At 45.8% G+C, this 68,010-nt stretch overlaps 6 protein-coding genes and 2 non-coding genes across 9 annotated transcripts; 1 reads left to right on the forward strand and 7 right to left on the reverse strand.

Moving 5' to 3' along the window:
* Window positions 1-1,114: 1,114 nt before the first annotated feature.
* On the forward strand, window positions 1,115-11,076 carry abhd11 (abhydrolase domain containing 11). Its single transcript, XM_072375371.1, has 6 exons — window positions 1,115-1,365; window positions 2,331-2,466; window positions 2,575-2,748; window positions 3,940-4,110; window positions 8,143-8,324; window positions 9,544-11,076. Exons 1-6 carry the CDS (start codon window positions 1,250-1,252, stop codon window positions 9,677-9,679), a joined length of 915 nt encoding a protein of 304 aa, XP_072231472.1. The 5' UTR covers window positions 1,115-1,249; the 3' UTR covers window positions 9,680-11,076.
* A 386-nt stretch (window positions 11,077-11,462) lies between these two features.
* Window positions 11,463-14,929, reverse strand: bicdl2l (bicaudal-D-related protein 2-like). Its single transcript, XM_072374710.1, has 6 exons — window positions 14,348-14,929; window positions 13,760-13,879; window positions 13,518-13,691; window positions 12,954-13,036; window positions 12,731-12,851; window positions 11,463-11,911 (listed from the first exon to the last, which is right to left on the reverse strand). The coding sequence occupies exons 1-6, from the start codon at window positions 14,858-14,860 to the stop codon at window positions 11,591-11,593; spliced, it is 1,332 nt and encodes a 443-aa protein (XP_072230811.1). The 5' UTR covers window positions 14,861-14,929; the 3' UTR covers window positions 11,463-11,590.
* Window positions 14,930-16,414: 1,485 nt separating this feature from the next.
* Window positions 16,415-22,115, reverse strand: sumf2 (sulfatase modifying factor 2). Of its 2 annotated transcripts, none has more exons than XM_072374709.1 (9): window positions 21,934-22,115; window positions 21,715-21,859; window positions 21,524-21,638; window positions 21,400-21,444; window positions 21,181-21,331; window positions 19,548-19,603; window positions 19,275-19,359; window positions 17,202-17,343; window positions 16,415-17,128 (listed from the first exon to the last, which is right to left on the reverse strand). In XM_072374709.1, the coding sequence occupies exons 1-9, from the start codon at window positions 21,992-21,994 to the stop codon at window positions 17,038-17,040; spliced, it is 891 nt and encodes a 296-aa protein (XP_072230810.1). In that variant the 5' UTR covers window positions 21,995-22,115; the 3' UTR covers window positions 16,415-17,037. The 2 variants fall into 2 exon arrangements, with proteins under 2 accessions (XP_072230810.1, XP_072230809.1); XM_072374708.1 differs by having other exon boundaries at window positions 21,715-21,862.
* A 992-nt stretch (window positions 22,116-23,107) lies between these two features.
* On the reverse strand, window positions 23,108-30,141 carry cct6a (chaperonin containing TCP1, subunit 6A (zeta 1)). Its single transcript, XM_072374759.1, has 13 exons — window positions 29,906-30,141; window positions 29,215-29,278; window positions 28,702-28,836; window positions 28,449-28,622; window positions 28,274-28,377; window positions 27,921-28,191; window positions 27,618-27,700; window positions 25,605-25,701; window positions 25,374-25,521; window positions 23,947-24,080; window positions 23,615-23,717; window positions 23,459-23,531; window positions 23,108-23,378 (listed from the first exon to the last, which is right to left on the reverse strand). Exons 1-13 carry the CDS (start codon window positions 30,040-30,042, stop codon window positions 23,306-23,308), a joined length of 1,596 nt encoding a protein of 531 aa, XP_072230860.1. The 5' UTR covers window positions 30,043-30,141; the 3' UTR covers window positions 23,108-23,305.
* LOC140280794 (small nucleolar RNA SNORA22) lies at window positions 24,152-24,286 on the reverse strand. Its single transcript, XR_011909714.1, has one exon. It is a non-coding gene; the product is annotated as a small nucleolar RNA SNORA22 (small nucleolar RNA).
* On the reverse strand, window positions 27,756-27,892 carry LOC140280793 (small nucleolar RNA SNORA22). Its single transcript, XR_011909713.1, has one exon. It is a non-coding gene; the product is annotated as a small nucleolar RNA SNORA22 (small nucleolar RNA).
* A 614-nt stretch (window positions 30,142-30,755) lies between the features above and the next one.
* Window positions 30,756-42,899, reverse strand: LOC140279809 (protein NipSnap homolog 2-like). The gene is made up of 10 exons (XM_072375006.1): window positions 42,656-42,899; window positions 41,292-41,401; window positions 41,149-41,194; window positions 40,963-41,057; window positions 37,520-37,590; window positions 34,192-34,332; window positions 34,066-34,097; window positions 33,794-33,888; window positions 33,623-33,706; window positions 30,756-31,620 (listed from the first exon to the last, which is right to left on the reverse strand). The coding sequence occupies exons 1-10, from the start codon at window positions 42,745-42,747 to the stop codon at window positions 31,556-31,558; spliced, it is 831 nt and encodes a 276-aa protein (XP_072231107.1). The 5' UTR covers window positions 42,748-42,899; the 3' UTR covers window positions 30,756-31,555.
* A 409-nt stretch (window positions 42,900-43,308) lies between these two features.
* Window positions 43,309-45,402, reverse strand: mrps17 (mitochondrial ribosomal protein S17). The gene is made up of 3 exons (XM_072375007.1): window positions 45,318-45,402; window positions 44,890-45,033; window positions 43,309-43,729 (listed from the first exon to the last, which is right to left on the reverse strand). The coding sequence occupies exons 2-3, from the start codon at window positions 45,010-45,012 to the stop codon at window positions 43,421-43,423; spliced, it is 432 nt and encodes a 143-aa protein (XP_072231108.1). The 5' UTR covers window positions 45,013-45,033; window positions 45,318-45,402; the 3' UTR covers window positions 43,309-43,420.
* Between the last annotated feature and the right edge of the window lie 22,608 nt (window positions 45,403-68,010).

Raw genomic sequence — 68,010 nt, forward strand, 5'->3', positions numbered from 1 at the left:
GGAGTATAACAGTGTGTATAACAGGAGTATAACAGTGTGTATAACAGGAGTATAACAGGAGTATAACAGTGTGTATAACAGGAGTATAACAGTGTGTATAACAGTGTGTATAACAGGAGTATAACAGTGTGTATAACAGGAGTATAACAGGAGTATAACAGGAGTATAACAGTGTGTATAACACGAGTATAACAGTGTGTATAACAGGAGTATAACAGGAGTATAACAGGAGTATAACAGTGTGTATAACAGGAGTATAACAGTGTGTATAACAGGAGTATAACAGGAGTATAACAGGAGTATAACAGTGTGTATAACAGGAGTATAACAGTGTGTATAACAGGAGTATAACAGGAGTATAACAGTGTGTATAACAGTGTGTATAACAGGAGTATAACAGTGTGTATAACAGGAGTATAACAGTGTGTATAACAGGAGTATAACAGGAGTATAACAGTGTGTATAACAGGAGTATAACAGGAGTATAACAGGAGTATAACAGTGTGTATAACAGGAGTATAACAGGAGTATAACAGTGTGTATAACAGGAGTTATTGGACATTTATGTGGGAAAAACCTTCATAACTAATGATATAATGCATTACTGACATATTTAAACATTTTCAGAAACGCTCTTTATGTTTAAGTTCAAATAATTCAAAGTCATTTATAAAAGCATGACAGAAAATGGCTGCTGACGTCATGAAAAGAGGTAAATAAATAATAAACTGGATGAGTTTTATGGTAATAATGTTTGTTTGTCTGGTTAAATAACCCTTATTTATGAATAAATTCAGCACATGGCTCCCTTTGGGCAGAGCTATAGTTTATATATGTATTTATACTCTATCGCTCTGCCCATAACAGAGCAGCTTTAGTTTGCTGTTACGTGAGCGTGCACGTGGTTGCTCGTGCGTGTCCTTACATGGACGCTCTCCCTTTAGAATTAGAATTTTTTCACCTTTGCTGTGAGTGTGTCAAACGGGATATTTACCGGTATTAAGGGTTAATTAAGAGGAGTATAAACGCATTTATAAAAAAAATCTCAGAGCCTGACAGGCTGAAGGAACGCGCCGTTGTACGTGCTCGTGACGTCATGACGCAACATCAGCTGTTGACAGACGGCGGCTGGCTGTTGTCGACCTCCGGCCGCTCTGAATGCAGACTCGCCGACTCTCGGCTGTCACCGTGGCTCTGCTCGCACGCGCATGTTGTTTGCGGACCGCGCGGTAACGGAACATATGCTGCTATGAGTGCTTTGTGTCGCCTGGTTCACGGAGGGCTGCTGAGCCGCTCTGCGGGCCGCCTGCTGCCCGCGCGCCAGCTCGGGACGCCTCCCACGGTCCGGACGGCCAGTTCATCCAGGTATCCCCGCTAGCTTCCCGGCTAACTGGTGCCCTCTACCAGCCCGCACTGCAGCGTGGTGCGGGGGTGCTGGCTGGAAATGACAGCCCTCCGTTGTTGTCGTCAGACAATCAGTCATTTGTATCGCTGCAAAATTGCAAATTGTCCCATTTGTGTCGCTTTTGTGTGTTTGTTGAGCGTTAACTGCACAGTTTTACACCAATGACATTCAGACGCACAGTTAGCATGATGGTAAACCTGGATCTGGGCTCGGATCGCACTTCCAAACAGATTTTAGATGAAGGCCTTGTTTCATAGTGTTAGCTCCTGCAGCTAAATAAAACCCAAACCCGTGTGAGGAATATATGGGATGCATGGAAGCAGCTTAGGCAGCTAATGCTTTGTGCAAACTGTGAATATTTGACATTTATCGAACAAAATGATACTTTCTTATCTCATCACACCGTGTCATCGCATTCAGGGTGAGTTCAATGTGCCTTTCTTTCAGAGCAGAGTTATAATTTAAGGTCACAAAACCATAATATTAAAAAAAAATGATAGAATGAGCAGAGAAATTATGTTTTTATATAAAAAAATGTGTTTATTAGCTTTTTTTTAAAGGAAATTTAAAGGTCATGGCTGCAACAGCTACATTTATGGCATTAATTATGCAAAAACACAGAATCTGCACCCATTATTCTTCTGGCAGTTAGCTCAACGTGAGATATTAGGATGCTGAGCGAGTTCTTTCAGATGAATGTAATCTGAAGCTGTTGCATGAGCTGCAACCAGCAGGTGGAAGCACAGCAGTCCCCACAAAAGAAGATTCACCGGAGCTGTCCTGATGCCCTCCTTTAATGGGACGGGCTAAAAAGTTCTGCTTTTTACTGGGATTGAAGCATTTCTGTTCCCTGAACGTTTAATTTTCTCAACGTTTCCTCTTCTCTGCGACATTTTATTCATGGATTCATTCTTTTTCCCCTCAGTGCCGTCAACTTGACCTACGATGTGTTCGACGGGAAGGGAGAGAGCACTCCCCTGGTGTTCCTACACGGCCTGTTTGGCAGTAAATCCAACTTCCACTCCATAGCCAAGTCTTTGGTGCAGCGCACGGGCCGAAAGGTAATGCAATGAAGAAAATTCCCCCCTGCATGTGAAACAGTGTGTAAAAACTCTGCTGCGTCCTTTTCCCCCCAGTCCAAGAGTCTTAACTGTCCTTTGTCCAGTCAGGTGTTGACTGTAGATGCCCGTAACCACGGCAACAGCCCTCACAACCCCGTGCTGACCTACGAGGCGATGAGCAATGATCTGAAACACCTCCTCGGTCAGCTGCACATCGAGAAGTGCGTCCTGATCGGCCACAGCATGGGAGGAAAGACTGCCATGACCACCGCTCTGACGCAGGTATTTCACCCTTTCCTGGTCACTCCCCTTTGCTCGTCCTGCCGGGGATGTTTGCACCTTAGCTCTGGCTATATTCAAATAAATCGGCCCGGCTCGGTTTTAGATGGAGCTGGGGAAAGGTCAGCAGTCTTTGGACAAATGAGACTAAAGTCTGAGGCTGACAGGAAGGAAACTCTGTGGATAAGGCTGTGAATGACTCCTGGTTTGAAGCATTAAGCAGGCGGGGGCAGAGAGGAGATGGCCTCTTCTCCTCCCTGGCTGTTAGCACAAACTCTAAACCGTAGGTTTGGCATTCAGAGCGTTGCATGGACAGGTTCCTCCTGCACCTGTGATCTGATCCAGCTGCAGCTCCCAGCTTCAGATCCTCTGATCAGCAGCTACTGATGGCTTCAGAGGAGACTCGTTTCCAAGCTGTTGGACCTAGAATGTGGGATGAATTTCCACTTATCTTGGATCCCTTGACTCTGTCGATGCTTTTTAAAAAAGCTTTCTGGCACTGGTGTGTTTTTAAATGGTTCCTTCCTGTGGAAGCTGCTGCTTAAATACATTTTACTTACTTACTCATGTTGAGATGAAGCCTGAACGGTGGGCCGAGGTTACACTGACAGCTGCAAGCAGCAGCTTCTGTCCTCCTTAAGATGCAGCTTCATCATTTAACGATGGAGGAAAGAGAAGAACAGGAAGTGTTGGTCTGCAGGAGGTCATCTGCAGCTGATACTCAGTAACACTCAGCACGATGCATGTGAGGATTCATTTTCCATTACAACCAGAAGGGAGGGGCTTCGAATGCTAAAGGTAGAGGGGGTGCAGTTTGGGATGAGTGAAGGCCGAAGGTGGGAGTGAGGAGTTATTTATGAGGGCAGTGAAGGTCGATGCCCAGACGCTTCCTTTAAGAGGAGGGATGGACAGAAGAGTTGTTCCTGGGAGCAGATTTGGTGCCAACAGGGAGGAATTCAGTGGAAATGGATGCTATGCTCCCTGAAATCACTGCCTGGAGGGAGAAGGTCGAGGATTAGTTGCTCAGTTCCAGGTTTCAGGCTGATTTCTTTCTGCTTTTCCCTTGAAAAGAAGGGCTCACAGTAACTTTAACTGAGACATTTCTAAAAGTCTAACCTGAAAACGGTGAAGAGCTGAAAGATCCATGCTGTCTGCAGTTTTCATTTCCCCGGTAACATGCCTGTCTGTTTGCAGCCCTCTTTAGTGGAGAGGCTGGTGGTCGTGGACATCAGTCCAGCTCAGTCTCCCACGCGCACCAACTTCCGCTATTACATCCAGGCCATGCAGGACATGAAGATCTCCACTGACATCCCCCGCTCCACTGCCAGGCGAATGGCTGAGGATCAGCTGCGCAGCTTGGTCAAGGTCTGCTCTCTCTGTGCTTCTGATTCTCTTTTCTGTAATAAATAAGCTGAATACGCGGCTTCTTTTCTGTAATAAATAAGCTGAATTCGCGGCCTCTTTTCTGTAATAAACGACTGAATTCGCGGCTTCTTTTCTGTAATAAACGGCCGAATTCGCGGCCTTGTTTCTGTAATAAACGGCTGAATTCGCGGCTTCTTTTCTGTAATAAACTGCCGAATTCGCGGCCTCTTTTCCGTAATAAACGGCCGAATTCGCGGCCTTGTTTCTGTAATAAACGGCTGAATTCGCGGCTTCTTTTCTGTAATAAACGGCTGAATTCGCGGCCTCTTTTCTGTAATAAACGGCCGAATTTGCGGCTTCTTTTCTGTAATAAACGGCCGAATTCGCGGCTTCTTTTCCGTAATAAACGGCTGAATTCGCGGCTTCTTTTCTGTAATAAACGGCCGAATTCGCGGCTTCTTTTCTGTAATAAACGGCCGAATTCGCGGCTTCTTTTCCGTAATAAACGGCTGAATTCGCGGCTTCTTTTCTGTAATAAACGGCCGAATTCGCGGCTTCTTTTCCGTAATAAACGGCCGAATTCGCGGCTTCTTTTCCGTAATAAACGGCTGAATTCGCGGCTTCTTTTCCGTAATAAACGGCTGAATTCGCGGCTTCTTTTCCGTAATAAACGGCTGAATTCGCGGCCTCTTTTCTGTAATAAACGGCTGAATTCGCGGCCTCTTTTCTGTAATAAACGGCTGAATTCGCGGCTTCTTTTCTATAATAAACGGCTGAATTCGCGGCTTCTTTTCTGCAATAAACGGCTGAATTCGTGGCTTCGCTCTGCAATAAACGGCTGAATTCGCGGCTTCTTTTCTGCAATAAACGGCTGAATTCGCGGCTTCTTTTCTGCAATAAACGGCCGAATTCGCGGCTTCTTTTCTGTAATAAACGGCCGAATTCGCGGCTTCTTTTCTGTAATAAACGGCTGAATTCGCGGCTTCTTTTCTGTAATAAACGGCTGAATTCGCGGCTTCTTTTCTGTAATAAACGGCTGAATTCGCGGCTTCTTTTCTGTAACAAACGGCTGAATTCGCGGCTTCTTTTCTGTAATAAACGGCGGAATTCGCGGCTTCTTTTCCGTAATAAACGGCTGAATTCGCGGCCTCTTTTCTGCAATAAACGGCTGAATTCGTGGCTTCGCTCTGCAATAAACGGCTGAATTCGCGGCTTCTTTTCTGCAATAAACGGCTGAATTCGCGGCTTCTTTTCTGTAATAAACGGCCGAATTCGCGGCTTCTTTTCCGTAATAAACGGCCGAATTCGCGGCTTCTTTTCTGCAATAAACGGCTGAATTCGTGGCTTCTTTTCTGTAATAAACAGCTGAATTCGTGGCTTCTTTTCCGTAATAAACGGCTGAATTCGCGGCTTCTTTTCCCTAACAAACGGCTGAATTCGCGGCCTCTTTTCTGTAATAAACGGCCGAATTCGCGGCTTCTTTTCCGTAATAAACGGCCGAATTCGCGGCTTCTTTTCTGTAATAAACGGCCGAATTCGCGGCTTCTTTTCCGTAATAAACGGCCGAATTCGCGGCTTCTTTTCCGTAATAAACGGCTGAATTTGCGGCTTCTTTTCCGTAATAAACGGCTGAATTCGCGGCTTCTTTTCTGTAATAAACGGCTGAATTCGCGGCTTCTTTTCTGTAATAAACAGCCGAATTCGCGGCTTCTTTTCTGTAATAAACGGCTGAATTCGCGGCTTCTTTTCCGTAATAAACGGCTGAATACGCGGCTTCTTTTCTGTAATAAACGGCCGAATTTGCGGCTTCTTTTCTGTAATAAACGGCCGAATTCGCGGCTTCTTTTCTGTAATAAACGGCCGAATTCGCGGCTTCTTTTCTGTAATAAACGGCTGAATTTGCGGCTTCTTTTCTGTAATAAACGTCCGAATTTGTGGCTTCTTTTCTGTAATAAACGGCTGAATTCGTGGCTTCTTTTCTGTAATAAACGGCTGAATTCGCGGCCTCTTTTCTGTAATAAACGGCTGAATTCGCGGCTTCTTTTCTGCAATAAACGGCTGAATTCGTGGCTTCGCTCTGCAATAAACGGCTGAATTCGCGGCTTCTTTTCTGTAATAAACGGCCGAATTCGCGGCTTCGCTCTGCAATAAACGGCTGAATTCATGGCTTCTTTTCCGTAACAAACGGCTGAATTCGCGGCTTCTTTTCCGTAATAAACGGCTGAATTCGCGGCTTCTTTTCTGTAATAAACGGCCGAATTCACGGCTTCTTTTCTGTAATAAACGGCTGAATTCGCGGCTTCTTTTCTGTAATAAACGGCTGAATTCGCGGCTTCTTTTCTGCAATAAACGGCTGAATTCGCGGCTTCTTTTCTGTAATAAACGGCTGAATTCGCGGCTTCTTTTCTGCAATAAACGGCTGAATTCGCGGCTTCTTTTCTGTAATAAACGGCTGAATTCGCGGCTTCTTTTCTGTAATAAACGGCCGAATTCGCGGCCTCTTTTCTGTAATAAACGGCCGAATTCACGGCTTCTTTTCTGTAATAAATGGCCGAATTTGTGGCTTCTTTTCTGTAATAAACGGCTGAATTCGCGGCCTCTTTTCTGTAATAAATAAGCCGAATTCGCGGCTTCTTTTCCGTAATAAACGGCTGAATTCGCGGCTTCTTTTCTGTAATAAACTGCTGAATTCGCGGCTTCTTTTCTGTAATAAACGGCTGAATTCGCGGCTTCTTTTCTGTAATAAACGGCTGAATTCGCGGCTTCTTTTCTGTAATAAACGGCTGAATTTGCGGCTTCTTTTCTGTAATAAACGGCTGAATTTGTGGCTTCTTTTCCGTAATAAACGGCTGAATTCGCGGCCTCTTTTCTGTAATAAACGGCTGAATTCGCGGCTTCTTTTCTATAATAAACGGCTGAATTCGCGGCTTCTTTTCTGCAATAAACGGCTGAATTCGTGGCTTCGCTCTGCAATAAACGGCTGAATTCGCGGCTTCTTTTCTGCAATAAACGGCTGAATTCGCGGCTTCTTTTCTGCAATAAACGGCCGAATTCGCGGCTTCTTTTCTGTAATAAACGGCCGAATTCGCGGCTTCTTTTCTGTAATAAACGGCTGAATTCGCGGCTTCTTTTCTGTAATAAACGGCTGAATTCGCGGCTTCTTTTCTGTAACAAACGGCTGAATTCGCGGCTTCTTTTCTGTAACAAACGGCTGAATTCGCGGCTTCTTTTCTGTAATAAACGGCGGAATTCGCGGCTTCTTTTCCGTAATAAACGGCTGAATTCGCGGCCTCTTTTCTGAAATAAACGGCTGAATTCGTGGCTTCGCTCTGCAATAAACGGCTGAATTCGCGGCTTCTTTTCTGCAATAAACGGCTGAATTCGCGGCTTCTTTTCTGTAATAAACGGCCGAATTCGCGGCTTCTTTTCCGTAATAAACGGCTGAATTCGTGGCTTCTTTTCTGTAATAAACGGCTGAATTCGCGGCTTCTTTTCCGTAATAAACGGCCGAATTCGCGGCTTCTTTTCCGTAATAAACGGCTGAATTCGCGGCTTCTTTTCCGTAATAAACGGCTGAATTCGCGGCTTCTTTTCTGTAATAAACGGCTGAATTCGCGGCTTCTTTTCTGTAATAAACGGCTGAATTCGCGGCTTCTTTTCTGTAATAAACGGCTGAATTCGCGGCTTCTTTTCTGTAATAAACGGCTGAATTTGCGGCTTCTTTTCTGTAACAAAAGGCTGAATTTGCGGCTTCTTTTCTGTAACAAACGGCTGAATTCGCGGCTTCTTTTCTGTAATAAACGGCGGAATTCGCGGCTTCTTTTCTGTAATAAACGGCTGAATTTGCGGCTTCTTTTCTGTAACAAAAGGCTGAATTTGCGGCTTCTTTTCTGTAACAAACGGCTGAATTCGCGGCTTCTTTTCTGTAATAAACGGCGGAATTCGCGGCTTCTTTTCTGTAATAAACGGCTGAATACGCGGCTTCTTTTCTGTAATAAACGGCCGAATTCATGGCTTCGCTCTGTCCCTCAGGAGCACTCGGTGCGCCAGTTCTTGCTGACTAACCTGGTGGAGCAGAACGGACACTACAGCTGGAGGGTTAACTTGGAGGCCATTGCGGCGCACCTTGAAGAAATCATGAGTTTTCCCAGCTTCAACACCGTCTATGAGGGGCCGACACTGTTCCTGGGTGGAGCCAGTTCTGCTTATATCAGGTAATAAAGGGGCGCAGTGTTCGTTTCATATGTGCTGGGAAGGCAACATGTTGCAGCCTTAAAGGGGAACTCCGGTGTTTTTAAACCTTATTTCTAGCATGAAATACGTTCATCTGCTCACCGAGAACAGTTTGGTGAAAGTCGGCGTCCTTCAGAAGATATTTAGATAACTGGAGATCCATATAACGGAGTGAACGGGGCTTAGAGGATGCAGCCTCTAAATAAGGCATTATCTGTCTTTATTTCACCAATACTTTAAGAAGAATGAATGAATGAACGTGTGCCATAGCTCTGTTAGCTCATAGCTGCTGTGTTGTTATTATTGGGGGCTATCGGGGGGCTTATAGAGGGCTTTCTACTCACTCGTCTGCTTGGATGACGTCATTTACGCCCGCTGCTCGTCTAAATCTGATAAATATCCTGCCATGTTGCTCAAAACTATCAGCAGCAAACTCTGTGTGAAGTTAGCCGACTGTCACAGAGCACGGAGTGAATAAGCTGTGCTGCAGGGGGGCGTGTGGATGAAGTGGTCCCAGTAGAGTGCCTGTGTAGAAATCCCTCCGTTAGCTCTCCTATAGCTGCAAGTAGCCACATAACAGCAGCTATGAGCTAACAGCAGCTATGAGCTAACAGCAGCTATGAGCTAACAGAGCTATGAGCTAACAGAGCTATGAGCTAACAGCAGCTATGAGCTAACAGCAGCTATGAGCTAACAGAGCTATGAGCTAACAGCAGCTATGAGCTAACAGAGCTATGAGCTAACAGAGCTATGAGCTAACAGCAGCTATGAGCTAACAGAGCTATGAACTAACAGAGCTATGAGCTAACAGCAGCTATGAGCTAACAGCAGCTATGAGCTAACAGAGCTATGAGCTAACAGCAGCTATGAGCTAACAGAGCTATGAGCTAACAGCAGCTATGAGCTAACAGAGCTATAGCACACGTTCATTCATTCTTCTTAAAGTGAACATAAACTAAAAGAACACTTTTATTCTCCTCTTAATATTCTGCAACAACCCGAACAGGAAGATTTGCTCCGTATAGATTAGATTAAGCAGGATTGTGGGCTGGAGCCACCATGGTGTCTGTGTGAAAAGCCTTAAATTGAAGTTTTTAGCCTTAAATGTTGCCGTATAAATGCTTAAATACTCGGTTAAGTCTGCAGATGAGCCTCCTCTGATAAAATTCCCTTCTTTGACTTTTTCCCTCCTGGTTTCAGCTCCGAGGATTACCCAGAAATCCAGAGGCTGTTCCCCTGCGCCGACATCCAGTACATCCCAGACGCCAGCCACTGGATACACGCAGACAAACCCTTAGACTTCATCAGCTCCATCAGCTCCTTCCTCCAGTCTTAGCTGCCTGCAGCCTGCTCCTCAGAACTTTTTAATGCTCAGCACCTCTTGGCGTCCTCTCGCCCAAACCCGAAGATGAGAGTTTAGCATCTTCGGCACGACCGAGTGGCGCCATTAACGATGCTAATATTCGCCAACACTGGACCAAACTCACTCTTCTGCAGAAGTCATTCTTACCTTTGAACTTTATCAGTTAGCGTAGCGCATTTTAGGGTTTATTTAGTCCCTCTCTCTGCCAGACAGGTAGCGTTGCCAGGCAACAGCATCTCCAGTTTAACACAATGCGTCTAACCCAAAGAACTTCTCACTTGCTCTCTGCTTTCTCTCTGCTGATACATTAACGGTGGTGCTGTGGAGGTGGCTGCAGGCCGAGTGCAGCCGGGCGCTGCTGAGGTGGAGCAGGATGAGGCTGGAGGTGCAGAAGCTCCTGCTGGACTAAAGGAGGAACGAGCAAAGCTTGTGGGGACGTTGTGCTCAGAGGCTGCAGGGGGGGGGCTCCTCCTCTGTCCATCTGCTGGAAACCCTGTTACTTTCTGTTTCTATGCCAACACAAACGTATGAAACCGAGCAGAAGCTGCAGTATTAGCACAAACTGTTTCCTGGATCTCTCAGGTTACACGCTGGTTGTCCCCCCCCCCCCCCCCGTGGTGATGTCGTTGTGTCTGTCAGTCCTTTCCGTGTTTGATGAAGCGATGTTTTACCAGTTTACTCTTTGTATCTCACCGTAATGCACAGCGCTGCGTGGCTAAAGCTCAGCTGTAGTTGTCCTGTATTTAAAGGGTTCTGTCACTTCTGACTCGGTCCAGGAGGGAAACTGTGTGACGAAGCAGGGTGTGTCCATTTGTATGTGCCTCTTTTATGGAGAGCTCCTTTTCCATTTCTGTAGACTTTACATAGAAAAAGAAGCTTGTTCTGTAGACCTTAGATTGGCAGCTGGGTTGCCAGTTTGAGCTGAATTAACAGTTAGTCTCTAGATGTTTAGCGCTGTACGTGTTTTATGTTGTTAGATGTTAATATAGAGTCATTTTATTCTTTTTGTATGAAGCTCCAGCTGGTGGAAGGTCCCCCCCCCCCCCACAGGGAGTTACTGGCCCTGTGGCACGTGATGAATAGATGGTCAGGGCTTGGGTAGTGAAACAGGAAGTGTCTGCCAGCAGCGAGCTGCAGGAAGACTGGACCGGGGTTCTGGACCCTCTTTGACTATGAAGCATGCCTTTTCTGGTGTCATCAGGTGTTACCTTGCTGTGCTGTATATTTCTATATATTTCTATGTATATATATATATATAAACTGAGTTTGTTGGCACTTATTCTAAATATTGGCTGATATACAATTAAAAAACTGTACCGTTTGCATATAGAAGTGGATTATATATATTGTTGGGAATATTAGAGAATAAAATGGCTGAAATCTTCAAGAGTTTTTCATCTTTTTTCCATGCAACAAGCAGAGATCTGCAGGCAAGCAGCTTTTCAGTAAAACCCTCCATTTATTGGCAAAGTTTGAAAGCTTTTATTTACAGGGACATGTTGTACATGAATGATCCAAAGCTGGTTTCCCAAGATTATACTGAAAATCTTTGAATACTTGCATAAAAAGTGCTGCATCTGGCACCCAAAGAGGAGCATTTTTTAATTTCTTTAACTGGCTGTTGGTCCTCCTCCCTCACTGAAACATGCAGAATAAACCAAGGTGCAGGTGCTGCTGACTGCTCAGGTGAGTTTGTGCTCTAGAGCTCTGCCTCAGCTCAGCTGCAGCTGCAGCTCTGAGTCACTCAGGCTCAGACTCAGAATCAGTCCCAGAGAAACTTTCCCTTTCAGCAGTTATTCCTCCTCCTTCACTACAGTGAGCCAACTAAAAGCCCCATGTGAGAGCAGCGCAGCCCAGAAAGCGTTCCCAGTGTGAAACCACGAGTTAATCGAGTGACACGACCTGGAAGCCGTCATTTCTGCCCCTCGCCTCCTGCTCGGGGGCAGCTTGGTCTCCGTGCCGACCGCTCTTGCCCTTCTTCAGCTTGTCCATCCAGTGGCGTGTGGTGGGGGAAGAGGGAGGCAGGAAGATGTGGCTGGAGCTGACTGTGGGGGGGGTGGGTGCAGACAGCGGGAAGCTGGGCGGCCGCTGGATGGGGGGCTTGTTGTTTCTCCTCAGGAGGCCCAGGCGGGAGGTCTTCTTCTGGGCCTGCTCTGCCTGCTGCTGACTGTACACCTGCTGCTGGAGAAGCCGCTGAAAGTCGTCCTGAAGCAAGAGAAGAAAGTAAATCAGCTTCTCCACAGCAGTGTGGGGGGGGCAATAAAGCAGACTGCAGGCATGTGGGAGTGAGATTTACTGCACACTTTGGCTGCTGACACATGTATCCTCCCTGCTACTACATGAAGAGGAGTGGGAGGGGGCAGAATTCAGCTTTGTGTTTGAAATAAACTAAATGAATAAAATTCAGCTTGAAATAAATGAGCAGAGAGGCATGAAGGTGTCTGAAAACACGTCTGAAACATGCAGGAACCCGTCGGCTCGGTCCACTTCTGTTCAGCAGGGATGATTATGAGTGATGGACAGGATGAATCTGACGTTATTTGGCCCTTTGGACGCGGTCTTAATGACAGTAAAGATTCTTTAAGGTGAGATTAAACCCTCGGTTCTCTAAAAGTTGCCTTCGTTTAGCAGAAACCTGCAGCTTTCAGAGACGGCAACATATTCAGAAGCCTCAGTTATGGGAAGGGAAACGATGGCAAACCGTGAGTCTCAGGGAACAGCTGTGCTGATCTTTGTTTGAAACCTTCAGAGACTGTGAGGTTTTCACTTTGGGCTTTTGAGCTTAAAAAACGGCGGGTTCTGCAGGGTTCTGCAGGGTTCTGCAGGGTTCTGCAGGGTTCTGCAGGGTTCTGCAGGGTTCTGCAGGGTTCTGCAGGGTTCTGCAGGATTCTGCAGGGTTCTGCAGGGTTCTGCAGGGTTCTGCAGGGTTCTGCAGGGAGCTGCAGGGAGCTGAGACCTTTCCTGCCTGTACTTTGTTACTGTGTGTTCACCCTTTCCTTCCCCTCTCTGTTAAACCCGGTTTACCTTCCAGGCCTCCAGCTCCAGAGACAGCTCCAGGCGCTTCTGTGCCGCCTCCAGCAGATGATTATTCAGCGCCATCATCTCCGTCTTGCTCCGCAGAACCTCGCCCTCCATCGCCTTCTTCCTGCACGGCAGGGGGGGGGAAACAGTTACTCATCTCTGAGAATAGCCTCGGCTTCCTGTAAGTCTGGGGTCACGGTTAGGTTAGTCACTGAGAGGGACTCACTTCTCTATGGCTTCGTCTCTGTCCCTCAGCGCCTGCTGCAGGATGGCGGCGTCCTCTGCTCCATGCTCCCCGGGTTTGAGCTCCTGAGTGGAAACGAGGAGAGGCGGCAGGTTACTCCCTCTTATCGGTCTTTTCACCGGATTACGATCTAAAGCCAGACTTTCTTTAAATGTTTCTGTAAACGTGTCACAGCTGAAGGGTGCAGTTATTTCTGATCTACTTCTCAAATACTGTGTTGAGCAGAGAAGAAGAGAATGAGCCTTTTATAATGAACAGGTGAAAACATCTGGAATTAGACCGATCCCACAGCCGGTACCAGGTCAGAACCGAGGTGCTGAGTGCTCTAACAGCTGAGTTTTAACACTATTCCCATCGATGCTGAAGCTTTTCAATCTTTTTTTGGTCTGCATAAGGTTAAGAACATCTGTGACTCCTTAAAGAACTCCAGATAATAAGAACCTGAGCCTTTCCACCCTCCGTGTAAATGATTTTCCTTTGGCAAACACTCCATTCAAATCAACAGAAACTCCAGCTGAAGGGGGGGTGGGACAGGTGGTTCCCCACCTGTTTGGTGTGGCTGATTGCCAGTTTACGGGCCACGTTCTGCAGCTGGCTCAGGGCAGCATCCAGGCCGTTTGGCCCATCAGAGGAACCAGGCGGGCCGGACCCAGGCGGGCCGGACCCAGGCTCCATCAGCGGGTGCAGCAGCCTTAAAATGGACAGAACCTCCTCTGTGACCTGGGATAGAAGAAGGAAGCTGTTATCAGCGGCTGTAGGAGAGCCCCGGCCCTGACTGTGACCCTTACCCTCTCCCTGTGGTGGCTCCAGCCCACTCCATCTCTGCCCTCCTGCAGTCGGTCCACCTGAGCCTTGAGCTTGATGCTCCGCCTCCTTGACAGCTCCACCTCCCGGCGCACTTCTTTAAGCTGTTCGAGAAGGAAAGGGAGAATATTCTGTCAGAATGTTCAAGAAGGCACGCCGACATTTAATCCCAGGGCCGGACAGAGAGTACAGCCTCACGCTTTTATGCAAACAGAAACTGCTTATCTGGCCTCCAGACCAAAGAATCCGGTCGCTCCGGCTGAGGAGAGATTCAGCAAACAAGAATGCATTCACACAAGCTGCCTCAGAGACACGAGATAAGCACTTCATCAGCACGTCTCCAGCTTTACGCCACAAATCAGCGGAGACAAAGCGCCCCTAAAGTCATTCATCATCACATTCACAGCAGTTTTACTGCCAGATACTGTGGGAAACTCTTCTGTGGCTTTCCTTTTCCAGCCTTTGTTGGGAGACGGTTGAGGCTCCTGCTGGTAGTTCAGGTCTAACGAGCCGGTCTGCAGCAGATCTAATGAAGGATTCACCTTAAAGCTTTAACAGATTGATCGTCCTACCGTGTCTGAGACGTGTCCCAGTGTTCTGCGTCTGCCGAGCGTCCTGCCAGTCCTTATCAGGTCAGGTAGGCTCCCGTCGAAGAAGCACCGCTGGAAAGGGCTGCCTCCCACCCCGCCGCCTGCTTCTGAGCTGGACGGGTCCGGTTCCCCCTCTGGGGCCAGCTCCCCGGGACCGTCTTTCTCCTCGGACCCTGTGGCGTCGCCAACCAGCTCGCTTTCATCCTCATCTTTCACATTCAGATCACTGAGGAGGCAGGAGCTGGACAACAGGCTGCCACAGGTCAGGTCCTCCTGCTCCCGGCCATCTCCAGGCTCCAGCAGAACCTCTGGTTCTGTCATGAAGACATTCGGTTCTGCTGGCAGGACGGTGGGTCGGTAACATGCCGACCTGCTCCGGAGCGAGCCCAGCTGTCGGTCCTCCAGCCTGTTCAGGGAAGAGTGGAGCCGTTGGCTGCAGGTGACCCGAGGTTTCAGCTGCTCATTGAGGACTGAGAAAGGCTGAGAGAAGTCCATGATCAGCCCGGCAGAGGAAGCCACAATAAAAGCTGCAACTGGACTTTGGAAGACTATAAAACCAGGAGGAGGGAGGAGGAAGAGCGGAATGTCGCTGAACTTGTTGTACCTGAAGTGTGTGCCTCCTCACAGGTTCCCAGCATGACACCATGTGATGTCATCGGAGGCTGTGGCTTCAGGCCTGGGCTGTCCTCCTCCTCCTGAGTCTCTGCACAAAGAGAAAGAGTGCAGACACATCAGAGCAGCTGATAAAAGGCCTTCTGCTCCTGTGGTGGGATCACATTGTTCAGTCCAACTCAAAGATTAGAGGGAAAGAGCGCTGAAGGCAGCGATTCAAGCTCGCTGTCACAGCAAATGGATGCTGTGCCTTCAGCAGAACCCAAACCACACTCCGGGTTAGTCATCGGTTTATTTCTGCTGTGGGGAAAACACCAGTTATCGTCATTTTCCTGCAACGGGACGCTGACTGTTGGTGACAAATCCTCCGCTCCTACACATGAGCAGAGATGAGTCGGCATGAGTCATTTTCATTCCTAATCATCTTATTTAAGACGTTCCCTCCATGATTATAGGCCCAGATTTAGCCCTGATACAGGCTGTGTTCTAGAAAAAGCTCTGCATCAAACTCTGAAAGCACCTCCAGCAGAGGAAAGTCAGCCACCTTTAAAAGAGGGAATATCCAGAAGGTAAAGTAATGCACATTTTGGGCCTGTGACACAGGTCAAACCGGCCTGCATCGTTACCCCCGGTGCAAAAGGTGTCACTCCGTGTTTTATGAATGATGAGGACATTTTAGTAGGATGGGGGGAGAATTCATCCCCAGAACTGAGACAGAAAATGTACCAATATCTGTTATCCTGTTGCAGAATTTATCGCTTTCAAGTCTCAAAGAATGGAGTCAACTTTCACTTCAACTTACTTTGCCAGGCTGGTTTTATAAAAGACTGTTTTCACATTTTAAGGAAGCATCGATGTTTGCGTCTTTAAGACTTTGAAAACAAGCTAAGTTAGCAGAAAGTTAGCTTCGCTAAGCGTCAGGACCGACGGGTAGCTAAGCTAAGTTAGCAGTTAGCTTCGCTACGCGTCAGGACCGACGGGTAGCTAAGCTAAGTTAGCAGTTAGCAGAAAGTTAGCTTCGCTACGCGTCAGGACCGACGGGTAGCTAAGCTAAGTTAGCAGTTAGCAGAAAGTTAGCTTTGCTACGCGTCAGGACCGACGGGTAGCTAGTTAGCCAAACTGTTTTGAGTGTCTCCTCGTAACAAAGCGGAACATTTATTCACAGCTCCTTCTTTAACGCTTTGTTCGAGGCTCGTCTGGTCTGACGTGGGGGATGACGCTGGGGATGACGTCCTGGAATCACTGCCGGTTGCCAGGCAACCGCGTGGCGCTAAGAGCCAAGGACGAGTTTGTGCCGTTTGTGGTACGAAACTAGCAGAAGTAAGTCAAGGTTTGGCTTAGAGGTGTACATTGTGTTACTTCTGGACAAAACACTTGAAGTTCGTCGGTCTTTTTTGCCTCCAGACTTCAGGACCCGTTGAAAACCAGATGAAAAGTCTTTATTAGAACCACAGTTTAGAAATGCAGCCATCATTTAGCAAAAATGTATCACAAAAGAAATGCAGCAGCCGTCTGTAGAGAAGGTGTTTCAGGCAGAAACTGTGGGGGCGTTCAGTGAAAACACTTCAAATGCAGATTTTATTTCATTTAACCGCACAATTTACAAAACGGATCCTGTTGCAAGGCCTCCTGAAACACTGCAGCCGTTCCACTCCTCCTCAGCAGCACTGAATCATTTCTTGCAAACAGACAGAAGCTTTTCACTGGTGTTTTTCTCAGAATGTGCCCCACAGACTCAGCCGAGTCCGATCAGCAGAGAAAGGCGCTGAGGCTAAACTAAAGCACCGATTTGCTCTCAGGTCACATAGCAAAACCCAACAAAAGAAAGATGCCAGGCTCCAGCAGGAAGACGGCCTGGCTGCTGGCAGCCAGTGAGGGCCCCCTTGTTGCTGTTCGAGTGAATAAAGTCAAGGCTCCAGAGACACGAGGCGCACAAACTCCTGTAAAAAGAAAGATGGACCTTTAATTACGTCTTTAAGAGAAGAAACCCTCAGGAGACGGGGCAGAAACGTAGCTGGACCAGTTTCAGCCTCAGATCCGCTGATAAATGAACAGAGTTGCTACAGTTCTGCGTCGTCCCTCTTCTGCCCGGCGCCGGCAGCGCACCTGAATCCCAGATTATCCGAGGCAGAGTCGGGGGTGTTGCCCATCCTGCAGGACACATAATCAGTGAGTCACGAGAGCTGTGCAGCGTCCACCTCCAGCGTTTTACCCACAAACCCACCTGGTGCTGATCCGAGCCTTGTGATTGGCCGAGCCGTCCACCGTGTCGATCCAGGAGGCGCCGCGCAGCGCGTACATCGGCTGGGCCGAGGGGAAAGGTGTGGCTGTCCATTCCCACGTGTTTCCCATCATGTCAAACAGTCCTGCAGGAACAGCCAACAGCCAGGATCTTATTTTTAGCTCATGGGATGCTTCATTTAGACCTGGATCTAACAGCTTTAAAGGGGACGTATTATCCATGTGCCCCCAAGTTAACAGCTTTAAAGGGGACGTATTATCCATGTGCCCCCAAGTTAACAGCTTTAAAGGGGACGTATTATCCATGTGCCCCCAAGTTAACAGCTTTAAAGTGGACGTATTATCCATGTGCCCCCAAGTTAACAGCTTTAAAGGGGACGTATTATCCATGTGCCCCCAAGTTAACAGCTTTAAAGGGGACGTATTATCTATGTGCCCCCAAGTTAACAGCTTTAAAGGGGACGTATTATCTATGTGCCCCCAAGTTAACAGCTTTAAAGGGGACGTATTATCTATGTGCCCCCAAGTTAACAGCTTTAAAGGGGACGTATTATCCATGTGCCCCCAAGTTAACAGCTTTAAAGGGGACGTATTATCCATGTGCCCCCAAGTTAACAGCTTTAAAGGGGACGTATTATCCATGTGCCCCCAAGTTAACAGCTTTAAAGGGGACGTATTATCTATGTGCCCCCAAGTTAACAGCTTTAAAGGGGACGTATTATCTATGTGCCCCCAAGTTAACAGCTTTAAAGGGGACGTATTATCTATGTGCCCCCAAGTTAACAGCTTTAAAGGGGACGTATTATCCATGTGCCCCCAAGTTAACAGCTTTAAAGGGGACGTATTATCCATGTGCCCCCAAGTTAACAGCTTTAAAGGGGACGTATTATCCATGTGCCCCCAAGTTAACAGCTTTAAAGGGGACGTATTATCCATGTGCCCCCAAGTTAACAGCTTTAAAGGGGACGTATTATCCATGTGCCCCCAAGTTAACAGATTTAAAGGGGACGTATTATCCATGTGCCCCCAAGTTAACAGCTTTAAAGGGGACGTATTATCCATGTGCCCCCAAGTTAACAGCTTTAAAGGGGACGTATTATCCATGTGCCCCCAAGTTAACAGCTTTAAAAGGGGACGTATTATCCATGTGCCCCCAAGTTAACAGCTTTAAAGGGGACGTATTATCCATGTGCCCCCAAGTTAACAGCTTTAAAGGGGACGTATTATCCATGTGCCCCCAAGTTAACAGCTTTAAAGGGGACGTATTATCCATGTGCCCCCAAGTTAACAGCTTTAAAGGGGACGTATTATCCATGTGCCCCCAAGTTAACAGCTTTAAAGGGGACGTATTATCCATGTGCCCCCAAGTTAACAGCTTTAAAGGGGACGTATTATCCATGTGCCCCCAAGTTAACAGCTTTAAAGGGGACGTATTATCTATGTGCCCCCAAGTTAACAGCTTTAAAAGGGGACGTATTATCTATGTGCCCCCAAGTTAACAGCTTTAAAGGGGACGTATTATCCATGTGCCCCCAAGTTAACAGCTTTAAAGGGGACGTATTATCCATGTGCCCCCAAGTTAACAGCTTTAAAGGGGACGTATTATCCATGTGCCCCCAAGTTAACAGCTTTAAAGGGGACGTATTATCCATGTGCCCCCAAGTTAACAGCTTTAAAGGGGACGTATTATCCATGTGCCCCCAAGTTAACGGCTTTAAACCAGAGCTATAAGTGGGGATATGACGTGACTATCGACCAATAAAAGGTCAATAAAGAGCTCAGTCAGATGAACACATCAAACATTTTACATCAACCAGTGAATTACATTTTGGAGGTTTTGGAAGTCAGAGCCAGTGACTTCCTGCTGTCTTTTGCTTTTTTTGGTTGCTTTTTCATGTCTTTTGAAGGTCGTTGAGCAGCAAATCAACATAAAGCTGCACTAAAGATGTGAAAAGAAGCGAATTATTCCCCTGAAGTGCTGTGAAGCCTCAGTGAAAAGAGGCCAGGCCTGGCTTTTAGCTGCAGGAAAGCTGCTCTTTTCCTCAGGCATACTTACCGTAACTGTTCTGGGGAGGAAACGCTGTGACTGGAGATGTGCCGTGATACCCGTCCTCCGCTGTGTCTCCATCTGGAAACTTTCCCTGAAACAAACCAGGAAAACAGCTCCTTTCTTTCACTGACAGAACAAGTCATTTTTCAGTCAGTTTCTCACTTAATGCGACGGTTAGAAACACTTTCATCCACCCAGAAAGTGACAAAGTTATCAGCAGAAACCGGTGGAAATGATTCTTTAAATCTGAGCCCCCCCCCCAGGCTGCATCAGGCTGACCTGCCACAGGTTGCTTCTGTTGGCCTGGAACTTGTTCCCCCACGGATACGTCCGACCTGGAGCACCAGAGGCACGAAAAAGGGAAAAAAGACAGAAAAAAGACTTTTCACTTTGGGCTGAAACACTTCCCAGAAGGCAGTTTAGATTCTTCTGTTTGTAGAGGAAAAGATGGAGCCGTAGGAGTAAAACTCATCCCAGGCGTTATTTCCCTGCAGCGCTGAACATTTTCCATGAAAAGTTCAACTCTTTGGATTTAAAACATTAAAACGAAGGTCTCAGATCAAACTAAAAAAGCCAGAACAGCTTTCAAATCTTCCTTTTTCTATGCACTTTGTGTGGAAAATGAATAAGAATACTCAGGAACACGGGGGGGTTAGGGTCTGAAAGGGTCTGAAATTCAAGGCAGAGGACATTTAATCATGTTGCACCAAGGGAACATCTTTTATGAGACGTTCCCTTCTTCTGGGAGCCTCTGAGGGACCTCATGCCTAACTGCACCAGCTGCAGCCACACAGCAGGAGAAATGATTCTGATCACAAAGGATAAAAACTTATTCCATCACTTGGTTTTTAATGGCAGCCTCAGTCATCTTAAACATGGATCTGTAATGCACGAGCTGTGTTTTTCTGATTATTCAGCATTCAAATCAAGCACCAGGTCAAAGTTTTTACTTTTCTAAAGAATATTCCTCCTGCACACTGTAAGAAATGCACACTGTAAGAAACGCACACTGTAAGAAATGCACACTGTAAGAAACGCACACTGTAAGAAATGCACACTGTAAGAAACGCACACTGTAAGAAACGCACACTGTAAGAAATGCACACTGTAAGAAATGCACACTGTAAGAAATGCACACTGTAAGAAACGCACACTGTAAGAAATGCACACTGTAAGAAACGCACACTGTAAGAAATGCACACTGTAAGAAATGCACACTGTAAGAAACGCACACTGTAAGAAACGCACACTGTAAGAAACGCACACTGTAAGAAATGCACTGTAAGAAACGCACACTGTAAGAAACGCACACTGTAAGAAATGCACACTGTAAGAAACGCACACTGTAAGAAATGCACACTGTAAGAAATGCACACTGTAAGAAACGCACACTGTAAGAAATGCACACTGTAAGAAATGCACAGACCTCACACCCAGACTGTGATCTGTTGAGCTGTTTCTGGCCAAATGAGCTTCATCTGAGAGCATCTAACTAACCTCGGTGCTGTGTGACCCCCCCAAAAAACTGAAATCACTACATGATGTCGTGTTTAGGTCACAGGAAGCTGCGATTAGAACGATTTTATTCTGGAAAACCAGCGACAGAGTCCCAATGGGACGATTTTTATATTTTTATATTTATTTCTATATATATTTTCATATGGGCTATTTTTTATTTTTTAGCTGTTTGACAAAAGAAACTGAAAAAGATCAAAAGAGCATCTTTACTGGGACTTCAGCGACACTTCCAGCTGCACAAAGATGGGCGCTCTGAGCCCATTTGGGAGTGGCTGGAGGTAATTGGAGTCTTTAAATTCAGTCTAAAAGTCTTTTGACCTTCCAGCTGCAGAAAGCTGCCCCCACCTCTCTCATTAACCCGATTCAAACACAACTCTCCGTGCACAGACTGTACCTTGCAGCCCTCCTCGCGCGGCCCACTCCCACTCCTCCTCCGTGGGCAGTCTGCAGCCCCTCCAGCTGCAGAAGGCCTGAGCATCATTCCAGCTCACTTGAACCACCGGGAGGTCCAGATGATCCCGAATCCCTGAACCGGGTCCTGCAGGCTGAAGAGTCGGAGGTCAGAGGTGTGGCTGGGGGGGGGGGGACAGACAGCAGCAGGGGACACGCTTACCTGCCTCCAAAACACTCGCTCCACAGGCAGCCACCAGGGAGCAGACTGGAGGGGGGAAAACAGGGAAATTACAGCTTCTTCACGTGGCTTTTTATTTAATTTACTGCTTTTAAACACGCGGTACCTCGATTCTCTGAGTGACTTTACTCTTCAACTCATCAGACACAAAGTCCTGAAACACAAAGCTCCAGCCAAATGTCTCCGCCTCCGTTTTGTATTTCTGCGCCCTCACAAAGTCTCTGAGAATAGAAAACAAATGCTCACACTCACGTTTTCACCCGAGTCCTTTTCCTCTCGGATTCCCATGTCTATTACCTGAAATCTGCATTAGTCACCGGGTATTTGTCCATTTTAAAGGGCTGCACCTCCGCTTCCCTGGCCGGGGACTCTCCGTCCCTCCCGTCAGCCGCACCGGGTCCCATCACCATCCTCCCCCCGGGGATGTCCAGCATCTCCGCCGCTGCTGCCAGGAGAAGACCCGTCTCATCATGCTGGATGTTCATTCAGTTTAGGTCAAACAGAGAGAAATCTTACCCGCCACCGACAGTAAAAACACAGGAAACATCCAGGAGGGAGAAACCTTCGTTCTCGACATGGCTGCTTGAGCTGAAACTAATTATTAAACAGAAATACGGAATTATAACATCTTTTAGAACACTTTCGGAACGGAACAACTCCGCAAAGTTCTATTTAAAGGTTTTTTTTTTTTTTGGTCGGACGACTTTCACCGTTGCGCCTATAACGGAAATGTGTTCAACCTTGAACGGGTTCCGTGTTAAAAGGTTCCGCTCTGTGTAAAACCGGTGCTCAGGCGACAAATAGCTCTCCGTGAACGGTGTCGTGTGAAGTTACACATCCATAGATGTCGGAACTAGGGGTGAAACAGGATATCTGGAATGATTTTAATGCGCTTTTTTCTTAAATTGTCAAAGTAACGCTTGTGTTCGATGGTGAGATAGAAATTAAATATGCAAATATGGAGTGAAGGCGCATAAAACAAGGTCAAAATCCAGAAAGTACGTGTTTTTAGGTACATTTAATCCGCATTAATGTTGGCATAGCAACGTCAGGCTTTTGATAAATCAGCTCGATTCCAGTTGGTAACAGGGGCTCTGCTGGTTTCAACAAGTCAAATTTAAGACTTTTTAAGACCATAATTAATACAATTTAACACCCATACTGGCAAAAAAGTATAAAAGGAAACTCGGAGGCCTGGAATTACTTGCAAAGTATAAGATTATTTTTTTACAGCTCTTTCACACAAAATGCTGAACCTGAGTAAAAACACCAGAAACCTTTATTACGAACCGTTCTGTTAACGCTGGACATGAGGTCCACAGGTACTTTAGTTCGGTTTTGTTGTAGCATCCTCAAAAAAAATCCAAATAATTAAAAGCAAGACTGAAGTTTATGCATTTGTTTGAAATAAAAGGAACGTTGATACATTTTTAAGACCTTTCAAAGTCGTATTTAAGACATTTTAAGATCATTTTAAGATGATTTTAGACATTTTAAGACTTTTTAATACCCCGTGGTATTATAATAATATATAATATAATAATACCTGCTGATTATGGGGTGCACCGCACTGTAAGACTGGACTCGGGGGGGAATAATCTCCGAATATCTGAACCGTTCTGGAGCCAAAACATTTCAAATGATTTAAAAGAAAATAAAAAAAGATAAGAGTCACAAAACCAAATGTTCCGGGAGCCAAAATCCTTTAATGGGTAGAAACAGAAGTGTGCGGCAGAGGTCAGTGCTTTAAACAAAATCTCATAAATAAACCAGGGAGACGATGACAAATCCATGAAGAAGAAAAACCGACGATGGAGACGGCGTCCAGGCCGGGAAGCTTCAGGGAGCCAAAGGTACGACAACATCTCCTCCTCCTCTCATTCGACCTTTAACCTTTCAAAGAGGACATTCCAGCTCGCATGATCTCATCCACCAACAGGATGTTGCTGGCGATCACCGTGCTGCAGACAGAGAGGTTAAAGGTGGATTAACGCCATCATCAGAGCACCTTCAGCGGCTTTAGGGGCCAACAGGACCTCACCACGAATGGAGGAGCTGCTTCTTCACGCTGTAGTTATCCCACACGCCTGCTTCGCCCGCCACCATCGGCTCCCCTGAGAAAGCAAACACAAACACAAGCTTTGGCATCGTCTGTGTGGGGGGGGGCATGTCTGGACGGATCACAGCTGGCTCTGACCTGTGCTCAGGTCGACTCCTACGAGCTGACCGGACTCCTTGTACTCGGTCTGCAGCTTCAGCAGAGTCTCCTGCGAGTCGTAGCCAGAGTTCTGGGCCAGGACCTGCAGGGCGTGAGGAGGAGAGACCATCAGCAGACCAGCCTCGGTGAGGCGGCAGCAGACCAGCCTCGGTGAGGCGGCAGCAGACCAGCCTCGGTGAGGCGGCAGCAGACCAGCCTCGGTGAGGCGGCAGCAGACCAGCCTCGGTGAGGCGGCAGCAGACCAGCCTCGGTGAGGCGGCAGCAGACCAGCCTCGGTGAGGCGGCAGCAGAGCGGCGAGACTTCAGCTCACCTTGGGGATGATCAGCAGAGCGTCTGCAAAGGCCTGGACTCCCAGCTGAGCTCTGCCTTTCACGTTGGGCTTGTGTTTCACCAGAGCGTCGGCCACAGCCACCTCGAAGGCCCCCGCCCCGGACACCACGCTGCCTGAAAGGTCAGAGGTTAAAGGGCTGCTCAGAGCGGCGGGACGGCGGCGCCCAAACAGGAACAAACAGGGAAACTGTTCTGGTCAACTGAAAACATGTGAGAGAGACACGACTCTCCAAATGTAGAGGAAAAGACCAGAGTTACTGTAGCACAGACACAGGAGGCCAGAGAGAGCCACACGGCGCCTCTGGGTGTTCGCCGTGCAAAAGAGAGAAGTCACCGACACACCACAACGATTTCACTTCCAAATTACCTCAAAAAACCTTTAAAAACCTTTAAAAACCCTTTAAAAACCCTTTAAAAACCTTAAAAACCCTTTAAAAACCTTAAAAACCCTTTAAAAAACTTTAAAAAAAACCTTTAAAACCCTCAAACCAAGAAAAGTCAGAGACACACGACAACGATTTCACTTCTAAATTACCTCAAAAAACCTTTAAAAACCCTTTAAAAGCCTTAAAAAAAAAACGTTAAAAACCTTTAAAAGCCTTAGAAAACCTCAAACCAAGAAAAGTAAAAGACACACAACAACAATTTCACTTTTTCATGACCTCAAAAAACCTTTAACTTTTAAAAACCTTTAAAAAAGCCTTAAAAATATATATATAAAAAAATACTTAAAAAATATTTTAAGAAAAAAATTTAAAAAACCTTAAACAGCCTTAAAACGTTTTTTAAAACCTTAAAAAAAAACTTTAAAACCCTTAAAAACCATAAAAACCCTTTAAAAACCATAAAAACCCTTTAAAAGCCTTAAAAACCCTTTAAAAGCCTTAAAAAACCCTTTAAAAACCTCAAAACCTTTAAAAAAACCTTTAAAACCCTTTAAAAAAAACCTTTAAAACCCTTTAAAAGCCTTAAAAACCCCTTTAAAAACCCTTAAAAACCCCTTTAAAAACCCTTAAAAACCCCTTTAAAAACCCTAAAAAACCCCTAAAAACCCTTTAAAAACCCTTAAAAACCCTTTAAAAACCCTTAAAAACCCTAAAAACCCCTTTAAAAACCCTTAAAAACCCCTTTAAAAACCCTTAAAAACCCCTTTAAAAACCCTTAAAAACCCCTTTAAAAACCCTAAAAACCCTTAAAAACCCCTAAAAACCCTTTAAAAACCCTTAAAAACCCTTTAAAAACCCTTAAAAACCCTTTAAAAACCCTTTAAAACCCTTAAAAACCTTAAAAACCCTAAAAACCTTTTAAAAACCCTAAAAACCTCCAGTGGATCTGCAGACTCCTGCAGCCGCAGACTCGGTGCAAAGACAGTTTCCTTTACCCCGGCGGTGTCTGTGCCGCTCTTACCGTCTTCGATGGCGTTCTTCACGGCTCGCAGCCCGTCCCTGACGGCGTCTTTGATCTGCGTCAGCGTGTGTTTGTTGGGGCCCTTCACCAGCAGGGTGACAGACCGAGGGTTTCCACACTTCTCTATGAAGGTGAACTTCTCCTCTCCCTGGAAACAGCAAAGAGCCGCTGAAACATGAACTCCAGAAGCAGGGGGGGGGGCTAAACGTGCCGCTGGGACAGGATACCCACCAGCGTGTGCTCATAGACCAGCCCGGCGTGCCCCAGGCACTCGGCTGTGAGGTCATCCACCGAGTTCATGGCGATGCCGCCGCAGGCGAGGGAGAGTCTGGAGGAGGAGGAGCAAACTGAGAAGATCTGCCTTTAGAGAGCAGCTGGTCTGAGATCTGCCTTTAGAGCAGCTGGTCTGAGATCTGCCTTTAGAGAGCAGCCGGTCTGAGATCTGCCTTTACAGAGCAGCCGGTCTGAGATCTGCCTTTAGAGAGCAGCTGGTCTGAGATCTGCCTTTACAGAGCAGCTGGTCTGAGATCTGCCTTTACAGAGCAGCTGGTCTGAGATCTGCCTTTACAGAGCAGCTGGTCTGAGATCTGCCTTTACAGAGCAGCTGGTCTGAGATCTGCCTTTACAGAGCAGCTGGTCTGAGATCTGCCTTTACAGAGCAGCTGGTCTGAGATCTGCCTTTACAGAGCAGCTGGTCTGAGATCTGCCTTTACAGAGCAGCTGGTCTGAGATCTGCCTTTACAGAGCAGCTGGTCTGAGATCTGCCTTTAGAGAGCAGCTGGTCTGAGATCTGCCTTTAGAGAGCAGCTGGTCTGAGATCTGCCTTTAGAGAGCAGCTGGTCTGAGATCTGCCTTTACAGAGCAGCTGGTCTGAGATCTGCCTTTACAGAGCAGCTGGTCTGAGATCTGCCTTTACAGAGCAGCTGGTCTGAGATCTGCCTTTACAGAGCAGCTGGTCTGAGATCTGCCTTTACAGAGCAGCTGGTCTGAGATCTGCCTTTAGAGAGCAGCTGGTCTGAGATCTGCCTTTACAGAGCAGCTGGTCTGAGATCTGCCTTTACAGAGCAGCTGGTCTGAGATCTGCCTTTACAGAGCAGCTGGTCTGAGATCTGCCTTTACAGAGCAGCTGGTCTGAGATCTGCCTTTACAGAGCAGCTGGTCTGAGATCTGCCTTTACAGAGCAGCTGGTCTGAGATCTGCCTTTACAGAGCAGCTGGTCTGAGATCTGCCTTTACAGAGCAGCTGGTCTGAGATCTGCCTTTACAGAGCAGCTGGTCTGAGATCTGCCTTTACAGAGCAGCTGGTCTGAGATCTGCCTTTACAGAGCAGCTGGTCTGAGATCTGCCTTTACAGAGCAGCTGGTCTGAGATCTGCCTTTACAGAGCAGCTGGTCTGAGATCTGCCTTTACAGAGCAGCTGGTCTGAGATCTGCCTTTACAGAGCAGCTGGTCTGAGATCTGCCTTTACAGAGCAGCTGGTCTGAGATCTGCCTTTACAGAGCAGCTGGTCTGAGATCTGCCTTTACAGAGCAGCTGGTCTGAGATCTGCCTTTAGAGAGCAGCTGGTCTGAGATCTGCCTTTAGAGCAGCTGGTCTGAGATCTGCCTTTACAGAGCAGCTGGTCTGAGATCTGCCTTTACAGAGCAGCTGGTCTGAGATCTGCCTTTAGAGAGCAGCTGGTCTGAGATCTGCCTTTACAGAGCAGCTGGGGTCGGTATTCCTAAAGGGGGAATATCTCTGCCTCCACTGGCTGTGGGAGAATATATCTTCAGGGTAAATGTATTTTTAACGATTTATCATTTCCATTTATTGGATTTATTGGTTCTTGACTGAACCATCTCTGTGATATAAAAGGATAAATTACTCTTCTGTGGGGGCTGTAAACACATAATGCATCATAAACTTGTACTGCTAACAGTAGCTAGCATCGGTTTCCTGACATCTAACGAAAAGTGGTCAGCTCCAAACTTCCAAAGCACGTGGAAAACAGCGTAATAAGTCACATTAAGCAGGGCTGGACTCCACCTGCTGCTTCTAACAGGCCGGAGGGCGCCCTCTAGTGGTGAAGAAAGATACTGCTGTCACATTAAATTCTGCAGGTGGTTTTCTTGCCCTCTTATTTACCAAAAAAAAGCATCTAACACCTAGAATAAACAGCTAAAGATCCCTGTGTCAGTTTCTCCTTCTTGTGGAGCACATAAAAGCTGCTCCAGCAGGGTCTGCAGCTTGGAAAGTGCGCTCTTACCTCTCCATGTTCCTCCTCTTTGCCCTGCGCAGGGCAACGATGCCCTCCTTGGCGAGGGCATCCAGAGAGAACGGGTCGATGCCCTAAACAGAACAGGGACCACACTCGTATTAGCGCTCATTAGCAGAAAGGATTAAAGGTTATCCTGATCCGCTGAATACATGTAGGGGAGGAGCCGGCTCCCCCAATGCAGAGGTACAGATCAGAGTTACTGTGGCACAGATGCATGTGAGCAGGGAGAGCTACGTTAGCATCCCCGGGTGTTCACTGTGCACGTTTAGCCGCGATTATCCGACGCCGTACCTTCTGGTTAATGACCACGAAACCCTTTTCATCCCCGGGACAGACTTTCTTCTTCAGGGCCACGATTTTCTGCACTCGATCCTCGATAAACTTCCTTTCTGCCGCCACCAGCTTCTCCCTCTCGCCGGCGCTCTTGTAGAAGAAGCCAGAGTTGACCTCCGTCTTCTCGTACTCCAGAGAGACGTTGCAGGTCAGCACGAAGGCATCCTCCACCCGCTTCTTCATGTCGGGGTGCCGGGCGCCGTGGTCCAGAACCAGACCTCTGATCAACCTGCCGAAGCCCAGAAGCAGCGTTAAGATTCCTCACCTTTGAGGCCCGAAGCGCAGCTGGTTCCGGGGCCGTTTGAACTCACTGTGTGTCGCAGTCGGTCTTATGCTTCATCTCCATGATCTCCACCATGTACAGGTCGATGGGTTCGTTGGGCCTGGCGATGGCGAGGACGGCGTCCACGACAGCCTGCAGACGGACAACTCGATTAAGACCACAGCCCTTTATGTCCAACATGAAGGAGAAAGAAGGTTTCTCACCTCGGTGAGCAGGTCTGCCAGCTCCGAGTGGACTTTGGTCCTCAGGGAGGTTCGCGCCACGTTGATGAGCGTCTCTCTGTCCATTTCCCGGGTCACCTTCAGTTCCTCCAGCACAGCCAGGGCTTTCTCCTTGGCCGCCTCGAAGCCCTCGGCAACGATTCTGGGATGGAGGCCCTGCAGCAGCGAATCAAAGCACACATCAAGTATAAAAAGCTCAGGAGATGGCGCCCAGCCTGTGGCTCCGCCCCCTCACCTCTGACACGTAGAGGTCAGCCTGCTTCAGCAGTTCCCCGATGATGAGGACGTTGGAGGTGGTCCCGTCCCCCGTGATGTCATCCTGCGCCGTGGCGACCTTAGCGATCAGCGACGCGGTCGGGTGCTGAATTTGCTGAAAAAGAATAAAGTCTTTGAGATCTGCTGAAAAACGTCAGGAAAAGTCAAAGGTGCATCACGGCAGGAGGTGAAAAAGGTCAAATTCACACGTTAATATTCTAATTAACAACCTTCAAGCTTCATTATTGCATCCTTTAACAAACCTAAAGGTTAATCCATCAGATTATAAAATGGAAATATGTTCAATCTGATTAAAGTTAGTCTGACTGGAGACAGAAATGTGCTCAAATGGTCATTTAAACGTGTGATAACAACAAAAAAAGATCAATCAAAGCCACACATTTAGGACAAGCCGGCCGGCATCTTAACATGTTGAATTAAGTCAGGATTTCAGCACACAGACGGAGTAAATCACCGCTCAGCACTTTCTTACCATCTCGTGTAACAAGACGTTGCCATCTTTGGTCAACTTTATGTCTCCTGCACCAGACACCAGCCTGCAGGTCCAAACGGCAAAACACACGTTCATGTGACACAAATACTGTTTTAACGCATATTCCCGTCAATACGTTTAACATATGCAGCTTTTTGGCCGAGATTTAATCAAATATGTACAGAGAAATGCGTACATTCTGGCGGCTAATTGCAATTACAACATGAAAAGTGCTTAATTTCTGGATTAGATAAGAAGGCGATTATAAATATCGGTTTCCAATAGAGTTGCTCATCAGTCCTGCCAAATTAATGGCGAGTTTCACGTCAAATTGCCTCCAACTTTATGACTGCGCCCTCAGTTAGCATTAACCGTTAACCAGCTACAGCTAGCATGCTAATGTTAGCATGCTAACGTTAGCATGTGGTCGGATCACGATGACTGGGCAGCGCAACGTGCGCAGGGAAACCCCTTAATCACTTAGCAAAGAGGCCTCAGTTGGGTGGAATTATTATTTAATAAAGTGCTGGTTCTGGTAGACTGGAATGACTAACTTTGTAGCAAGCAGAGTCGGTGTGAAAAGACTAATAACTGCGCCAACAGTTTGCCGGTAAATAGCAGACGGTGTTAGCTACTTAGCAGTAAGTTAGCATAGCACGCGTGCTGCACAAAGAGCCCCGAAGGCACTCACATTTTCATGGTCCCTTTCGGTCCCAGGTTACTCCTCAGCACGTCCTGGAGCCCCCGGGCGGCACTGATGTTCACAGCCAGGGCGGCCTGGGCCCTGGCCACCTCGGCTTTGGGATTCAGAGCTTTTACGGCAGCCATTACGAAGCAGCACAACCAGCGGAAGTAAAGTAAAAAGTCACGCCGGCAGAGAGAGAGCGCTGCTCGGAGTCGGGCCGCTCCAGAAAAGGGAGTCGGTTTCCAGAAGGCTCTAACACGTGTTCTCGTGCTGCCTTTGAGTGAACAGACGGGTGTGGGACATTCGGCTTTTTCCTAAATTAATGCTGTCTATTCTCGTCATAGGAGGCGAGAAAGGAACAGAAGTAGAAACGCGGGCTAAAACTGGTCCATTTCAAGGCTATAAAGCAAATAAACTTTGCGTACTTGCGTTATTGTATGAAAGAATGACGTAGGTGCGTCACGTGAAACTTAAAAATGGCTTTCCTAATTATTGCGTTTGGCAGTAAAAGTTAGGCTGTTAAGATTTCCTACGCTCCCTAAAGGCAGCACCAGCCACACCTTTGACGACGCATTAATTTGGTCAATTTTACAACACAACTTGATTAAAAACTGAGGTTTGATCTTTAGTCTGATGCCCAAAGTGTTTTGTGGTAAATTTCCCCTCTATAAAGAGTAATGGCTAAACTCAGGGTGTCTGTGTGAAGGAGATTTCTTTCAGACATGGCTTTTATCACACTCCAGGGTGACATCTTTGTTTCCCGATACATTTTTGGTCATTGCTGGTTGAAAGCCGGTAAAATGTAAGAGCTGAAGGCCGCACACGTATCTGTAGAACACCACACTTGACACCAGTCTTTTTTTCCAATTCATCAGAAATTTAATTAAATATATACAACTAATCTTATTAAAGCACTGCATTTTACATTTACCACACCGAGACATCTCTCCTCTCCTGTCCACCAGCAACAGATGGTTATGATGGCGTCACTCACCTAGGAGTGATCGCATCTCTGGCTGCTGAACAACCTACAACCTGACCATTGGAAAACCAACACAAAAACAGACCATTCACCTGTTAGAACAGCTGATCTGGGCCCAGACAAAACCCGCCTCCTACAGTAGTCTGTTCGTTAAATAATGAGCAACTCAAACACATTTTCTAATCATTTCCATCACCTTGCCCCCCCGTTTCTCAGCTGGAAGTGTCCCTGTTGGAAGTTAAGGAAGCCAGTTTGATACAGGAGGTGATGCATTAACTTCAGACTCTGAATAAAGTGTCACTTTCATCCAAATCTTTCTGACAGGATTCGACATGCAACGAATGGATGATGGATCGGAGCCTTGTAAACACGTTTTCTGGAGTGGACACGCAAGCCTGGGGCAGCTTCCTCCGTCCAGGGCTTCCAGCTTCTTCTCATTTTACATGACGGCACCAGTGAGGAGGAGGAAAATGGCAGATTATTCTCAGTAACTCAGGTCACGGTAACAGAGACACCTTTGAACAACAGTCCACACAGAAAGGCGGAGGAGAGGAAAACAGCAAAGAAACAACAAAAAGAGAAAACATAATCAGGTAATCAGTGCACGCTCGGATGGTTGGTTACGCTCTACAGATCAGAGAAGCTGTCGCAGCGGCTGCTTCTGCTGTTCCTGGTTACTTCAAGGGCGAAGTCTTCAGGGGAATCATTATTCTGGATTCCATGTGCTGAATCAGAGGGACTGTGGGGGGGGAAAGGAGCAACTTTCAGCTTTTCAGAACAGAATTCATTCTTTAAACACATTTTAACCAGCTAAGCATTTATTTTACCCTCCTGAAACAACCCAAATAAAATGTGAAAGCTGGTCCAGGAACGCTGCATTTAGTGGCTTTTAGTCCTCTTTAGTCCTGCAGCTGGTGCTGACCGACAGCCTCAGCTGCAGATGTTTGTTTCTGAGAGAGAAACAACGGAAACAAACGTCTGATGCAACAGTGATTCGTGTCAGTTTCACTTTGTCCAGTGAAGGTTTGAGTTGTTTAACCGGGGTTCACACCAAAAGCAGCGTGAGCAGCCAGCTGCCATTCATTTTCAATGTAACATTACTCTCTTTACATTAATATAATGTAGTATTTTCGATGAGCAGCCGGCGTTGTGGGCTTCAAGAGTTGAGAAAGGCTCAACTTTATGCAAATGAGCAGTGATGCGATGCGACGACAGCCAATTAGGGCCGATCTGGAATCCGAAGGCGAAAAAAGGTGAAAAAAAGGCAGAAAAAATGTGGAAAAAGGCAGAAAAAATGTGGAAAAAGGCAGAAAAAATGTGGAAAAAGGCAGAAAAAAATGTGGAAAAAGGCAGAAAAAAATGTGGAAAAAGGCAGAAAAAAATGTGGAAAAAGGCAGAAAAAAATGTGGAAAAAGGCAGAAAAAAATTTGGAAAAAGGCAGAAAAAAATGTGGAAAAAGGCAGAAAAAAATTTGGAAAAGGGCAGGAAAAAATGTGGAAAGGGCAGGAAAAAAATGTGGAAAAGGGCAGGAAAAAATGTGGAAAAAGGCAGAAAAAAATGTGGAAAAAGGCAGAAAAAAATGTGGAAAAAGGCAGAAAAAAATGTGGAAAAAGGCAGGAAAAAATGTGGAAAAAGGCAGAAAAAAATGTGGAAAAAGGCAGAAAAAAATGTGGAAAAAGGCAGAAAAAATGTGGAAAAAGGCAGAAAAAATGTGGAAAAAGGCAGAAAAAAATGTGGAAAAAGGCAGAAAAAAATGTGGAAAAAGGCAGAAAAAAATGTGGAAAAAGGCAGAAAAAAATGTGGAAAGGGCAGGAAAAAAATGTGGAAAAGGGCAGGAAAAAATGTGGAAAAAGGCAGAAAAAAATGTGGAAAAAGGCAGAAAAAAATGTGGAAAAAGGCAGAAAAAAATGTGGAAAAAGGCAGAAAAAAATGTGGAAAAAGGCAGGAAAAAATGTGGAAAAAGGCAGAAAAAAATGTGGAAAAAGGCAGAAAAAAATGTGGAAAAAGGCAGAAAAAAATGTGGAAAAGGGCAGGAAAAAATGTGGAAAGGGCAGGAAAAAAATGTGGAAAAGGGCAGGAAAAAATGTGGAAAAAGGCAGAAAAAAATGTGGAAAAAGGCAGAAAAAAATGTGGAAAAAGGCAGAAAAAAATGTGGAAAAAGGCAGAAAAAAATGTGGAAAAAGGCAGAAAAAAATGTGGAAAAAGGCAGAAAAAAATGTGGAAAAAGGCAGAAAAAAATGTGGAAAAAGGCAGAAAAAAATGTGGAAAAAGGCAGAAAAAAAATGTGGAAAAAGGCAGAAAAAAATGTGGAAAAATGTGGAAAAAATGCAGAAAAAAAATTTGGAAAAATGTGGAAAAAGGCGGGAAAAAAACGGCAGAGCGCAAACACAAAGAAACACAAAGAAGGCCCAGAGTAGGATCCATGGTGAAAGAGGGAACCGATGTATGGAAGGATTATTATATATATCTGCTAGTTGCTATACATATAAGCCCCGCCCCTTTGGCCGCTTCCGGCGGCAGAAGAAGTAGAAGCGGCGGGTTGTGAGCCCCCGGTAAGACTTTAATGAAAATGTGCCGTTCTGTGACCCCCACCCCTTTGTTCAAATGTGCCGTTCTGTGACCCCCCCCCCTTTGTTCAAATGTGCCGTTCTGTGACCCCCCCCCCTTTGTTCAGCTGCTCGTCCCTGATGCTCCGAGCAGAGAGCAAAGGGACAGAAACTCAGAGCCCAGCTCAGACTCACCTGTGTAATAAACCACCTCGTCCCAACCTTCCCGCTGCCAGGCTGCGTTTCTGATGTCTTCCCTGGACTGGAGGTCCTTGTAGGCTGGAGGACGCAGACGTTCACACGTGAGTTTGACTCCAACACACACATCCTGCTTTAGTGTTAGCGGACATGTTGAACTCTGCTCACCCCATAAGTGGTGAACCGTGTACAGACTTCCGATCTGAGAGAAGAAGCCTCCCACTGCCTCCTGGTTCTGCTGCCGGATCTCAATGGCCCGGGCCCTGCCAGCATGTAAAAACGGCCCGTTACCAGGTTTTACTGCTCAGACAAGTCTCCCATTCACTGACTAACCTGCTCTGGAATCACAACAGCATCAGGAGTTTACGGAGAAAAAGTCCAATAACTTTAGAAATGCTATGAACTGAGAGGCTCAGCTTGAGAACAAAGCTCCGTCTTACCAGTAGTTTCCCCACTCGATCATCGTCCCTGGCTGAAATCACAGAAGGAAAAGCAGGACAATAAGTCATTTAACAGGTCAGGCATGGCAGGAAAAGCAGTGAATGTGATGGAAGAAAGGCAGTCACCCTGAGCTGGTACGAGCGCAGCTCGTAGATGTTGGGTCCTGGGCGGGGGACCGGTTCGTTCCAGAAGCTGAACTCCAGCAGCAGCTGGTTCCTGCGAGACAGCAGCATCTTCCCCCTCTCTGCCCGGTACTCCATGAACCCCTACAGCCAAGACAAGCCAAGACAAGCCAAGTAAGACTGGACCTGAAACTCTCGTGTCCGGTCGGGTCGTTCCAACTGGTTTCAGACACTTAAAAAGTTCTGTTTCTATGGGAAGGCCTGAGGACATGCATCTGTCCTTCCTCTGACTGTGTGCTGATCCGTCTGCACTGAACTGGGCAATAAGGCGTCCTCGGACCCTGGAACGGGCTCCAGCAGGAGGTCAGGTGAGACAATAAGACCCTGAGTCTCAATGAGATTTTACCTGCAGAAATAAAGCTTAATAACGCTCTAACCCAGGGGTCGGGAACCTGTGGCTCTTTTGATGACTGCATCTGGCTCGCAGATAAAACTAAATATTCTCACTTGTTTTAATCCATCCATCGATTTTTCATGTCCTGTTCAGGGCTGCAGGAGCAGTTGTCCATTATTTTAATTGGATGATACTGGACTACGTTGGCCGTTGTAAAACAGGTAAACGCCCCCTTTTGAATCAGTCTGCTCGGTCATTAGCTCAAAGCTAACCCTTCGACGAAGAAGATGGCGAAAAGAAAAAAAGATGACGAGTATCGTACATTTCAGGCCGAATGGACTGAAGAATTCGCCTTTGTGGAGAGAGCAAATTCTGCGGTGTGTCTAATTTGCAAAGACAAAATTACATCGATGAAACGGCCGAAAAAAACGCGCCATGCTACCTTTGCATCAAAATACCCGGCAGGAGACAGCAGAAAGAAAGCGTGCCAAGAGCTACTGAGCAGGGTACAAGCTAGAGCTACTGAGCAGGGTACAAGCTAGAGCTACTGAGCAGGGTACAAGCTAGAGCTACTGAGCAGGGTACAAGCTAGAGCTACTGAGCAGGGTACAAGCTAGAGCTACTGAGCAGGGTACAAGCTAGAGCTACTGAGCAGGGTACAAGCTAGAGCTACTGAGCAGGGTACAAGCTAGAGCTACTGAGCAGGGTACAAGCCAGAGCTACTGAGCAGGGTACAAGCTAGAGCTACTGAGCAGGGTACAAGCTAGAGCTACTGAGCAGGGTACAAGCTAGAGCTACTGAGCAGGGTACAAGCTAGAGCTACTGAGCAGGGTACAAGCTAGAGCTACTGAGCATGGTACAAGCTAGAGCTACTGAGCAGGGTACAAGCCAGAGCTACTGAGCAGAGTACAAGCTAGAGCTACTGAGCAGGGTACAAGCTAGAGCTACTGAGCAGGGTACAAGCTAGCGCTACTGAGCAGGGTACAAGCTAGAGCTACTGAGCAGGGTACAAGCCAGAGCTACTGAGCAGGGTACAAGCCAGAGCTACTGAGCAGGGTACAAGCTAGAGCTACTGAGCAGGGTACAAGCTAGAGCTACTGAGCAGGGTACAAGCTAGAGCTACTGAGCAGGGTACAAGCTAGAGCTACTGAGCAGGGTACAAGCCAGAGCTACTGAGCAGGGTACAAGCTAGAGCTACTGAGCAGGGTACAAGCTAGAGCTACCGAGCAGGGTACAAGCTAGAGCTACTGAGCAGGGTACAAGCTAGAGCTACTGAGCAGGGTACAAGCTAGAGCTACTGAGCAGGGTACAAGCCAGAGCTACTGAGCAGGGTACAAGCCAGAGCTACTGAGCAGGGTACAAGCCAGAGCTACTGAGCAGGGTACAAGCTAGAGCTACTGAGCAGGGTACAAGCTAGAGCTACTGAGCAGGGTACAAGCTAGAGCTACTGAGCATGGTACAAGCTAGAGCTACTGAGCAGGGTACAAGCTAGAGCTACTGAGCAGGGTACAAGCTAGAGCTACTGAGCAGGGTACAAGCTAGAGCTATTGAGCAGGGTACAAGCTAGAGCTACTGAGCAGGGTACAAGCAAGAGCTACTGAGCAGGGTACAAGCCAGAGCTACTGAGCAGGGTACAAGCTAGAGCTACTGAGCAGGGTACAAGCTAGAGCTACTGAGCAGGGTACAAGCTAGAGCTACTGAGCAGGGTACAAGCTAGAGCTACTGAGCAGGGTACAAGCTAGAGCTACTGAGCAGGGTACAAGCTAGAGCTACTGAGCAGGGTACAAGCTAGCCAGCAGCAACCCGGCAAGGTGACTATAATTCCGCTAGCTTTGCTGGATCTTTAGCAATAGTGAGGAACGGAAAACCATTCACAGATGGCGAGTATGCTAATAAATAATATGCTAATATAATATGCTAATAAATAATATGCTAATATATGCTAATAAAATATGCTAATATGTGCTAGTAAATAATATGCTAATATAATATGCTAATAAATTCAGAGGCTTATTATACTGACATTTAGTTGAATTCACTTTTAAAATATATTATATGGCTCTCATTGAAATAAATTTCCAAATTTTTTGCTTTCATGGCTCTCTTAGTCAAAAAGGTTCCCGACCCCTGCTCTAAACTGTGAGAATATTCCTTATATCTGTGTGCAGCCTTGTTGGCATCAGAGCAAGTGATTGATCTGGAGCAGTGGCAGCATCCTCTGCCTGCTGCAGAGGGCCTACTCTCATCTGGACGAGGGGAGCAGCGAGCGCACATCTGGCTTCCAGCGCACATCTGGGCCCTGCCACATGTTAAAGATGGACGGGACGGGCAGTACAGGAGCCTGGTGGAGGTCCAACCGCCTACAGCTGGACACCTGCAAGACTAAGGAGACTGTGGTGGACTTCAGAGGGAGGAAACCACAGCTCCAACAGGTGGGCAGGACGTATGAACATCTGGGGCTGCAGCTGGATGACAGGTTGGACCGGACAGCAGTTCAGTGGCAGCCTGCTGTCTCAGTCCTGCTCCACCAACAGCCTGAAGAACTCCATCAGGCTGTACAGCAGCTCTCAGTGATGGTGCTTCTGCTATTTCTACGGTCACTTTATATATTTTTAAATAGTTTATAGTTGTGCAAAACATTTTATTTCTACAGTTACTTCATAGTTTTTGTATAGATCCTAATGTATGTTACTTTTTGCTGCTGGATGCTTGAATTTCCTTAGAAATTCAATAAAATATCCATCAATCTTCTGAAGATTAAACATTAAAAAAATGTAGAAAAGAAACTTAATGCATCAACATTTTTGTAAAGGAGCTAAAAACAGCTGGAAAACCAGTGCTAAAGGTGCAGAAACACATGGACAGAAACTGGCGTTTTCAGGGTGCATGCTGGGAACTCTGGCCTCCAGGGCAGAACCAATCAGAGCCCCCCGTTACCTTGTTCTGCCGGAGTTTGCTCATGACCTCGGTGAGAGCCGGGTATCCTCCCCGATATCTCCACAGGTGAACTGGAACAGAAGGAGCAGAAGAGCCAGAAATGAAGCAGCTCTGTGTCCTCCGGGGACAGAAACTCTTACACATCTGGGGACAGAAACTCTTTCACACATCTGGGGACAGAAACTCTACACATCTGGGGACAGAAACTCTTTCACACATCTGTCCGGGGACAGAAAGTCTTTCACACATCTGGGGACAGAAACTCTTTCACACATCTGTCCGGGGACAGAAACTCTTTCACACATCTGTCCGGGGACAGAAACTCTTTCACACATCTGTCCGGGGACAGAAACTCTTTCACACATCTGTCCGGGGACAGAAACTCTTTCACACATCTGTCCGGGGACAGAAACTCTTTCACACATCTGTCCGGGGACAGAAACTCTTTCACACATCTGTCCGGGGACAGAAACTCTTTCACACATCTGTCCGGGGACAGAAACTCTTTCACACATCTGTCCGGGGACAGAAACTCTTTCACACATCTGTCCGGGGACAGAAACTCTTTCACACATCTGTCCGGGGACAGAAACTCTTTCACACATCTGTCCGGGGACAGAAACTCTTTCACACATCTGTCCGGGGACAGAAACTCTTTCACACATCTGTCCGGGGACAGAAACTCTTTCACACATCTGTCCGGGGACAGAAACTCTTTCACACATCTGTCCGGGGACAGAAACTCTTTCACACATCTGTCCGGGGACAGAAACTCTTTCACACATCTGTCCGGGGACAGAAACTCTTTCACACATCTGTCCGGGGACAGAAACTCTTTCACACATCTGTCCGGGGACAGAAACTCTTTCACACATCTGTCCGGGGACAGAAACTCTTTCACACATCTGTCCGGGGACAGAAACTCTTTCACACATCTGTCCGGGGACAGAAACTCTTTCACACATCTGTCCGGGGACAGAAACTCTTTCACACATCTGTCCGGGGACAGAAACTCTTTCACACATCTGTCCGGGGACAGAAACTCTTTCACACATCTGTCCGGGGACAGAAACTCTTTCACACATCTGTCCGGGGACAGAAACTCTTTCACACATCTGTCCGGGGACAGAAACTCTTTCACACATCTGTCCGGGGACAGAAACTCTTTCACACATCTGTCCGGGGACAGAAACTCTTTCACACATCTGTCCGGGGACAGAAACTCTTTCACACATCTGTCCGGGGACAGAAACTCTTTCACACATCTGTCCGGGGACAGAAACTCTTTCACACATCTGTCCGGGGACAGAAACTCTACACATCTGGGGACAGAAACTCTACACATCTGGGGACAGAAACTCTACACATCTGGGGACAGAAACTCTACACATCTGGGGACAGAAACTCTACACATCTGGGGACAGAAACTCTACACATCTGGGGACAGAAACTCTTACACATCTGGGGACAGAAACTCTTACACATCTGGGGACAGAAACTCTTTCACATCTGGGGACAGAAACTCTTTCACATCTGGGGACAGAAACTCTTTCACACACATCTGGGGACAGAAACTCTTTCACACACATCTGGGGACAGAAACTCTTTCACACACATCTGGGGACAGAAACTCTTTCACACACATCTGGGGACAGAAACTCTTTCACACACATCTGGGGACAGAAACTCTTTCACACACATCTGGGGACAGAAACTCTTTCACACACATCTGGGGACAGAAACTCTTTCACACACATCTGGGGACAGAAACTCTTTCACACACATCTGGGGACAGAAACTCTTTCACACACATCTGGGGACAGAAACTCTTTCACACATCTGGGGACAGAAACTCTTTCACACATCTGGGGACAGAAACTCTTTCACACATCTGGGGACAGAAACTCTTTCACACATCTGGGGACAGAAACTCTTTCACACATCTGGGGACAGAAACTCTTTCACACATCTGGGGACAGAAACTCTTTCACACATCTGGGGACAGAAACTCTTTCACACATCTGGGGACAGAAACTCTTTCACACATCTGGGGACAGAAACTCTTTCACACATCTGGGGACAGAAACTCTTTCACACATCTGGGGACAGAAACTCTTTCACACATCTGGGGACAGAAACTCTTTCACACATCTGGGGACAGAAACTCTTTCACACATCTGGGGACAGAAACTCTTTCACACATCTGGGGACAGAAACTCTCACACATCTGGGGACAGAAACTCTCACACATCTGGGGACAGAAACTCTCACACATCTGGGGACAGAAACTCTCTCACATCTGGGGACAGAAACTCTTTCACATCTGGGGACAGAAACTCTTTCACACATCTGGGGACAGAAACTCTTTCACACATCTGGGGACAGAAACTCTTTCACACATCTGGGGACAGAAACTCTTTCACACATCTGGGGACAGAAACTCTTTCACACATCTGGGGACAGAAACTCTCTCACATCTGGGGACAGAAACTCTCTCACATCTGGGGACAGAAACTCTCTCACATCTGGGGACAGAAACTCTTTCACACATCTGGGGACAGAAACTCTTTCACATCTGGGGACAGAAACTCTTTCACACATCTGGGGACAGAAACTCTTTCACACATCTGGGGACAGAAACTCTTTCACACATCTGGGGACAGAAACTCTTTCACACATCTGGGGACAGAAACTCTTTCACACATCTGGGGACAGAAACTCTTTCACACATCTGGGGACAGAAACTCTCACACATCTGGGGACAGAAACTCTTTCACACATCTGGGGACAGAAACTCTTTCACATCTGGGGACAGAAACTCTTTCACATCTGGGGACAGAAACTCTTTCACACATCTGGGGACAGAAACTCTCTCACATCTGGGGACAGAAACTCTTTCACACACATCTGGGGACAGAAACTCTTTCACATCTGGGGACAGAAACTCTACACATCTGGGGACAGAAACTCTACACATCTGGGGACAGAAACTCTACACATCTGGGGACAGAAACTCTACACATCTGGGGACAGAAACTCTACACATCTGGGGACAGGTCTCTTTACACCTGTTCCAGCAGAAAACGCTGCGGAAGGAGACAGAAATAAACCCGCAGAGCAGCTGGAATCTGCTGACAGAAACCCCAGAGAGTCCCTCAAACTGCAAATAAAAGTCTGGAAACAAACAAACGGACCAATATTCCAGACTGGTTGCTTCTTCTTTACTTCTTCTTCTTCTCCCCGTTTCTCCGCTATCATTTTTCAGGGCTAAGAACTTAAGATGTCAGCGTGCCGTTTCCTTTAAAACCTGCAGGCTTCGGGTCGACTGCTTTCAGCTCAGAGAGCAAAAGAATCCGTTTTACTCTCTCTTTGTTTCCCGGTTTAAGCTGCCATCTCTCGCCCTTCACCTGCAGGTTAATCAGCAGCAATAATGAGGCTCTTACCTGCCTGATCCTGCTCTCCATACCATGTGTTCCAGGTGCCCACCAGCTCACACGGGTATTCAGGGTCGGCGTGAATGGAGGGCAGCACGGCCTCACTGGGAACACAGACGTATAAGGAAGCTAAATATCTGCACCAAACCAGGCTTTGAGAAGAAGAGATTCTTTAAGGAAGAGGCACTTTCTTACCACAGATCGTTGTAGGCATCAAGGCACTCTGGTTTGACATTGTGAACTGTGGGAAACAGAACCGAGTCGGTAACAGAGCATTTAACGGGCCGCGTATGACTCTTTTAAGGTGTGCCACGTGAACAGTCACAAACGAAACATACACTGGATTTTGTACAGATTGTTGTCTTCTTTCTTGGCGATCAGATGAGAGTGAGCGTCTTTTCTTGGGTCAACTTTTCTAACAAAAAGAGATTTGAACCCTGAGAGGCTCCTGTGGTGGAATAAGAGAACACAAGTTGGGGAGGAAGAAGAACAGCTCTGCTACACAGTACAGAAAAGCTCTCAACAATGCATTTCATTCATGACCTTCAACGTGAGGCCATGCAATCTTACGCCAGATACACTACAATGAGTTTAAAATGAGTTTAAAGGGAATTACACAAGTCTGTTGTCGCCACAGGTTCAGAAACGGTGCACCTTTTAAATCAAAGAACTGGCTTTTCAGAGATCTTTAGACTGGCATGCTGGTAACAGAGCCCTGTTTGATATTAAGTTGGTATGTTGGTCTCAGGATTTGGCTGGAAGCAGAGCAGCCAGTCATCAGCTGCTCATAAGCAGGAGATTAGCCTTCTGAGCAGCCTTTCCATGTAATTACCTGAATCTAACAGGAAGTCTCTGTTTACTGGGACTCTTTCACACCATTGTTTGTAGAACAAACACGTGTTTTCTTATATAAACACCATCAACAACACACTCAGCTGTCGCCTCGACTTTATTACTTTATTCCATAAATAAATATATATATATATATATATCTAAGGGATTCACTGGCCAAATACTCCGTTTCCATCGTATCCGTTAAAAGAGACGCGTCTGCCTGAAGTCTCTAAATCATTGATCAGAACAAGTGTTGCTTTGCAGCGTTTCCCTGCGTTGTGACCTTGAAGTTAAACCAGTTTGGGACTGACACTCAGCTGTGATTTTTCAGCCCACGCCGTCCTTCGACGGACAGGCAGCGTAAAGTTGCACTGTGGCTCACACAAGGAAAAAAAACACAAACACCGCTGACTTTTAGGTACGATCATTCCAGGGTAATAACTGGTATAAAGTTAGCAAGTTTAGAGCTAACGAGGCTAACGCTAGCTACGTTGCAGTGCCTTCAAAACGTGCCAACGTCCCTACGTTAGTCTTCGCTCCAGCGTTAGCTTAGCCAGCTAGCCTACGGTAGCCTTCGCTCCAGCGTTAGCTTAGCCAGCTAGCCTATGGTAGTCTTCGCTCCAGCGTTAGCTTAGCCAGCTAGCCTACGTTAGCCTTCGCTCCAGTGTTAGCTTAGCAAGCTAGCCTACGTTAGGCTTCGCTCCAGCGTTAGCTTAGCCAGCTAGCCTACGTTAGTCTTCGCTCCAGCGTTAGCTTAGCCAGCTAGCCTACCACAGACCGTCGTTCCTGTAAGCTATGCTGGAGTTAAACACGCTTTTTTCAGCTGCAAACTGTGTGTATCGGCAAAAGAGATCTGTGCAAGTCTAACCTGAAGGCAACGGCGACCGGTCCGTTTCCCTGAAGCCCGTGTTTCGTCTTATGAAGGCCTTTGCCTACTCTTTGAAGGACTTGGGTCGCCATCTTTCCCTGAAAGCATCTGAGAGGTTTGGTGGTGGTTTGACACGGCTTCAGCCGCAGTCCGGGCTGTTCCCGGACCAGCTGACACAGTAACGTAAGCCCAGGTGAACGTTATGTTGTCCGTTAACGCGGTGCGCTTCATTAAAATCACGGACATCCCATAATAAGGAGTTTCTGCTGATTTAGGTCCAGTTCTCTGCCGTTGACTTTGGGTTATTCAAGGCTTTAAAGTGTCAAACTGCGCTGTTTGTACAGTTTAATCCACATTCTCACACCCAAATAAAACGTGGCATTGCTCAGAGGGGGCAAAATATTAATAATAATTACCAAGTTAAGCTGTTGGTTTGTGCACTGTCCTGCACGTGCACATTTCAGTGAACGGATAAGCTACATCAGACATTATTTAACACATAAACCTGCCTCAGAGGTGATAAAAAAGTGGAATTTTTCACTGTATTCTTCTGTATTTTTCACTGTAGTCTGTTTTCTTTCTTTCTTTTTTCTTAGATGATAAAGAGAAACACGTTTGTGATCAAAACAATTCATTCTCATTGAGATTTATTCAGAATTTAGTTTCACACACACACACAAAACTGGCATTTAAACTTTTATCTACATTAACACATGAAACAAACACACTGGAGTTGAACTGAAACAAAAGAAAAGCAGGTTTCCATCATGAGGTGGACGTTGGTGCTGACGGGGACTCGGGGGACGCAGATATGTTGAGCTCCTGCAGTTTCTCTGATAACGTGGTTTGCTCTTCAAGCAGGGAGTCAGCCAGCGGCTCCACAAACTCAGTCCCAGCAACTCTCTTCCCTGTCAGGGGATCCACCACACGTCCCACTTTGTACACGATCTCGGCCACTTGGTGCTTCACGTGTTTGGCTCTGGCCTCAGGCAGAGCCTTGAGCAGGACTACATCTCCCATGGTGCACTGCTGCAAAGCATCGTGGGCAAAGTAGGTCTTCCTTTTGTTGTGGTACTGTGGATGAAAAGGGGGAAAACGCTGAGATCATTTTAGGGAAGGAGCGGCAGGCTTTAGCTTGATTTTAAAACCATTTAGCAAAGCAAGAAACACACTGTTCTCTTTCCTGTGTGACATGTGACACCAATCTTGGCATTTAGAAGCCTTCCCAGCTCGAGAGCGAACTGTCAGACTGCCAGCCAGCGTCTTTAAAATTAGAAACGACAGCAAAGTTCTCTCAAATGTGAAGCTGAGACTCTGCTAAATGTTTTAAGTGCGATATCCTGCACATATACTGATAGTGACTGGATAGTGTGGTGGTAAGATTGCCCCTTTACCCTAACTGTGTTTGGATAAAAGCGTCTGCTAAATACATAAATAAACATATACTGATCCACAGAATTCCCCAATTTCTTACTATTTCACACCGGTGCAAAAAAAAAGATGAATGGCATGTTTGCTGAATTAAATATATATATATATATATATATATATATATATTATTAGTCAAGCTAAGGAGCAAAAAAAAGGACATCTTTGAAATGTGCACCAAATTATATTTTATATTTTATTTGTGGCACATTTCATGTACAAAACAATTCAAAGTCTTTCCATAAAATAAAAGCATTGCAGCAGGAAGTGGAAGAAACATTAAAAATACATAAAAGAATATAAAAAGAAAGAAATAATATAATTAAAATGAGTTGAAATGATTAAAAACAAGCAACAGTCTGGATAAGTTAACAGATATCGTGCAGATTTCATGCATAGACACATGAGAAAATAAATGTTTTTAACCTGGATTTAAAAATCTCTCCATTTGGTGACAGTTTAATCTTTAATCTCTGGGTTAATCTAACCTAACCTAAGTTTAACCCTATCTCTGGCAGTTTGTTCCACTTGTTTGCAGCATAGCAGCTAAATGCTGCTTCTCCATGTTTAGTCTGGACTCTGGACTGGACCAGCTGACCCGAGTCCTTGGATCTAAGAGCTCTGCTGGGTTTATATTCTCTGAACATATCACAGATTCTGGGATTTATAAACCATCAGCAGGCTTTTAACATCTATTCTGTGACTGACTGGAAGCCAGAGTAAAGACTTTAAAGCTGCTGTGATGTGTTCAGGTGTCTTAGTGTCCCTTTGCTTTATAATAAAAAGTAAAACTGTGAAACATTCACCTTAAGCAGGTAGGGGTCCAGCACCAGCCTCGTGACTCTCACTTTGGCGGTTTTGTGCATCTTGGTCCCGATCACTTTGCCAATGATCCATTTGGCATGGACTGACGCATGTTTGACGGACATTCTGCTCTGCTTCACCAAACCCTGCTACAGAGAGCGATATAATGACGTGTGAGCTCCGTCACAGTTTGTTATTCACCCACCAACAACATGTCAAACCTGGTGTTTACCTCGATATAAAACCGTTCAGTTTGTTTTACCAGAAACAAGAACCGAATCTGTGAAGATGCACTTTATCAAACGACGATGACGTAAGACAAAGAGCGGAAACAGCAGCCATTAAAACAATGATTCCCGCTCCATTCAGACTCTGTTTGCCTGTGGCAGAAAAGAACAGCCAGAACAGGAGGTTAGACACCGTAACTCACCGAAAGTAAGAAGTTTAGAAGGTCAAAAATCCTTCAGCAGCAGGGATCCTCCATGCTGATCAGACCGGCTCGTGTTGATGACGTAACTACGGCGAGTTATGAGGGACAAGCGCTTCGCGGCGTGTTTTCATTGTTTTTCGTTTTTGTTCCCGTTACATTTCACATGTTTTGATTAAATGTTGTGTAAACAGACAACCCTGTATGTAATGGCACCGGTTTGCTTTTATTTTCGCTTTCGTTAAGGTTAAAATCAAGTAAATCAATTAATTCAGTTCAACTCTGATATTTTTGACTCCTTAAAGCACGAGTTTTGACAGACTGCTTTAATGTGCCCCTTAACTAAGAAATGCAAGTGTTCATTTTAGCCACAAGGCGGCAGCAGAGAAACATTTCTCTATAATTCAGGAATGCACAAAAAGAAGAGGGTTCGGCACGTGCTCGGAGTGGTGCAAATCATTTCTAAAAGGCACTGCACCTGTTTAGGAAAGTTAGAGGCAAAACGTAACGCCAAGCATTGCCAGAGATGTTCATTTGCAACATCTATAATAGCAGTACGACATCCTTTGTGAGAAATAATATCTAATATCTAATAAAACTGTGATCATAAAAAAGCTGAGAGAGGAGCCCTGGTACCTTTTCCCCTCAAGATACAACCTCACCCAGGCAGAATTTGTCTTGAATGCAACTTTATGATGATTCCTGTCATTAAACTAGCTGTAAACAGCAATCTTTGCACCTAATTTATGAAACATCCACATATATCGTCCTGGTAAGAGCAATCTGAAGTTACAGTCAATACTACGACTCAGAGCTGGCAGATGCTTTGAGGTGAATGAGTCAGGATTCAGCTGATGTTCAGGGGTTTCATTTCAGGAGTCTCTGTACTAACTTCTGCTAACTATCAACCAAACTCACAACCCAGCTGAGGCAGACATATGCAGGGGATTCGGTCAGAAACTGGAAATTTGAGCTGATGCTGATGAGTGAAAAGTCCAGAGCTCACATAATTAAATAAGAGGAGGCCGTTAATGCCGACCCATAGTTGTAGATATATCATATATCTATCATTAAGATCGCTGCAGTATTCCCCCGTGGGAGTCTCCTCCTTCAATGACGAAGGCTGATTTTAATTCAATTATGAGGATCATTTTAACAAGAAAATCACTCTGTTATCTTGTGAAGATGATCTTTTGTTTTATCTGGAGTTTATCAGAAGGAAACAAGGTGTTTGCCATCGATACTGTGAATTATCGGGTTACATGCTGCCATTCCGACATTGGCCTCCAATTGTCGGAATGGCGACACTTAATTTTTTATCAAACGTCCCGCCATTCCGACACTTTTTTCCTCCTATGGTCGGAATGGCGGTATGTTTTTTTTTTTTTTTTTAACATACCGCCATTCCGACAGTTCCTTTTAATAGTTTTACCCAAAACATTTTACACAAATGAAGGCTGATATACCGGCGCGCGTATTTGCGCCGGTATATCAGCCTATCAGCCCATGCGTCTTTTGCAGCTGTCATCATATGCAAAAGTAATAATTGCAATTACAGATATCACGGCTACTGCACAGGACACCGTTGCGAGCACTCTGCCTTGCCTTGCCAATAGGAGTGGAGAGAAATGACAGCATAGAACGTATAAAACACAACAAAATGCAGTAAAAACGTTTATTCATGTAATTCACGTGATTTATGAGTACTCGCTCCAATTATGGGAAGCGCGGATGGGCTTTGCGCATTTGGCACAAACACACAGCTTTATACAGCCTGTTGATATCTTAAGGACCTAACTGGTCACACCTGGGAGTAAATGTCATGTAGAGAGTTTTTACATGACATTACAGCTGAACATATAGCTTTCATCCACATTCCAACGTGGGAGAGCCCGAAGACGCATGTGCCAGACGCACAGAGGCATGCGTAAAACCAATTTTGACCACTTCATGCTGTTTATTTGCTTTCTTTTAGTTAACTTTCGTTTCTTTTGGATTCTTGTGCGTGTTATGGAGCCGTTTCGGTCCATGTTTGTAAGCCTTTTTTTCCTGGTTTAAATTTTCGGAAGTTGAAACAAGTGGCATTGGAGTGTGTGACTAAAAACCACCGCGGTCTGCTTCTCCTCCTCCAGTTGCCGAGACTTTGTGTTTTTAATAACGCTTACCTGTAAACATGTGTTAAACATATAAATTGCATGAACAGAAAGAAGGGACTCGCCTGTTGAGTAACGCACATTTCCTTAAACTGAAAGCCTTGTCGGAATGGCGGTATTTCGGAATGGGTGTTGCCACCCGAATTATCGATCAGCCACGAGTCGTGCTGCACTGAGAGCTCTGCTGGATCTGAGCTGATATGAATGTCTGGAAGAGGGCAGAGATCAGATGCACTCATGCTACGATGCTAACAGTCGTGTCCCTCAGCAGGATCTGGCTGCAGCTCAGAGCCAACCACAGGCAGACCAGTCTGGTCTTAATCAGAGCCATGTTGTAGTAAAGCACGGGTCTGGGTCTCTGTTTCCCATTTAAGGAAGTGCAGCTTTGGTTCACCTCTGCCAGAATTACCGCATTCGCCAACTTTAGTCTCCTTCATACAAGAACACTGAGACAATTCACACAATACTGTCTGTGTTCTCTGATAGATGAAGGCTCAAAGTAACGATGCAACACACTGTCACCAGATCTCATGGAGTGATGGGGTTACAGAAGTTATGGGGCACAGTCTGGCCTTATAATGTGGAAAAGCACAGCAACAGCCTCATTATAACATCTAACTCTTATCAAATCTGAGGGAGAGCCTATAGGCTTGGTACATCCCCTGGTACCAAGCCCACATTACAATATTTACCCAAAGATAATCACATACACAGCCGGTGTTTGCACATGAGTGAACTGCCACGGTCGGTATCAGCTCTGGATCATGTGAAAGCTCTGCTGTGGGGATATAACACAGGCCTGATAGCACGTAGCCCGCGTTTGCACACATATATGTTTTCTTTGATAACACACTGACCTCCTAATCAGCGGCTTAATATTTTCAGATTAACACGCTGGAATGATGCTGGCCCACATTCTTTTGTGTAAGTTATTAGTCTCCAGATATGACACTTTAAAACAGATTACAGTGTTTGTGTATGACTTCAATCGAGGTTATCTCTGAGTTAGCCCGCTGGACCCATCCGTGAGGCCACTTTCAAACCGGAGACAGTTGAGTTATTGCACTGAATACTGGACAGATGTGATTATGAGAACAAGAGCTTAAGCAAAGGCCAGAATATCCAACAAACTTGTGTTAAATATGAGTCAAAAGGAGCTTCATACTCCGTGTTACTCGGTGCGTTTCCAAGTAAAAATGATGATAGAAACACCATAATTCGAATTAAAATCCCCCGATTTGCACAAATTAAAATACTCTCACTAGCGCCGGGTTTAGTTGATTCGAAAGGGATGAAAACGTCTGTCACCCCGATCTCTGCTTGGGGCAATTAATGGCCTTAAATAACACCTTTTCTCCTCATGAGAGCCCCTCTAATCGCCAGGACTGGGCTCCAACACCGCTTACCTGATTCTTAATAAAGGTTCAAGTGTCTGGAAGCCGGTAAAACGTTTAGTTTGGATGGAAACATGGCAACTGTCAGAGTTTTACTGGTGGGATAAGAGGTCAAATGATCCCTCTGAAACAGCAAAGTTCTTCTTCCAATAAACTCACTGGATATAACTAAACTTTCTAACTGGATCCTCCTCATCTCTCATGGAGTTTTGCATGTTTTATAGTCTCAGCTTCACTGGTAGGATTAGGGATATTAGAGCACTTCTGCACAAAGTGACGGAAATAGACGAAGTAGGAGAAGTTGTAGAGAAGGTATAAACGATCCCAAAGGAGGATGTTTGACCCTTAAGTACTTCCTCGCCTCTCCATAACAGCAGTTCCTGTGTAAAGCAGAGCTAAGTGTTGGACACCTTCTGCTGGTGCAGAGCCAGCGGCCAACATTTTACAGATCTACTCGAGAGGTAAATACTTTAATATAGGAGCAGAAAGTAAGACATATTTGGTCTGATTCACCTTTTCACACACAGAACATATTTATGGACACATCAGTGTCAAAGAACTCGACTCTGGAGAGTTTTACAGAATCAGAATCAAAGCATTTTTATGCTTTACTTTTATAATCCTTCACTTTTTATTCCCTCCTCTTGTACAGGCTGTGGAAAGCCTAAGATCCGCCGGTCTCTGCCTCGCTCAGCTCTGAGCAGCTTAAAGGTTGAGAGCCAGATAGCACAGCGCAGGAGGAAGGGCGAGGCCTGGCGGACAGGAAACAGCTGAGCGGCTGCTGCAGTGAGTCAGACTCTGGCAGGATAAGGTGTTTGTTTTCAGGGTAGAGTGACTGTGGGGTTAATGAAAGTGTTCCCCTGTTGGGCAGCAGCCAACATTTTACAAGAGCTGGTGATGAACAGGCAGATGTTATTTCTCCAGGCTGCTAACTTTATCTCTTTTATGCATTATTTTTACCAGGTAAAGTGTCGGTTCTGCTTTAATCAGGCTTTGGACACGCAGCTGAGACGGAGTTATTCAACTAAACTGAGTCAAACACACAGAAGACAGACTAAAAGCTGCCTTATTTCCCAGGTTTTTTCAGCTGGTCAGCCTATTTTTAATCATACTTTTAATTCTGTGATGGACTAATTAAATACTGAGACTGAATCTCGCTGTTTCACAGCTAAATAAGTTTAAGCTAGTTTATGTCCTCATGTTTAACTGGAGCTGCTGTTAAATTCTGTGGCATCAAAACAAAACTTCTTCTCACACTCGTAAATGAGTTTAAATCTTCAGCAGTGATGAGAGCAGGCAGCTAACTGTTGGTAGTTCTTCACAAAGGGAGTTTTGACGAGTTGAAGAAGACTTGAGGAAGTGCTGAGATGTGGGCGGAGCCAAAGGAACATTTATGTAAAGCTTTGAGTAAATGAGGAAGAGGCAGAGTGATGCACGAAAGACATTATGAAGCTATGAGAGTTTATTTTGTGGCAAAACTAACAGATTTTACAGGGCTAACAACGGCTGGAGTGGGACTTCAGAAGAAGAAGAAGAAGAAGAGCCTTTCTCACAAGCTGAGACCATATCCTGAGGTCTTCTGTGACATGAAAAAGAAGTTGCTCTGATGTCCCTCTTAACATAACTGAAGCACTTCACAGAAGACCTCAGGATGTTGTGTCAGCTTGTGAGAAAGGCTCTTCTTCTTCTTCTTCTTCTATGTCTTCTTTAAAATGAAACCTGAAAACATCTGGAAGTCCCACTCCAGCCGTAACGTCTCGGCGGGATTTATCACAAACAGTGGAGAGGTAGGACCCAGATGCAGTTCAATAACTTAATAAAAAAGGTTTATTCCAAAAGGCAAAAACAGAAAATGCGGCGGAGCCGGATATCCAACTATGAAGAACTTAAAGTGTGGCAAAAAAATAACAAGACTTTGAATAACAAGACTGTGGCTATGGGGTAAAAAACCTGACCTGACAAAACAGACAAAACGTGGCATGAATGGTAAAGTGAGGATTCTGTGATGAATGAAAGGAAACCAGGAGACTAAATGCTGTGGAGGGAGTGATTAATGAAGGAAGTGCAGCTGATGACAATGAAGCAGGTGACATGAGTGAGACTAACAGGGGAGAAACATGGCAAGAACATAAGCTGAAAACATGAGAAACTGTTAAAACAAGACTATTAAAACATAAACTGTGACAGGATTCGGCCTTCAGTCATAATCCCGCAGATGGAGCAACCGACTCAACTCCGCTGCATCTTTCTCCTCCTCAAGCTCTGCCTCTTAAGCAATTAAGGAGAGCTTATTAACCTGATTCTCTTCTCAAATGCTTTAATTTCCCTTGTCTGTTGGCCCATGGGCAGCCAGTATGGACAGAGTCCTGTTAATGTGCTGAACTGGCCCAAGATGTTAAAACAGCACAGCAGACACATTTTGAACATCACTGAGAACCTAAATCCTCTGTTTATATCTGTTTATATGGCAGCGACTTCATGGATATCTGTTTTATTTAATGAAAAAGAATCCTTTTCAGGATAGAAGACATTAAAGAAAGTAATATATCACACATCAAGGCAGGATGAGGACAAATATTCCCCCGTTAATTTAAAATAAATACTCTTTTTTTTCTCTTTTCCCATCGTTTTCTGTCTCCAGCGTTCATTATGAAGCAAAGTGTTGTCAGCAGCGCTCTCTCCTCATCTTTCGGGTCACACTTAACCCCACAGCCAGCTTCTTCCTTAAAGTTGAGGGCGAACGCTAATAAAACCCGAGTGGAAGGTGTGACACAGAGGCAGCCGGGTTACGAAAGGCGTGAGGTTCATGCTGAGTGCCGTGTTTTCTGCCACAAAAACACATTAAGCATCACAGTAGGTCAAAGGTAACAATGTGGTATCACTTTGGCTAATGTGCTGCAAATTAAACTTCCATATTCGGGAGGGATTCGGAGAAATTCCCTGGCCAGTGACATAATCTCATCCTGTGTTTGCTGCCGCCCCCTGACCTGCTGGAAGTGAATATTCCTGACAACAGTTGGCCCTCGTCGGGCTTTGTAATTGGACTGTAAGTGGTCTGGTGCAGGTGCTATCCTCCTCAGTACCTGTGAGGAACACAGCAGAGCGTGTGAAGTTATTTCTAGGACAATATGGTTCATATTCATAACTAAATGCAGTCATTTTCTTCACCATTCGTCTTTTTTTGCCTCCTCTTGCACTAGATTTCCTTCCTCCATTGTGCTGTCAAAGACAGAGTGGAAAAATCTGCTCAGTGTGCCACAATGTCCTGTTTAAATCTAAAGCTGGTGTGTTTGGGACAGCTTCAGAAACTGAGTTAGAGGCTGCCCACAGATCCATTTCCATCCTTTTATCTGAAGATATCAATTATTACCATTTACCTTCAGTCAAGTCCACCCGTGTGCAACTAAAGCATCACATGGTCTCATTTAACACATATAAGAGCTCTGGGGCACCACTGAGTGACCAACACTGCTAACAACTGAAGCCTCCAAGAAAGCTCAGAGAAGAGGCTCCTGAGAAGTAAGGGAAAGAATGTGGTGGCACAAACCAAAGGACACCCTCTCCACAGCGAAGCTCGGCAGCAGCATCACGCTGTGGGATCCGAAACTAAGGAAGGGTGGAAAGGTGTTAAATACAGGCAACACCATGAGAAACAGCTGCTTTCAGTCTCCCAGAGAAATTAGACCCTAACCATCTCCCAGAGAAATTAGACCCTAACCCTATCCCAGAGAAATTAGACCCCATCCCTCTCCCAGAGAAATTAGACCCTAACCCTAACCCTCTCCCAGAGAAATTAGACCCTAACCCTCTCCCAGAGAAATTAGACCCTAACCCCATCCCTCTCCCAGACAAATTAGACCCTAACCCTATCCCTCTCCCAGAGAAATTAGACCCTAACCCCATCCCTCTCCCAGAGAAATTAGACCCTAACCCTAACCCTCTCCCAGAGAAATTAGACCCTAACCCTAACCCTCTCCCAGAGAAATTAGACCCTATCCCTCTCCCAGAGAAATTAGACCCTAACCCTCTCCCAGAGAAATTAGACCCTAACCCTCTCCCAGAGAAATTAGACCCTAACCCTATCCCTCTCCCAGAGAAATTAGACCCCTAACCCTCTCCCAGAGAAATTAGACCCTAACCCTCTCCCAGAGAAATTAGACCCTAACCCTCTCCCAGAGAAATTAGACCCTAACCCTCTCCCAGAGAAATTAGACCCTAACCCTCTCCCAGAGAAATTAGACCCTAACCCTCTCCCAGAGAAATTAGACCCTAACTCTAACCCTCTCCCAGAGAAATTAGAACCCTAACCCTCTCCCAGAGAAATTAGACCCTATCCCTCTCCCAGAGAAATTAGACCCTAACCCTCTCCCAGAGAAATTAGACCCTAACCCTCTCCCAGAGAAATTAGACCCTAACCCTATCCCTCTCCCAGAGAAATTAGAACCCTAACCCTCTCCCAGAGAAATTAGACCCTATCCCTCTCCCAGAGAAATTAGACCCTAACCCTCTCCCAGAGAAATTAGACCCCTAACCCTCTCCCAGAGAAATTAGACCCTAACCCTCTCCCAGAGAAATTAGACCCTAACCCCATCCCTCTCCCAGAGAAATTAGACCCTAACCCTAACCCTCTCCCAGAGAAATTAGACCCTAACCCTAACCCTCTCCCAGAGAAATTAGACCCTATCCCTCTCCCAGAGAAATTAGACCCTAACCCCATCCCTCTCCCAGAGAAATTAGACCCTAACCCTAACCCTCTCCCAGAGAAATTAGACCCTAACCCTCTCCCAGAGAAATTAGACCCTAACCCTCTCCCAGAGAAATTAGACCCTAACCCTCTCCCAGAGAATTTGACCCCTAACCCTCTCCCAGAGAAATTAGACCCTAACCCTAACCCTCTCCCAGAGAAATTAGACCCTAACCCTCTCCCAGAGAAATTAGACCCCTAACCCTCTCCCAGAGAAATTAGACCCTAACCCTCTCATAGAGAAATTAGACCCTATCCCTCTCCCAGAGAAATTAGACCCTAACCCTCTCCCAGAGAAATTAGACCCCTAACCCTCTCATAGAGAAATTAGACCCTATCCCTCTCCCAGAGAAATTAGACCCTAACCCTCTCCCAGAGAAATTAGACCCTAACCCTCTCCCAGAGAATTTGACCCCTAACCCTCTCCCAGAGAAATTAGACCCTAACCCTAACCCTCTCCCAGAGAAATTAGACCCTAACCCTCTCCCAGAGAAATTAGACCCCTAACCCTCTCCCAGAGAAATTAGACCCTAACCCTCTCCCAGAGAATTTGACCCCTAACCCTCTCCCAGAGAAATTAGACCCTAACCCTAACCCTCTCCCAGAGAAATTAGACCCTAACCCTATCCCTCTCCCAGAGAAATTAGAGTGACGACGAGGTTCCTCTTACATCATGACAATGACCCTAAAAGTTAAGGGTTAAGGCTAAAGTTAAGAGGACTTATTGAGATGTCTTAAAATGGCAAAAGTCAAAGTCTTCACCCAGCTTGAGGGAGCCGGAGAACTTCTGTCCTGAATGATGATTGGATGACGGCAGAACAAAGGAAGGTTGTCACAGCTGAACAGCAAAAGGATGAAGTGAAACCAAATAAAAAAGTGCTTCTTAATCCATCTAATCTCATCACAGAGGCCACTATCAATTATTCCAGCCCAGTTTCTCAGAGCACTGTTGCTTTAACACTTACTGGGAACCCCCCACACGAATCTCAGTTATTACACCAACAGAAACATGATTAAGTTAAACACTGATGGAGTTAGTACACATGGACATTTCCCACTGAGCAGTGAGGTCATGGTTTTGGCTTCAGGTCTGCAGAGACCTCCAGAGATAATGGAGCGTTATCTGTGAAGACATAAAGAAAAGACTCCACTGATATGTCTGCTCTGCAAATACCAGTCAAAAATGACTAATATGGGGCATGTTTCATGGGACCCACATGAGCAATGACTGCTGCAGAAAGGTTTGAATGTTTTGATAAAGGCTCAGCAGCTGGGGTGGATTCTCAGGCCTCCACGTCATGGTAAGAGCTAGAATAAGGCCAGCAGGACTTCTTGTTCTTGAAGGTGTTCCATCTCTCATCCGAAAGGCTTCCTCACCTTTAAACCACTTCTTTAAGGTCAGGAGTGTCTCTGAAGCATCTTCCCACTGTGTGGGGTCAGTGATGTCATGCTCACCTGTGAGCTGTTTACCCGCCTGGTCACCAGATTCAGTGGGAATAATAGTAAAAAACTGCTTAGGTAGGGCTGAAGGATCCCAATAAGGAGGCTGAGGTGCTCTAATGTGACCTGAATGTAGCCACAGTCATCCCAACGATTTAACATCCTGGTGGCTCTGACTGTTCAGAGCTGATCTGGCTGCATGAGGAGGTCCGACACAATATTATGGCTGATGGAGAAACATCTTAAAAGGGAGGCGGCGTATAACACTAAAGCTTTGGGTGCCATCTCATCTCATCATTAGGATTTCCTCTCATGCACCTGCTCCAGTTTTCATTCAGTTTAGGATTAACCTAACCTGGACGGGGTTTAGGGTTACCCGGGGCTCACACCAAAAGCTCACAACCCGCCGCTTGTACTTCTTCTGCCGCCGGAAGCGGCCAAAGGGGCGGGGCTTATATGTATAGCAACTAGCAGATATATATAATAATCCTTCCATACATCGGTTCCCTCTTTCACCATGGATCATTCTCTGGGCCTTCTTTGTGTTTCTTTGTGTTTGCTCTGCCCTTTTCCGCTTTTTTCCACCTTTTTTTTCGCCTTTTTTCCGCCTTCGGAATCCAGATCGGCTCTAATTGGCTGTCGTTGCGTCGTGTCACTGCTCATTTACATAAAGTTGAGCCTTTCTCAACTCTTGAAGCTCACAACGCCGGCCGCTCATCGACGCCAGCTTACATTGAAAATGAACGGCAGCTGGCCGCTCACAATGCTTTTGGTGTGAGCCCCCGGTTAGGATTAACCTAACCTGAACGGGGTTAGGATTAGGATTAACCTAACATGGACGGGGGTTAGGATTAGGATTAACCTAACATGGACGGGGGTTAGGATTAGGATTAACCTAACCTGGACAGGGGTTAGGATTAGGATTAACCTAACATGGACGGGGGTTAGGATTAGGATTAACCTAACCTGGACGGGGGTTAGGATTAGGATTAACCTAACCTGGACAGGGGTTAGGATTAGGATTAACCTAACATGGACGGGGGTTAGGATTAGGATTAATTTAACATGGACGGGGGTTAGGATTAGGATTAACCTAACCTGGAAGGGGTTAGGATTAGGATTTACCTAACCTGGACAGGGGTTAGGATTAGGATTAACCTAACTTAACCCTAACATGAACGGGGGTTAGGATTAGGATTAACCTAACATGGACGGGGGTTAGGATTAGGATTCATTTAACATGGACGGGGGTTAGGATTAGGATTAACCTAACCTGGAAGGGGTTAGGATTAGGATTAACCTAATTTAACCCTAACATGGACGGGGTTAGGATTAGGATTAACCTAACCTGGAAGGGGTTAGGATTAGGATTAACCTAATTTAACCCTAACCTGGACGGGGTTAGGATTAGGATTAACCTAACCTGGAAGGGGTTAGGATTAGGATTAACCTAACTTAACCCTAACATGGACGGGGTTAGGATTAGGATTAACCTAACCTGGAAGGGGTTAGGATTAGGATTAACCTAATTTAACCCTAACATGGACGGGGTTAGGATTAGGATTAACCTAATTTAACCCTAACATGGACGGGGTTAGGATTAGGATTAACCTAACCTGGAAGGGGTTAGGATTAGGATTAACCTAATTTAACCCTAACCTGGACGGGGTTAGGATTAGGATTAACCTAACCTGGAAGGGGTTAGGATTAGGATTAACCTAACATGGACGGGGGTTAGGATTAGGATTAACCTAACCTGGAAGGGGTTAGGATTAGGATTAACCTAACATGGACGGGGTTAGGATTAGGATTAACCTAACCTGGACGGGGTTAGGATTAGGATTAACCTAATATGGATGGGGGTTAGGATTAGGATTAACCTAATTTAACCCTAACCCTAACCCTCCAGACTGGTCCTCTGGTGCCAGATCTTCCCCTTTCACGTGAACCTGCCCATCTCCCACTTACCAAGCAGACACCACTCTGCGTGATCCGGATTGTTAGGTTTAGTTACCCTGGATACTCTCTGGGCCCATATGTGTGACTCTTTATGAATGTGATTTAGAAACCAGTCACGGAAACCAAGCTCTGCAAAGCAATAACCTTACATATACGTGAGTTTCCAGCCACTGGAGGCATTCTATAACCATTTATGATTAATGGCCCAGCCGAGCAGACAGCTCAGATAGTCTATAAAAAGATTACAGTAACTTCATTAGTTGTATTTTCTTTATTGCTTCTAAGAAACAGCCATCAGCGCTGCTCATAGCTTCAGTATTTAGGTCAGCCTCTCAGCAGCCAAAATGTCTCAGCTCAGTGTTTATATCACGGCTGCCCGGTTGTGTCTGATGCTATGTATGGTCAGAAGGACGGGACTTACTGCAGGTTTGCACCACAAGCAGCGCTCATGCACCCGGCTGCCAGTGTTTGAGTGGCAGCTCGCTCCACTTGTCTCATGTCTTTCTCTTGTTTTCCCTCTGAGGAGTGATTAAGCTTTTTAAGGATCGGGCTCCTCGCAGTCAGGGCTTCGGCATGCACTGGAACAGGTTTAACGTGCATGGTTAGGGTAACCTGGGGTAAGGGAGGGCTGAGTTTCTGCTTTCTTGGGTTCAGACCATCAAAGTGGACAGAGATAAGTGTAACTGCAGCATTTAAGCCCTTAAAAAAGTTAGGAATCTCAGCTCTAACCCCGTTTTTAACAGCGAACAGACCAGATTTTCTCTTGTTTGTCTGTTTATACCAGATAAATCTTTGACTGTAACTCTAACCGATCGATCTTTCCACATTTAAACGAGTCTCATGCACTCTGACAGTCATCAATGAGATGCTTCAACAGCACAATCCCGTTTTGTCTCTCTAAGGCAGGCTTTTACAGACCTGGTAGTCAAATATAGCAATAGCTCTCGTTGTTTTTGTCCAACACCTAATGAAATATTTGCAAAGCTGTTGGAGCAAACAGCGCCTTCCTTCAGGGTTTCCTCTCACTTTGCTGGCAGATGCTTTAGAAAACCTGACCCGCAGTAATGGCTGTAATTACTCTGCTTGCAGAGGTGTGGTCATCACACAGCTCAGTGATGTGCTTCATCCTTTCTGTATAGGATTCAGATGCAGCCCGGCATAAACATCTGGATGTTATGACGCCTGTAAAGGCCTGGAGTCCTTGTTAAAAACCTTCTCATTTAAATTGCTTTAATTTGGTCTGATGGCTCCTATGAAAACTACATTTGCTTGTTCGGTCCTCTTCAGGATGGATGAAGAAAAGTGGGTCTAATAACACTCTCTGCCTGAATGCTGACCCGATGAACGCCCACACTGCTTTATAAGCGTTATGAGACGCCCAAACTTTGTTTAATCCACACTAGTGGAGGTAAACCTGCTTATTCATGACAGGATAACCGGGTCTCAGCCTGTGTGGGCTGCTGTACATTACAGTTGGGTTGGGTTAGGGGTTAGGGGTTAGGGTGCTGTGTGTGGAGTAACCCTTCTACGTCTTGGCTCTCTGGATGTGATACACTGAGACTGCATAACATCATGTGACAGACCAACAGGCTCTGCCACCTGCATCAGTGCCATTTAGCCTTAATCAGAGCGATAAGAAGCTGGCATGTGCGAGTTAACACATTCAGTCGGATGGCAAAGGTCACAGCTGAGGTCTAGTCTTAGTGTTGAGTGATATGAAATTACTTTAAATGGTTTTAAATCCCACTCTGTGCATCTTTTCTGAGGATTTTCGACCCTCTTAAACATCTCCAGAGGTCTTTGAGGTTGGAAGCTTCCTTTCTGCTACTTCGGTCTTCAGGACCCGACACTGAGGAGATTGAGGTTCTGGGCTTATTCAGATTGTTTCCTATTAACCGGTTTTTGACCACTGGGGCTCTGATCAATGTGTTTATATTAAGGTCAAATGTTGCCCAAATGTTTGTCTTGCTTTAGCGATATCGTGCAAAAACACATCTACATACATTGCAACTGTGTGGCTCTGCAGGAACAGGGCGTGGTTCTGCAGGAACAGGGCGTGGTTCTGCAATAACGGGGCGTGGCTCTACAGGAACAGGGCGTGGCTCTGCAGGAACAGGGCGTGGCTCTGCAGGAACAGGGCGTGGCTCTGCAGGAACAGGGCGTGGTTCTGCAATAACGGGGCGTGGCTCTACAGGAACAGGGCGTGGCTCTGCAGGAACGGGGCGTGGTTCTGCAATAACGGGGCGTGGCTCTGCAGGAACGGGGCGTGGTTGAGCGGGGACAGGGCGTGGCTCTGCAGGAACAGGGCGTGGCTCTGCCTTAACGGGGCGTGGTTCTGCAGGAACGGGGCGTGGCTCTACGGGGACAGGGCGTGGCTCTGCGGGGACAGGGCGTGGCTCTGCCTTAACAGGGCGTGGTTCTGCAGGAACGGGGCGTGGCTCTACGGGGACAGGGCGTGGCTCTGCGGGGACAGGGCGTGGCTCTGCAGGAACAGGACGTGGCTCTGCAGGAACAGGGCGTGGTTCTGCAGGGACAGGGCGTGGCTCTGCGGAGACAGGGCAGGTCCTATCCAGGCCCACCTGCAGAACTGACCTGACTGAAAATATCTGGTGCGTTATGAAATATGACAAATAAGGTCCTGAACTGTTACCGCTTAAAAAAAGGTTAAAAAGGAGATGAGGAGAACACTTTATGCTGGAACCAGAGTCCAAATGAAAAGAGTTTAATTATGGCCAAACGTTACATTTAGTTTTTATTTTATCTGCATGATGAAACTGCAGCAGTATGACGAAAAAACAGCAGAGCCATCCATTAAGGATAGAGAGCCATGCACTGTGGGTGCAGATTAAACACATTTACAGTCAGTTTGGTAAGAAATAAAGTCCCGTTATCGTGCCTAAGGTCTAAACTAACTCAGCCTTCCAGGTATTTACTGTACATAATAAATCAGTGAGTCACTATGGAACAGATGCCTTAAACAGCCCATTAGGAACTATATTAAGCATCACAACCGACTGATTGATGGCGTGTTAGAGGCTCAGTTTATGACGTGATGATTGTTATTCTTCCAGCCTCAGTGCAGTGAAATATGTCTTCACCGAGCAGCCATAAAACACCGAAATAAGCTCGTTAACACAAACATCTGGAGGTCTCACATTACATGAGCGATGGGCTTCACCTCCGCGCTGAGCTGAACAATTAGGCACGAGATCAGCGGAAGAATATCACTCATGTGCGCGCGCTGAGGCTTATTAATTATCTCACTGCGTCCGCGTTGCGTTTAGGTGCTGTCAGCGCAGCTCGCGCAACGCTTCATTATTCACTCCGAGAGAGCAGAGGGCTGAACGTGCGCTCTTCATCACAACTGGGCAACGTCCGCCTGTGTCCCTCCGCCAAAGAGACATTAGACCCGCAGCTTGCTTCCTTCGTTTGTTCATGCTTTGATTTATAGTTTAAATCTTTTTTCTAACCTAACGGGTTCCCACAAAGCCGTTTTTTCATGTTCATCGGCTGATTTATATAATTAGTCTGACACCTTACAGCATGTTGGACATCTCTTCATGACAGTTTATTTATTCATCTGTGCTCAGAGCTTTATTATAGCTATCACATGTCAGCGTCTGCCTCTAAAATGGTGCGTTTGAGGGCAGTTTCCTGTATCTGGCTCCTTTTTCTTTAATTTTATTATTACTAATGATCATATGTTCCTGTTTTGTCTCTTGTACGTTCAGTTAATCTGTAACTTTGTGTTTTGCTGCTGCCTAAAACAGGTCAATGAGACCCTGGATCTCAATGAGATTTTACCTGTATAAATAAAGGTTAATTTAAAAATAAGATAAATCTGGTACAATTATGCTCTCGCTCCTCAGTTCACTTGGAAATGGACCAAGAGCCACGTTTCCAGGTGCTGTAGATAAAATTTGATTTGTCATTTTTAATACCAGAGCAAATAAAGCATCAGCAGAAGCTGCTTCAGGTCCTCAGAAACATTCAGAAAGTTTTGAAACTGTCTGATAGATGATAGATGAGCCCTAAAAGCAGCCCTATGATGATGTCAGCAGCAGAATGAGATGACCTCCTGGTCTTAATTGCCTCCATCTGGACCTGAAGTTGTTGTTGATGACAAAGATAAACTCATCTGGATTTGTCATCTCGGTTCACTTTAACAAGGAGGTGAATTAGCTCAGATTTCACTGTGGGGGGGTCTTATCTCTGAGATCCAGTGTGAGCAGACACTGGCAGGTCCTTTGGACCCGGGCCTGCCACTGAACCTGGGGAAAGGGCCGGGGTGAAGAGGGAAAACCAACGAGGAAGAAGGAAAGTTGGTCCATGTGTAACAAGCTGATTCTGTCAAGTTTAAGTTTAAGTTCACGAAAACGAGACGAGATTTTAAGAAAAGTACGATGACAAAATGTATGACTGGACTTTTTTCCTTCTCCTTCTTTAGGTTCTGGCAGGTTAGACGTAGCAAAGGCCCATTACTGCCCCCACAGGTCACAAATAGAAGTTTGGGAAGCTCATAAATGGTCGAGTTTAATCTCATTTTGGTTGTGAGTTGTCAGGCAAATATAAGCAACTTTTCTTTTCTTTTCTCTTTCACGCTACACATTATGTTATTAAGTATTTGGGTCCATGTTATGGGTGCAGGACTCTGAAGCTCCTCTGCAGGGGCATTAACGTCTCATTGGACACACCCAAAGCACCTGGAAGGTGTCCAGGAGCTTCCAGATGCTCAAACTAAACGGCTGTGTTTGCTGCAGAGGAGCAGCACCTCTCCCAAATGAGCCCTGCCCTGTTTTTTAAGGGTTTCAGGGTTTCAGAAAGTGTGAGAGTGACACAAATAAACAGGTAATTGACAGCTTGCCATCTGCTGTCATTCTCCTCTCTGTGATGCTCAAACTCAGCTGGAGGCAGCTCCTTTTTAAGGCCAACAAGAACCTGCAAAAAGCCAGGATTATTCTCTGCTTTTCTGCTGTGTGCCATATCAAAGCAGGCCTGGCACGAAGTGAAACGCTGACCTCAGCCCTCCTCTGACATCAGGCTGCCTGACAAAGGCTCAGTGCAAAACACGTGATGCTGAGAGTGACGCATGCACACTTATCGCTGAAGTGAGGGAACTTGGCAGGAAGAAAGGGTCTCGTTTTCATGTGCTGGTATCTGAAATCCTATCTGTGACATCACAGAGGAACGACCTTCTCATTTACGCAGAGGTCACAGCCCCACAGTGAGCCGGTGGGATTCTGACATTCCTGCACAATCTTAAGATTCTGGACTTCAGTCACAGTATCAGAGCGACACAAAAGCAACAGCGCCGCTGACCCATTACACGCTGCTCTGACCCCGCCGGGCTCTCACTTTATGGGACCTCCTCACCAGGCTTTTCCTGTAACCCTCACGTCTCCTTTCTCCTCTCTGATGGATGGGCCCATATATCCATATATCACAGCCCTGCAGTGTTTATGCAAGGCGCTGCTCTTGATTTTGTGTTGTTTCAACCTTCCAGGGAGGCGAAGCCTTTCCTCGCCGTGCTGCGGGCCGCCATGAGTCATCAGGAGGATTTACTTTTGATGTAAAATGAGTATTATCCTCTGTCTATTGTGTACAGTTTGCACAAATAAAAAGGTTTCCATGATGTCATTCTGCCCAGATACTTAATTACTTACTTAATTAAGCCAGTAAATGCTTAATTATCCGGTTTTAACTGCCTTCGACATGTGGAATCACTGCTAATGGGAGCGTTTCTGAGCTGGAGAATAGCTACCCAGGGTCCCTGTGCTGTTTGTCCTCAGAGCCGGTTAAAGGCCTTTTTCCACTTATATCATCTGTCAATGTGCTAAAAGGATGGATGTTTTATTCAGGTCGAAGCTGAGTGAAATCCTGCGATAAAAGACAATAAAACAAACAGTATTCTGCATCTGATGTGACACTTTTGATGTAAAATGAGTATTATCCTCTGTCTATTGTGTACAGTTTGCACAAAAAAGACCTTAATTCCTTAATTACTTACTTAATTAAGCCAGTAAATGCTTAATTCTCTGGTTTTAACTGCCTTCGACATGTGGAATCACTGCTAATGGGAGCCTTTCTGAGCTGGAGATGGGCTACCCAGGGTCCCTGTGCTGTTCTCAGAGCCGGTTAAAGGCCTTTTTCCACTTATATCATCTGTCAACGTGCTAAAAGGATGGATGATTTATTCAGGTCGAAGCTGAGTGAAATCCTGCGATAAAAGACAATAAAAAAACAATAAAACAAACAGTATTCTGCATCTCATGTGACACTTTTGATGTAAAACGAGTATTATCCTCTGTCTATTGTGTACAGTTTGCACAAAAAAGACCTTAATTCCTTAATTACTTACTTAATTAAGCCAGTAAATGCTTAATTCTCCGGTTTTAACTGCCTTTGACATGTGGAATCACTGCTAATGGGAGCGTTTCTGAGCTCAGGGTCCCTGTGCTGTTTGTCCTCAGAGCCGGTTAAAGGCCTTTTTCCACTTATTTTATCTGTCAATGTGCTAAAAGGATGGATGTTTTATTCAGGTCGAAGCTGAGTGAAATCCTGCGATAAAAGACTTTCACTTTCACTAAAAAACAATAAAACAAACAGTATTCTGCATCTGATGTGACACTTTTGATGTAAAATGAGTATTATCCTCTGTCTATTGTGTACAGTTTGCACAAAAAAGACCTTAATTCCTTAATTACTTACTTAATTAAGCCAGTAAATGCTTAATTCTCCGGTTTTAACTGCCTTCGACATGTGGAATCACTGCTAATGGGAGCGTTTCTGAGCTGGAGATGAGCTACCCAGGGTCCCTGTGCTGTCCTCAGAGCCGGTTAAACGCCTTTTTCCACTTATATCATCTGTCAACGTGCTAAAAGGATGGATGTTTGATTCAGGTCGAAGCTGAGTGAAATCCTGCGATAAAAGACAATAAAACAAACAATAAAACAAACAGTATTCTGTAGACATTATCTGTCAAAACGACTTATGAACGAATGAAACTGTTGGAAAGCTGCTTGGTGACGCTGCCTGAAACTCTGGCGTCAGGCTCTAGGAGGAGGTAAATAGTTCCCAGATGCACGATGCACCTGGCAGCGTCCCACAGAGATAAAATAGTTCCAGGATGACATGTTTAAGGAAGTGGGTGGCCTCATGAGCTGCAGCCTGGCTGTTGATGCAGACCAATCAGCCTCAAACACATCTACACGCTTTAGTGTGTCCAGCCTGTCTCCGCCTTGGCCTCCATTCTCCTCTCCATCACCCCGAGGGGTTCATTCGCAGTCTGGAGGGGGTGAGCAGCTCAAAGACGGCCATATATAGCCAGCAGACGTTAGGTAAACGCTAGGTAGACGTTAGGTAAACTGAAAACAGTCAGCGGCTTCATGTGCAGCACACTGATACGCTTCTGTGGGCTGGCAGGAGTGAGCCGGTTGTGTGGATGGATGGAGGCGGACAGCAGGTGGATGAGTGACTCTGGGCCTGTCAGACTTCATGTGAATCACTCTGTTTACACACATTACCACACCGATGTGGAGAATAACACTTTGTTGAAAGCAGAGCTGGCAGCAGAGTCTGTACTTCGGTGCCCAGTCTGTTTCGGTTTATTCCTGCGGGACAACCGGCCAAATTCAGACAACATGATGTCACGTCTGCAGGTTTCCACTCCAGCTCCAGTACAATAGAGCTGAAAGTCAACACTAACAACACCGATAATCCTGCTTTTCAAACTTCACAGTCCCAGAAGAGGCCGGTGGACCTTCGGTGTAGGACTGAAGCAGCTATTGACTCCTCTGAATCATCAGTTTTCTGCTGCTTTATCCAACATGTGACACTTAACATGAGTTATTTAAGGCCATTCATTCTCCATACCTGCTTTTGCAGGCCTGTGGGCGAGGCTGGAGCCCAGTGACAGCTGGAATAGACAAGTTGTGAACTTGCAAAGCTGCAAAACATGCTTGTCTTTTACTGTGAGCTGCTTTTGTGTCATTATTAACCCAAATAAGGGGGCTTTGCAACAGAAACGTACAGCCACCAGTCAGAGGACAGCTGGGAGGAAGCAAAGGATCCAAAATAAAGAAATAAACGTTATAATTTGTTAATATATATCCCCTTTAAAAAAAAGAGTGATGCATTTACTACTTTATGTTGCCTTTGTGAAAGGGATGGTGGCGTCAAGGAAACCAGGAGAAGTGCTGAAGTTGTCATTTTATCCTTCCTTCCTTCTTAATGTCTGCAACAGTCGGGTTTGGATTGGTTTAAAAGCTCTCTATGTACTCTGGGAACAGGTGAGGACTGCAGGTAGCCTCCTCTTCCTCAGCCATGCCTTCTGTATTGTTTCTGTTTCTGTATTCAGCAGAAGCTTTTATCCAAAGCGACTTACAAATGAAGATATAACAGCTCTATAAAAAGCTAACAATAAGCTAACAATAAGCTAACAAAAAGCTAACAAAAAGCTAACAAAAAGCTAACAATAAGCTAACAATAAGCTAACAAAAAGCTAACAATAAGCTAACAATAAGCTAACAATAAGCTAACAAAAAGCTAACAATAAGCTAACAATAAGCTAACAATAAGCTAACAATAAGCTAACAAAAAGCTAACAATAAGCTAACAATAAGCTAACAATAAGCTAACAATAAGCTAACAAAAAGCTAACAAAAAGCTAACAAAAAGCTAACAATAAGCTAACAATAAGCTAACAAAAAGCTAACAAAAAGCTAACAAAAAGCTAACAATAAGCTAACAAAAAGCTAACAATAAGCTAACAATAAGCTAACAATAAGCTAACAATAAGCTAACAATAAGCTAACAAAAAGCTAACAAAAAGCTAACAATAAGCTAACAATAAGCTAACAAAAAGCTAACAATAAGCTAACAATAAGCTAACAATAAGCTAACAATAAGCTAACAAAAAGCTAACAATAAGCTAACAATAAGCTACATAGAAGGAACCCAGGAGTCCGACTCTGTCAGAGGGGACAGAGTAGAGATAGGGTGCAGGCATAGAAGGAAGTGCAGAAAGATAAAGAGATAGAGGGGGGAGGGAAGTACAAGGTAAGTGCTGGGATAGGAGATGTTCTCTGAAGAGCTGGGTTTTCAGGAGCTTCTTGAAGATAGACAGGGACGCCCCTGTTCTGGTAGCGCTCGGTAGGTCATTCCACCATCGTGGGACGACACATGAACAGAGTTTGGATTGTCTTAGGCGTGGTGTAGGAGCTGCTAGACGGACTGCAGAAAGTGGTTTCACATGCTCAAAAGTGCATGGATGAGCCTGTGTTGCTCTGAAATCTGAGTACTTTTCTGCATTAATGCTGCCGCCACAGAGGTGTGATCGAGCTTCATCATGAACACTGAAGTCTCTCTGTTGGCATCTTTTTACATAAAATATGTTTATGGCCCGGAGTGTCAGGATTCAGGTTTTGTTTCATCTCACTTCCTGTTTTATTTTGAATGTTAACTCCTCCTCTGGTTCCAGATAACTCGCCCTTCCTCCCCTGTCTCCCCTGATTACCTGAGTGTTTCCACCTGTTCCCTTTGGATCCTCATGTGTCATATAGTCTTCGTCCCCCTCGTCTCGTTGCCAGTTTCTCCTATTTTCAGTCTTCAGCCTCTGAACCTCAAGCTTTTTAAACCTGTCTTGTCCCTGAAGTCGAGCGTAACCTCCTTCAGAGTTTCTGTTTTTGTATAAAGTTTTGATTTGTCTTCCAGTTTAGCCTTCTGTAACATTTAGTAGCCGACTTGGCCCTTCCTGGTTCTGGTTCTTCCAGAGGTTTCTTCCTGGTTCTGGTTCTGCCAGAGGTTTCTTCCTGGTTCTGCCAGAGGTTTCTTCCTGGTTCTGGTTCTGCCAGAGGTTTCTTCCTGGTTCTGCCAGAGGTTTCTTCCTGGTTCTGGTTCTGCCAGAGGTTTCTTCCTGGTTCTGGTTCTGCCAGAGGTTTCTTCCTGGTTCTGGTTCTGCCAGAGGTTTCTTCCTGGTTCTGGTTCTGCCAGAGGTTCCTTCCTGGTTCTGGTTCTGCCAGAGGTTTCTTCCTGGTTCTGGTTCTGCCAGAGGTTCCTTCCTGGTTCTGGTTCTGCCAGAGGTTTCTTCCTGGTTCTGGTTCTGCCAGAGGTTTCCTCCTGGTTCTGGTTCTGCCAGAGGTTTCTTCCTGGTTCTGGTTCTGCCAGAGGTTTCTTCCTGGTTCTGCCAGAGGTTTCTTCCTGAGTCTGGTTCTGCCAGAGGTTTCTTCCTGGTTCTGGTTCTGCCAGAGGTTTCTTCCTGTTAAAGGGAGTCGTTCCTTTCCACAGTCCCTCAGGCTCAGGACGGGAGATTGGACTGAAGACAAGTTTGGGTCCAATCTGTTGGTTTCCTTAGCTCGGATATTATTTTTGAATTGGCTCCATATGAATTAATTGGATTATGATTACAATGAATTGAATTCCAATTGGCTTGAATTGGACTTTATTACTTAAGTGCCTTGAGATGACTTTAATTGTTGTAATCTGGCGCTTTATAAATAAAAACTGAATTGAATTGAATTGAATTGGTTTCCTCCATTTTTGGACCTTTTGTTTCTAACTTTGATAGCAGCTCAGTTAAATGAGTAGTTGTGTGACGTCGTTCCTTTGTTTAATTCTGTAGATCCTCCATCAGACGGAGCGTTTTTCTTTGTTACGCCTCGTTTAAAGAGAGCAACGAAATTTAAGTTATAATCTTTTATAGTCTTTTGTTTTCCTCCTGGAGTTTATTTTGATAAAGTTATATCTCTGCTTTAGTTATGGAGATCTGTGCCACAGAAGTTTCTTATTTCTCTGTTGGAAGAATTAATTAAGAAGTTAAAGAACTAAAACTTCTTATTTTGACATTTATCCTACACCTGTGTCCTGCACCTGTGTCCTGTGTCCTGCATCCTGTGTCCTGCACCTTAGTCCTGCACCTGTGTCCTGCACCTGTGTCCTGGTCCTGCACCTGTGTCCTGTGTCCTGCACCCTGTGTCCTGTGTCCTGTGTCCTGCATCTGTGTCCTGCAC

The sequence above is a fragment of the Leuresthes tenuis genome, unplaced genomic scaffold, assembly GCF_036924035.1.
Source record: "Leuresthes tenuis unplaced genomic scaffold, fLeuTen1.0.hap1 SCAF_21, whole genome shotgun sequence".
Taxonomy (NCBI): domain Eukaryota; kingdom Metazoa; phylum Chordata; class Actinopteri; order Atheriniformes; family Atherinopsidae; genus Leuresthes; species Leuresthes tenuis.

What these genes read in the sequence shown, in the direction of transcription:
- bicdl2l (XM_072374710.1), bottom strand. Translation starts at nt 14,860, where the DNA reads ATGGACTTCTCTCAGCCTTTCTCAGTCCTCAATGAGCAGCTGAAACCT. An exon ending in TGGGACACGTCTCAGACACG is followed by an intron (nt 13,880 to 14,347) that starts GTAGGACGATCA and finishes CTTCTCGAACAG; the next exon opens with CTTAAAGAAGTGCGCCGGGA. An exon ending in AGAGACGAAGCCATAGAGAA is followed by an intron (nt 12,852 to 12,953) that starts GTGAGTCCCTCT and finishes CCTGCCGTGCAG; the next exon opens with GAAGAAGGCGATGGAGGGCG.
- abhd11 (XM_072375371.1), top strand. Translation starts at nt 1,250, where the DNA reads ATGAGTGCTTTGTGTCGCCTGGTTCACGGAGGGCTGCTGAGCCGCTCT. An exon ending in TGCAGCGCACGGGCCGAAAG is followed by an intron (nt 2,467 to 2,574) that starts GTAATGCAATGA and finishes TTGTCCAGTCAG; the next exon opens with GTGTTGACTGTAGATGCCCG. An exon ending in TGACCACCGCTCTGACGCAG is followed by an intron (nt 2,749 to 3,939) that starts GTATTTCACCCT and finishes GTCTGTTTGCAG; the next exon opens with CCCTCTTTAGTGGAGAGGCT.
- LOC140279809 (XM_072375006.1), bottom strand. Translation starts at nt 42,747, where the DNA reads ATGGCGACCCAAGTCCTTCAAAGAGTAGGCAAAGGCCTTCATAAGACG. An exon ending in CAATCTGTACAAAATCCAGT is followed by an intron (nt 41,195 to 41,291) that starts GTATGTTTCGTT and finishes TGTTTCCCACAG; the next exon opens with TTCACAATGTCAAACCAGAG. An exon ending in TGCGCTCGTACCAGCTCAGG is followed by an intron (nt 34,098 to 34,191) that starts GTGACTGCCTTT and finishes CTGTGATTTCAG; the next exon opens with CCAGGGACGATGATCGAGTG.
- cct6a (XM_072374759.1), bottom strand. Translation starts at nt 30,042, where the DNA reads ATGGCTGCCGTAAAAGCTCTGAATCCCAAAGCCGAGGTGGCCAGGGCC. An exon ending in TCGTGGTCATTAACCAGAAG is followed by an intron (nt 27,701 to 27,920) that starts GTACGGCGTCGG and finishes TGTTCTGTTTAG; the next exon opens with GGCATCGACCCGTTCTCTCT. An exon ending in AAGCAGCTCCTCCATTCGTG is followed by an intron (nt 23,379 to 23,458) that starts GTGAGGTCCTGT and finishes CTCTGTCTGCAG; the next exon opens with CACGGTGATCGCCAGCAACA.
- sumf2 (XM_072374708.1), bottom strand. Translation starts at nt 21,994, where the DNA reads ATGTCGAGAACGAAGGTTTCTCCCTCCTGGATGTTTCCTGTGTTTTTA. An exon ending in AGCGAGTGTTTTGGAGGCAG is followed by an intron (nt 21,332 to 21,399) that starts GTAAGCGTGTCC and finishes CCGACTCTTCAG; the next exon opens with CCTGCAGGACCCGGTTCAGG. An exon ending in ACAGAAGCAACCTGTGGCAG is followed by an intron (nt 19,360 to 19,547) that starts GTCAGCCTGATG and finishes GGTTTGTTTCAG; the next exon opens with GGAAAGTTTCCAGATGGAGA.
- mrps17 (XM_072375007.1), bottom strand. Translation starts at nt 45,012, where the DNA reads ATGTCCGTCAAACATGCGTCAGTCCATGCCAAATGGATCATTGGCAAA. An exon ending in TGGACCCCTACCTGCTTAAG is followed by an intron (nt 43,730 to 44,889) that starts GTGAATGTTTCA and finishes TTTCATCCACAG; the next exon opens with TACCACAACAAAAGGAAGAC.